At 32.9% G+C, this 72,089-nt stretch overlaps 3 protein-coding genes and 1 long non-coding RNA gene across 5 annotated transcripts; all 4 read left to right on the plus strand.

Annotated features, from left to right (window-relative positions):
* The first annotated feature begins 6,694 nt into the window (after positions 1 to 6,694).
* Positions 6,695 to 10,449, plus strand: LOC18100457 (pentatricopeptide repeat-containing protein At1g77170, mitochondrial). Its single transcript, XM_024603236.2, has 2 exons — positions 6,695 to 8,306; positions 8,754 to 10,449. The coding sequence occupies exon 1, from the start codon at positions 6,880 to 6,882 to the stop codon at positions 8,299 to 8,301; it is 1,422 nt and encodes a 473-aa protein (XP_024459004.2). The 5' UTR covers positions 6,695 to 6,879; the 3' UTR covers positions 8,302 to 8,306; positions 8,754 to 10,449.
* An 18,942-nt stretch (positions 10,450 to 29,391) lies between these two features.
* On the plus strand, positions 29,392 to 30,099 carry LOC127903926 (uncharacterized). The gene is made up of 3 exons (XR_008059393.1): positions 29,392 to 29,469; positions 29,845 to 29,907; positions 30,006 to 30,099. It is a non-coding gene; the product is annotated as an uncharacterized LOC127903926 (long non-coding RNA).
* A 756-nt stretch (positions 30,100 to 30,855) lies between these two features.
* LOC18100461 (golgin candidate 1-like) lies at positions 30,856 to 33,825 on the plus strand. The gene is made up of 7 exons (XM_052454217.1): positions 30,856 to 30,960; positions 31,138 to 31,206; positions 31,446 to 31,493; positions 31,588 to 31,683; positions 31,794 to 31,870; positions 33,488 to 33,533; positions 33,615 to 33,825. The coding sequence occupies exons 1-7, from the start codon at positions 30,859 to 30,861 to the stop codon at positions 33,753 to 33,755; spliced, it is 579 nt and encodes a 192-aa protein (XP_052310177.1). The 5' UTR covers positions 30,856 to 30,858; the 3' UTR covers positions 33,756 to 33,825.
* A 13,818-nt stretch (positions 33,826 to 47,643) lies between these two features.
* Positions 47,644 to 57,959, plus strand: LOC18100462 (probable RNA-dependent RNA polymerase 5). Of its 2 annotated transcripts, none has more exons than XM_024603285.2 (19): positions 47,644 to 48,112; positions 48,253 to 48,415; positions 48,501 to 48,636; positions 48,832 to 48,906; positions 49,355 to 49,547; positions 50,252 to 50,447; positions 50,547 to 50,634; positions 50,773 to 50,916; positions 51,708 to 51,767; positions 51,866 to 51,937; positions 53,081 to 53,187; positions 53,529 to 53,677; positions 54,062 to 54,284; positions 54,507 to 54,732; positions 55,440 to 55,585; positions 56,122 to 56,287; positions 57,018 to 57,162; positions 57,321 to 57,481; positions 57,594 to 57,959. In XM_024603285.2, exons 1-19 carry the CDS (start codon positions 47,776 to 47,778, stop codon positions 57,828 to 57,830), a joined length of 3,024 nt encoding a protein of 1,007 aa, XP_024459053.2. In that variant the 5' UTR covers positions 47,644 to 47,775; the 3' UTR covers positions 57,831 to 57,959. The 2 variants fall into 2 exon arrangements, with proteins under 2 accessions (XP_024459053.2, XP_024459052.2); XM_024603284.2 differs by having other exon boundaries at positions 48,035 to 48,146.
* Positions 57,960 to 72,089: the final 14,130 nt, after the last annotated feature.

Raw genomic sequence — 72,089 nt, forward strand, 5'->3', positions numbered from 1 at the left:
TGAAGGAGAAGCTAATCAATGGAGGCAATGGTTACGTCGCGCTTACCAAGAGGAAGACCGCCTGATGACTTGGGAATTATTTGAGGAGGATGATGCAACCATATTATTCGATAGTTTCACTCATATTTAACTAGTGTTTTGCCTATGTTTTATATATAAAATTCCTTGATATTCTTTGTTTTATGTTTTGAAGGCACTTTTGGATGAAAGATGCAAAAATGAGTAAATTGGAGGTAATTGACAAATTTGACCGTCAGTCAATGCTTTGTACAGAGCGTGAGTTCTAGAGGTTGAAATGAAGTGATTCAAGTGGTATTAAAAAGCTAACATCCATACTTTTTTGGAAATCTAAGGCAAGAAAATAAAATAAGGAAGAGCATGAAAATCTCAACTTTCAAAGTCAAATCTCGTATTCTGCTAGTGTTGACCTTTCGGCCATTCCGACTTGAATATCTTAAGCTTAAAAAGTCCATTTGATGCAAACTTAATTTTTTTGGATTCCTGACTCAAAGACCTATCAACGTACCATATTTCAGCTAAAACCGATCTCATATGAGGGAGATATGATTTTTATAAGATGACAAATAAATTCTGTCACCAAACAGGTTTTGTGAAGAAACGAGCCCAAATTACATCCCGAAGCATCCAAACCAACATCGAAGTTTTTATTTCAGAAGTTTAGCTCCTCTAAGTCAAAGCTTGAAGATTTTATGTAAGACTATTTCTTTTTTTTTTAGGAAAATAGTTATTGAAGTATTTAAATGTAAACTGTCTACTCAAGGGAAGACTATTTGTAAAATAGAGACTAGGGTTTTCTAGGATATAAAAAGAAAGAGGGAGAAGGGAGGAGGACGAGTAGCCAAGAGAGAAAAAAGCCCCCTTCCTCTAAGAAACCCAAAATCAGGCATTCCTCTTTTTCTTGGTTACAAGGACACGAAAATCTTCGGATTTTAAGAATTGTGAGATTTATTTTACCTCTTCTTTTTAGTTTATATGATGAATAAATATGTTTGTTCTCCTATGCTTATTTCTTAGGATTGTTTATTTTAATTGCTAGAGCGGACTGTAAGTTGTTATTGTGAACAATCTATTACTATGTTTGCTATCAAAACCGGAGTTATGATATATAAACTTGTGAAGCAACTAAGTTTAATAATTGTAGCGGATCTACGTTATTAATCTTAGGGAGAACATTCGATCAAATTAAACATGGACTGCGGACAATTATGTTTTCTTGATTAATCAACGTATCTAGTTCTTAAGGCTACCATTGAATTAAATTACTAGTGCGGACACTGTCGTTATTTGATGGTTAAAATTAGTTATACAGTGGATCTGTTAACTAATCAACATAAGAAAAGATAAATATTCAGAGTATAAATTGACGTCTCGTTTCCATGATCAATTTTGATTTCCGTAAGTGGATGTTTACTTGAAACCAAGGTTTGCTTTCTTGATAATTTTCTGATTTTATTTACTTTCACTTGATAGTTTTTTGTTTTCTTTTGCTTTAGCCTAGATAACTTCCAAACCCCCCCTCCAAATTGCATATCATCTAGCATATAAATTTGACTTGAACCTTCCTTGTGGGATCGACCCCTTGCTTGCTCTATACTATCTTGTGTGTTGTGTTTTAAGATAGGGTAATTAATTTATGTGACCACGACATCGCAATAGAGGAACTATGAGCTTGTTTTGGACCGATAAAGTGTGAAGACTTTTATGAAGCTCTATCCAAAGTTTGATAGGTCGGATCCCTTTGTGATTACCAAAAGGAGTTTGAGAGGTTGGGTAATAGGGTTCACGGTTGGTCACAAAAGGCACTCGTAAGATCATTCATGGGTGGGTTACGGTCAGAAATTTCTGAAGCGATTCGTATGCTCAAGCCTAAAACCTTCAAGGAAACAACAAGCTTGGCACGTATGAAAAACGAACAAATACAACGATAAAGGAGGATATCACGCCCACCACTTCATACTTGCACCCCATTGGCTTTACCAATAACAACAAAAGCCTTACCTGTCAAGAGGCTATCTTAGGATGAGATGCAAAGGAGATGTGCATATGGACTTTGTTTCAATTATGATGACAAATTCACTTCAGGTTATAGATGCAGAGGGTCGCAACTTTTTCTATTGAAAGGTAACATCAATGATGAATATGAAGAAGACAATAACGAGGCCAACACCAACCTTCCTTCTGATCCTGAAATTTCACTGCACGCTTTAATTGGATGGACAACTACAAAATACATATGTGTTACTGCTAAGATTAGGACTTGTCAAGTTGTGGTACTCATCGACAATGGCTCTACATATAATTTCATCAGTGACAAGATGTCATCTTTGCTGCATCTACCCGTGGTGCCCACTGAACCCTTCAATGTATGAGTTGCAAATGGACAACCATTAAAATGCCAAGGGAGATTTGACAACATCCACATTCTTCTATAGGGTATCCCTTTTTCCATTATTTTTTACTCTTTACTCTTTACCACTAACTGGTTTGGATGTGATATTGGGAGTTCAATGGCTGGAGCAACAAGATCGGTTGTTTGTGATTGGAAGAATATTATAATGGAGTTTTAATGGGCCAACAAACCTCAATTGTTATGGGGAACCAACACTCGAATCATACAACAAGCATCGCTAGAAGCAATGGAGAAGGATATAAGGTCCAACAACTCCATTTTTTACAATCTGCTTACAACTACCACAGACACCATAACAGAACATCCAGCCAGACATGCAAGCATTACTTGAGGCCTTTGCTGCTATTTTTGAAGAATCACAACAATTACCACCAACATGCAACATTGACCATTATATTCCACTCCAAGAAGGAACGGGGCCAATCAACGTACCCCGTAACAGGTATGCCTATTTTCAAAAAGCTAAAATTGAAAAACAAGTTCTTGACATGTTAAAATTAAGGTTAAATCGACCAAGTACAAGCCTTTTTCATCTTTTGTTTTGCTTGTTAAAAAAAGACGATACATGGTGTTTTTATACCAACTATAAAGCCCTTAATTCTGTTACCATCAAAGATCGATTTCCCATTCCATTTGTCGATGAGATGCTTGATGAACTTCCCGGGACATCATATTTTACCAAGCTAGATCTAAGAGCTGGTTATCATCAGGTACGAGTAAATCCCTCTAATATTCATAAAACTGTCTTTCGTACTCACAATGGTCATTACTAATATCTTGTTATGCCATTTGGTCTTTGTAATGCCCCATTCATTTTTCAAGCCATTATGAATTCCATATTTCGTCCTCACCTCTGTAAATTTATTCTAGTATTCTTTGATAATATTTTAATTTATAGCCCCAATTGGAACATGCATCTTGAACATGTTAAGAAAGCTTTTGAAATTTTGAGGCATTACACTTTTTTTTAAACCAAAAAAATATGCATTTGGGCAACAAGAATTAGAATACTTAGGGCATATTGTCACTATTCATGGGGTCAAAGTGGACCAACACAAAATAAAGGCCATGCCTGATTAGCCTCGGCCTCCTAATGTTTCTGAATTACGTGGATTTCTATGTCTTATGGGTTATTATCGGAAGTTTGTTCATAACTATGAGATCTTCGCCCGCCCGCTCACTAATCTCTTGAAAAAAGGCCAATTTGGGTGGACTGCAAAAGCTGAAAACTCCTTCAAGCTATTCAAGCAAAGCTATGACTACCACTCCCACCCTTGCCAGGCCAAATTTTCAGCAACCATTCACTATCGAATCTAATGCTTTCGGGGAAGGGATTGGAGCTGTGCTTACGCAGCAACGAAAGCCCATTGCCTTTATGAGTCGAGCCTTAGGAGTATCCAAATTATCAAGGTCCATATACGCCAAAGAGATGCTTGCAATCATTCATACCACACAAACTTGGTGACCTTATCTTATCGGGTAGAAATTCTACATCCAAACTGACAAACGGAGTCTCAAATATTTACTCGAGCAGCGTATGGTCACACTAGAGCAGCAAAAATGGGTTGTGAAACTGCTTGGATATGATTATGAGATACTTTATAAGCCTGGTAGAGAAAATTCAGCAGCTGATGCCCTTTCACGTGTGACAGGCTCCCTAATTCTTAATGCTTTATTTGTTTCGCAGGCTCAAATCTGGGAGGAAATAAAGACAGCAACTAAGGGCAATACTTACATGGATCGCATTGGCAAGTTGGCTGCTACCAAACCTGGCCTCCCATACACAAAGTGTAAGGGGCTGATATTATACAAGAATCGGGTAGTGGTGCCTCCCAAGTAGCACATTCCCAACCAATTACTGCGTGAGTTCCATGACTCTCCTCTTGGTGGCCACTTCGGAGTGCTGCGCACATATAAACGTATCGCCCAATAATTTTATTGGCCATCCATGTATCGCATGGTGCATGAATATGTCTCCTCTTGTGATGTTTGTCAACGAGTTAAAGCTTCCACATTATCCCTTGTTGGTCTCTTACAGTCACTGTCCATTCCTTGTCAAGTATGGGACGACATCACCATGGATTTCATTGAAGGACTGCCTCCATCCCAAAGTAAGAACACAATCCTTGTAGTTGTCGATCGCCTTAGAAAGTCCACTCACTTCTTGTCTTTGACTCACCTTTTTATTGCTAAGATAGTAGCTGAGAAATTTGTCGAAGGCGTCATCAAATTACACGGCAGGCCCAACTCTATCATTAGTGACCATGATCCTATTTTTATAAGCAATTTTTGGTGTGAATACTTTAGACTGCCAGGCACACAATTGAAGATGAGCTTTGCATACCATCCACAAATGGATGGTCAAACCGAAGTCATCAATCGCTGTGTAGAGCAATATTTGCGTTGCTTGGTTCACCAGCAACCAAGGAGATGGTACTCTCTTCTTCTCTGGGCAGAATTTTGGTATAATACAGCCTACCATGCTTCAACCGGCATGTCACCTTTTCAAGCTCTGTATGTTCGACCTCCACTTATGATTCCACACTATTAGTTGGGCTTTTCTCCTGTTAATGAGGTCGACCAGAACTTGGCATCATGCAATGACATTCTCAAACAGCTCAAGCTCAAGTTACATTAAGCTTCCAACCGGATGAAACAACTGGCCGATTCATACCGACGTGACATCGAATTCAATGATGGCAACCTTGTTTTCCTTAAACTACACCCTTATCATCAGCACACATTGTTCAAACGAGCATCTCAGAAACTAGCTCATAGGTTTTATGGGCCCTTTCCAATTGAAAAACGCATCGGCAAGGTACTATATTAACTCCAGCTTCTTGCAGGTTTTCGTATCCATTCGGTATTCCATGTTTCTTTGTTAAAAAAGAAGATTGGTGATTCCAGTACAAGTTGTCCTACTTTGCCACCTCTCGACGATGATGGTGCCATCATCATAGAACCTAAAGCAATCATAGATACTCTCTGGATCAAAACAGGGAGGAAATGTTTTGCCGAAAGCTTGGTCAAATGGAAACACCTTCCTAATGAAGAGGCCACTTGGGAGAATGCAGCTGAATTGCAGGAAAAGTTTCTTGAATTGAACCTTAAGGACAAGGTTCCCGTACAAGTGAGGGGTAATGATAAACCACGAAGATCTCAGCATGTTTCTTGGCCATCTCAAAAATACTTGGACTAAGTCCTAGGCTGTAACATTCAGAGAAGAAGTCCAGTTGGCATTTGTTAGTGGAGTCTTCTGCAAAGTTGGTTATTTCTGCTTCCATGATCTTATTATTAGTGGAGTCCTATTTGTCTGCAAAGGTGGTTATTTCTGCTTCCATGATTTAATTTCAGTTATGCACGTTAGTCATAAGTTTAGGAATAATGGTTGGAAATTACATGTATTTAAACTCTTTCAATGAATAAGAAAAGGAAAAAAAATATATTTCAAAATTGTGGTCTATCTCACCCAAAGGCTTTGACTGGACCTATCATTATCCCAGTCTTTTGAACCGGGTTTGATTGGTTAACCCTGATTGACTTGAGTTAATTTTTTATTTTTTTCAATTTAATCCTTTAATATTGGGTTGATTGAGAATTGAACTTTATTTTTTTTATTTGTTTTCTATGTAGTTATCACAGTCTTATGACCCGAGTTGCGAGTTAGGCCGGTTGACTTGGGGTATTTTTTATTCTTTTTTAGTAGATATTTTTTTCAATCTTATACTTAAATATTGAGTTGATTTGGAATTAAACTTTATAATTTGTTTAGGTTTGTATTTTTGAGGTTATCCTAGTCTAATAACTCGGGTCACAGGTTTGGTCGGTTGACTCGAGTGATTTTTTATGTACCTTTTTAATTTCATCCTTCAACATCAGGTTGATTGAGAATTGAGCTACATAATTTGTTTTGATTTGCTTTCTATGAGGTTATTTTGGTCCTATAACCCAGGTTTCATAGGTTAACCCGAGTTGACTCGATTTTTTTTAGTTGAATTTTATTTTCAATTTCATCATTCAACATTGAGTTGACTAAGAATTGCTTTTAATTATAAAAAAAAATTTGCTTACTATATGTTATCGGAGTTTCATAACCTGGATAATGGATTTGACAGGTACCTAAGCTGATCAGAGCCAATTTAATATGTTATTGTTTTAATATCAAACTATATTTTTATCGGTTGTTCATGTTATTTTTAGATTTGTCAAATCAATTAGGTCACATCAAGTTAATCATTATATAATTTAAATTTTTATATTAAAAAACAGATTAATAATACCCAAATATTTTTTTGCTTCTAAAAAAATTTAATTCGATCATAATAATAATTTAGTTTATTTTTAAAAAATAAAATATAAAAAAAATGTTCATTTTGTTTATAAAGAATGAAGGAAATGCAAACCTTATTTTATTTATTCTTCCCACTTCCCTGGTCCTTCCTTGACAAATGTGCATGAACTTCTTTCACCGTCGCCTACTCGGCCTTAGTAAACCCCATGCATTCAAACATCTCCATTACAGTCTTGCTCCAAAACCCACGCATTTTGACTCTCAGTTTCCAACAAAGCAACCACCATCTTCACATCATTCAAACCAAGACCCATCTAAAACTATAGCAACCCAATTATCTAACTGCACCAGTTTACAAGAATTGAACCAAACTTATGCCCATGTTATCCGCACCCACGTTCTAGACGTGTACACTGCCCCATTTCATTGGAACAACTTAATAAGATGTTATACTAGACTTGGTGCTCCTAACAAAGCGCTACAAATCTATGTATCCATGTCCCATGCTGGCATCTCCCCTGATAATTATACGCTTCCTATTGTCTTGAAAGCCGCATGCCAGTGTTTTTCTATGGAGCTTGGTAGGCAGCTTCATTCCATTGCGATAAGGCTTGGCCTTGAGTTGAACGAATATTGTGAGAGTGGTTTCATTAGTCTGTACTCAAAATCTGGAGATTTTGGGGATGCATATAAAGTGTTTGAGGAAAATCTTGAGAGAAAGTTGGGTTCTTGGAATGCTATTATTGGAGGTCTTTGTCAAGGTGGGCGTGCAAAGGAAGTAATCGAGATGTTTATCGAGATGAGAAGTTGCGGGTTCAAGCCCGATGATGTGACCATGGTTAGTGTGACTTCAGCTTGTGGGATATTAGGGGATTTGCACTTGGCCCTTCAATTGCACAAGTATGTTTTTCAGGCCAAAAGTTTTGTAAAACCTGATATGTTGATGTTGAATTCACTCATTGACATGTATGGGAAGTGTGGTAGAATGGACTTGGCTTATATGGTATTTTCAAGGATGGACCAAAGAAACGTATCATCTTGGACTTCGATGATAGTCGGTTATGCGATGCATGGGCGAGCCAATGAAGCTATTGAATGTTTTAGTTGCATGAGAGATGCCGGTGTGAGGCCTAACCATGTGACTTTTATTGGGGTACTAAGTGCATGTGGGCATGGTGGTCAGGTGCAAGAGGGAAGACATTATTTTGATATGATGAGAAATGATTATGGAATAATGCCCCGATTGCAGCATTATGGTTGCCTGGTGGATCTGCTTGGCCGAGCAGGGTTGCTGAAAGAAGGTAGGGAGATTGTTGAGGGGATGCCAATGAAGGCAAATGTGGTAATATGGGGGTGTTTGTTGAGCGCCTGTGAGAAATATTCAAATGTGCAGATGGGAGAGTGGGTGGCAAAGCATTTACTAGACTTGGAACCTTGGAATGATGGGGTGTATGTGGTTTTATCCAATATATATGCTAGCAGAGGCTTGTGGCTAGAGGTTGAGAGAGTTAGATTGATCATGAAGCAGCGAACGCTAGCTAAAATCCCTGCTTATAGTTTGGCAACAACTTCGAATTGAAGGATGTAAGTCTCATTTTCGTAAAACAAAATCCAAAAGAAACAGTTTGGTCCTTTTTTGTGTGTTCGTGTGGCTGGGGGAAGGGAGGGTCGCAGTTTTGTTGTTAGCTGACTCAGTTGTGTTCTTAATGTGGTGGTTCTTTTGAAAAACTCGTTCCTACTTTCTTTATCATACAAACATGACCAATGATTGAAAATCTGACTAGATCATCGAGTTGGAAGAGAGTCAAGGATTAAACATTAACTGGGCTAACCCAGACAATGATCTTGTAACGTGTTCAATATGATCTAATAAACAAATTTGTGTACTTACTTCATATATATATAAAAGTTTTACAATGATACATGTCTATTATATCCTGCAGAATTTTTGGCAGGTCGTCTATGAAAGTGTTATAGTCATGTACAAGTTTTTGAGGTTGATGCATTTGAAAATCTACTTGTTGTTTCTAGAATTCAAAACAGATAAATAAGCATATCTCTGGAGATGATGGAGGGGGCAATTAATAAGAAGGACCATCTTCCCTTGAATCAAGAAGCTAATATACCTCTCTGAAAACTAGAGATAGACTCCGAATTATTCCACCAGATGTTCTGTGTGTGTTTTGTAGGCAGGGGGAGGAGACTCACAACCACATTCTTTGCTTGTCATTAGACCTCTCTGTTATGGGGGGAAATAAAGACTTGGCTAAGAATAACAAGGAGTATGTCCACTCTGAACAGTGCCCTTAGGGGATTAATCTCAAGAAAAAAGGCCCTTGAAGCTAGAATGAGAAGAGTATCTCTGGGTATTGTCGTCTATTTGATTTGGGAGGAGAGGAACAAGAGGATCTTTGACAATACTTGACATCCGGTGGATGTTATTTTCCACAAATTCCAAGTAATATTCTACATGATTCTTCACTTTCATGAACAAAATCACTTCTCTCTCAATGTAGGATGAATTGTGTCTGTTCTCTGTGATGTCTGGAGTCTTAAGTCTTCTCATCCTGTTGTTGCCTTGGATGGTCCAGAGCTGTGTGCTTGGTCACTGCTGTAACAAGGTTTCCTCTGTTGCTCAAGTTTCTATGAAAGCTTCTGGCGAATTTTTTCCTAGAAAGAGCTCTCAGTCAGCTGATTTGCTTCTCTGATTTACTGGTTATCTGGCGGGATATGTGGCAATGGTACTGGCATGTCCTCTATCTCCAGTGTTTTGCTATCATAACTGGTGGTTCTGCCTCCCTGGTTTTAATTGGCTATCTGCTAATGGAAGATTATTGCACTGGTGATCTGCTCTGCTGCATCTTGATCTTTCCTTGTTCACGGGGGCTGCTGCTAAATTCTCTGGTGCACAGCTTTGCTAAGTCACGGCTAGAGAGAGAATCTGCTGTCTTTCTTTCCCTTTGGCCATGGTGTCTGTTGCTGTCTTTCTTTCTTGCTGTTTGGTTTGAAAATATGCTACTTTCATATTGTCCTGCCTCCTCTCGGTATTGCCAGCTATCTTGGGATCCTTGACTCTTGCCGGTTTGGATGCCCTCTAGATGCCCCTTGTAGCTGTTTTGCTGTTGTCTTTATTAGTGGCACATCCTCTCTGCTGTGTCTTCTGTCCTGATCATGCGGATATGCTGCTCCTCATGCATGGTGTGGTGTAGTTACTGGGCTTTGTCAGCCTTGCCGTTAGCTGCTTTGGAGTCAGGATCTTCCCCCACACCCTTCCTGCCATCTGGCCTAGCTGATTTGGTTGTTTCCAAGCTGCTCCTTGTGTAAAGTCAGTGGCTGCTGAAGGCCTGTTGGTGCTGTGCTCCATCTGCCGTTGTTCTTTGTGCTACTGCTGCTCTTTGTTTTAGCCTTGCTTTTGTCTACTTTGCTGGCGGTTGGGTTAATTTTGACACCGGCAATACTTGTTCGGTTTCTTCATTAACCTTTGCTCACTATGGAATGTTTGGCCTTGCATGGCTAATCTTTTGCTGGGAGATGTTCCCTCTTTGCGTTTATTGAATATCATATATATGCTTCTCATTCTCTGCTTCCCGGATAGTTGGCCTATGTATGTATAACCTGGCTCTATTCAGTTTGGTTTTAATTGGGAGTCTGTTCCCTTTTATTTTCATTACTTCTTGTATATGTATCGAACTTGCTGATTAACCAGCATGGTTATTTTTTATCTTAATACATATTTATATTGTAATTAAAAAAAATAAAAATAAAGAAGCTAATATACCTGTGAGCTTGCGGAGTTTCAATGAAGCTCCAGAAGTTATAGAGAGCTGAAAGGGTATGTTCCTCGTGAAAGTGTTGTGTATGCTCTAAAAGGTAAGATTTCCAAGAGGCATAACATTCATGAGAAGGCAATGCTTCATTTCGGTCTGGTCTGGTTTTGCTACAATTAAGGTGATTGGATTATCTCACTTGTATCTTTTGCTTTTTGAAAGTGGGTGTTGAACCTGAAAAATTATAGATATAGTAGCAAAACGGTGCGCTACGAAAATTATCATATCATATTTTATTTAGAAATTCATAGCATTAGTCAAAGACTCTCCATGTGGGAACCTCAGCATCATGCATTTTTTCACAAGTTGATTTCAACTGGATCGAATGCCTCAAATTCATTCGTTATGGCGGTTTCTACGTGATCTAATCTTGTTTTTAGTGGTTTTAGTCAGGCCATAACTTGGATTCTTAATTGTGCATATGAAAAGAAACTATCATGTTTCTTCACCGCTAGCATGGAGTTTCTGCTGCTCTTTTTTATTTCTTCATATTTAACATGCTTGAAGTGGGTTGGTAATGTAGTAACTATTATTTTTTAAAGAATTTTTTATTTAAAAATATATTAAAATATTTTAAAACTAACTAAAATACTAAAAAAGCTCTGTTTAAAAGAGAGTTTAGAAAACAGAGAACACAACGCAAGCTATCCAGCTCAAAGCTGATATGGTTTTATCATTCACATGTGCTCATTTATAGACGACTCCTTCTTTCATTCATTTCCTTCATCGGGGTCCACCCACTGAAGCGTGTGCCCTAAAAAATTAGGGCTATTTTTTTTTTTGTTTTAGCACATTTTAAAAAAAACTAGCAAAATAATATAGCAAAAAAAAAAAAGAAAAATATTATAATCTATACATGTTGCAATTAGAAAACTTAATTTTTATAGTTTGTCATCATTCAAAATAACAATATCGTTTAAAAATTAGTAAATAAATATGAAAGAGGAGAGAGAAAAATAAAAATAAAAAGACTCAAGAAACATACCGAAGTTTTGATTACGAGATCACTTATATCATCAAAAAGATCTTGACTAGACGAATCGAATAACACCAAGAAAGATTACCAACAGTGACCCGAGTGAGCCATACTTGTCGTCCAAAGATGGAAGGTGATCTTTAGAGGCAAGTGTGACCCATTTCATTTATTATTGGTGACCTTTCTTGGTATCGTTAGATTCATCTCGTTGAGATATTTATGATGGTACATGTGATGTCGTAATCGAACCTTTAAGGTGTTTTCTGGGTCTCTTTATTTCTTGTCTTTTTTTTCTCTCATCCCTTCTCTCTCCTACCCATTTAATATTTAAAAAAAATATCGCTATTCTGAATAGCAACAAGTTATATAATTCGTGTTTCTTAATCGTGATATGTATAAATTGTGTTATTTTGCAAAAAAAAGTTTCAATTGTGTTATTCAACCAATACTTTTAATTAATTATGCTAATTAAAAAAAAAACTAGACTAGTGATCACAAGCATTTATAAAACAAGGTAAAGAACATAAACTTGTAATAGAATTTGAAACAAAAATCTAGTATTAGTTTTAATCATAAAACTGAATAATTAGAATTATATTTAAATCATCAAAGATCTGGCATGTTGTCGTATATAAAGAAAATTATTACAATTAGACTAAAAATAATGTATATGTAACATACTTATCTATTGAAAAACTTAGAACTGCATTCAGATGACAATTTGTTGTTATTAAGAGTCAATTATTTATCCTTAAAATTTTATTGATAATTTCTTGATACAAACATGATGTATAATCAACATCTCAAGATTCCAACATCATCTTGTCCAGTTATATTATTATATAAGGTTCATAAATTCAAAGAAATATTACACAAGTATCTCTCTACAATAACAAAATCTAAACTCTAGAGTAGAAGGAAGACAAAGAAAAAAACAAAGCTAAAAACTAAAGAAGTTAAGTTGAAAATTAAGGTGAAGAAAAGTCTCCAAATCTATGTAAAACACTTTTTCTTCAACCCTATTTTGTAGTGAATTTTAGAACCAAAATTGTAATTTATTAGCTTTAACTACCTACCATAAAAAAAGTTAATTTGGCATTTTTTTTACTTTAAAATCCAACATCTTTTGCATTAAATAAAAATATGTTTAGGTTAAAAAAGAATACTATTCAGACTTTTTATTTATGTGTTGGACAAACTAATGGACCAGTAAAAAAATAATTTTTTATGGGCTGAAGAATTGTTTTATAATTAACTCAAACTCAAGTACAAAATAGGCCATAAAAAGCAAAAATAAACCTAAACCCAAGTCTAGAACTTTGGACATGGAGCCCAAAGCCTAAGTCGAGTCGAGCTGGTGCGCGTATATGGCTTAAGTCTAAAGCCACTTTGCTTAAACTCAACTTTTCACTATATAAACCACAAGAAAAATTTTTATTTTCTCAATGTGAAATAGAGAGTTTTGAGTTTCACAAAAACATGTCAACTAAGAGTTCTTTGAGATCAATTTGTCATTCACCTATAATTTCTTTTAATTATGTTAATGTTCCGTGTTAAAAAACTTTTATTCAAGAATAAGTTCCAATAAGGTTTTAATTTTAAATGTGAGTGAACTTTATTTTTAATTTGGCCTCAAATGTTCCCATTAATCATGTCTTAAAAATAAATTTTTTAATAATTTTTTACATGAATGAAAACTTTCTGACTAGTATATAAAGACTTGAATATTCGTAGAAAGATAATGATTTGATGGATCATTACATCATATAGGAAGCTCATGACTTTGAATATCTCTTAGTGAAATACATATGATATACTCGATTAAATAGTAAATGTGATCTCTTGAAATATTTAATATTTTATATAAATCAAAAACAACACTACTCGCATAGTTCTCTACATAAAGATTTCCTTTGATTCTTATGATTGTATTTATTTTTGCTCTGAACAACTCCTAGTTTCATGAGTTCTTTAAAAAATCTAGTATTTTTTTGTAAATTTTAAAAGAAATGACCACATTTTTAAATTGATATATTTTTTTATTTCATCATTCAACAGTAATTGGTTGGAGATTGAGCTTCTTAACTAACCCCAAGTTTAGGATTTCACAAGTTGCGAGTTTGAAAGATTAACTTAAGTTTAGAAGATTTCCCTGAGTTTGCTTGGTTTTTTTTCTCTCTTTTTTTAAACTCATGTTTTCTCAAATTTATCCTTCAACATTTTATTTAATTGGAGATTGAGCTTCGTTATTTTTTTATTTTCTTTTTATAGGATTTTTCATTAATTTTAAAAATAAATCGGGTTATCTCAAATCTTTTTATTTATCGTTCTTTTTTAAATTTAACTTTTTTAAAATAAATTTTGTTTTTTAATTAAGTTAAATTAGTTGATTAAATATAAGTATGAGATGTTCATTTTATATATTTTATTTGGTTTGTGACACGACTAAAAGATTGATATCTTCTCCCAAGTGCAAGAGTGTCGAAGTAATAAATAACCCAGCAAGACCGGGGTCGAACCACAGGGAGGTTAACTATATAAATTATAAACAACAACAACAACAACAACAATAATAAGTTGAAGAGAGATTTGAGATGTGATATTGATGTAAGGATTAAACAAGGATAAAATAATTGTCAAGGTTAGAGGATCCACTAATGGTATTTGAAACAAGTATAGTATAAACTCTTTTTATTACTCAACTGGAAACCACACACAAAGGAGGTTCCAATCGGATTATAAATTGTTAACATGATTACATTAGTTATCTTATTCGAATAATGCTAATACTTGTAAATGTTGTCAGACATTCATGATTATAACTTATGTTAACAACAAATCAAGTTCCTTTCATAGCACAGGTGTCGGTTATACCATAAGGTTGGGCTATGAAAGTGTCAAGTATCTGTTGTACCAAGGGTTATATAACATAAATCTAGATTAACCATTTAACAAGCAAAGTATTAAAAGTGAACAAGATAACAAATATAAAACATGTTAGTATCAAACATTAAGGTCCATGTTGAGTTTATATTATACTTATTCTTACACCATTAGTGTAACTTTTTCACCTTGACATGATAAACTTAGCTAAACATAATGAAAGAGAGAAACATAAATAAACAAGGAAAGGAAATGAAAAGCATAAGCAAGAGATTAATATAAGCAAAACATAAGCATTACAAAATATAAAGAGAGAGCAAGAGCATGATCTTGATCTGAACACCAAGATGTCTAAATACATGGCAAATGCCTCCTTTTATAGGCCAAAATTTGAAATTATTGATTTGTTGACTAATTGTTGAGTGGGTGGCCACATCTTGACTTGGTGACAATCCTTATTTTATTGTCTGCCAAAAACATCATTGGTAACGTCATAATTTGAACAGACTTAAATCATGAAAGTTCTAGGAAATTATCTCAGCTTTCCAGGAAAAACATTTGAGGTCATTTAGACTTCTAGAACTCGAGATATGGGCTGAACATTGAACAATGTCCGGGCTGCAGGACAGATTCAGACTTCTCCGTTGTTGCTACAATTTGGACTTGAAAACGACCTTTTTAAATCTTGGACTCCACATGAAAGTTTTAGGCCTATGTCTTAGCTTTCCATTCCATATAAGGCAGACCTAAATCCAAGATCTACAGCTCCAGATATGACCCGATGACCGAACAGTGTTCCAGTTTGGACTGAACCAACATCTCTTTTCTAAGTTTGGCCCTCTCTTTGTCCTTTCAATTTCCGTACTTAAACTCATCAATCAATCCTTTCATTTATGTGATAGGCCTGCATTTAATATGAATATTTACCATAAATTAAAGGCATTTTATGGTATCAGACTTGTTATTGTAAAACATGCTTTAGTTAAGGAGTTATTGATACTTCAAGTGCAAAATGATGATATAAAACCTTGATAAAAATGCACTTTTAAGTACTAATCAATTTGCTTTCTGGGTTGTAGCTTTCACGGCGCATGCGACCTTTTTAGGTGCCATCGTGCAACCTTTTATGGTGGTGTTAAAACCGTCACAATGAGCTTTTTCTTGTGGTAGGAGATGTCCACAATGGATCAATGATGAGTCTCTAACGGGCTTTTCTTTATTCTTCTCCCGAATATAATATTGACAACTCATTTTTTATAGTTAATTATTACTAAAGAATTTTTGTTCGCTTTATTTACTATCAATGACTTTTGTTAATCATATTATTAAATTAACCAGGTTTATTGAACTCAATCAAGTCAATGAATTTTTGTTAATCATATTATTAAATTAACCAAGTTTATTAAACTCAATCAAGTCAATAACTTGAGTCTTAAATTTTTCTTGCGTATTTAAAAACACTGGTGTCGCTTGAACACCCTTGTTTTTACATGAGGAAATATTTCACCCTACTCTCGGTGTAATATAAGCCACCTGTCTAGTTATATACTAAAAGATCTTGGTGTTTTACTTTAACTTTGTTATTTTACATCAAGACAAACAAATATGGATTGCACTATTCTTTACAGTGTTATCCACATTGTTTCTTAGAACTTCAATGTGCTCAAAATTTTATATTTTTAAATGTTTGGTTTTTGTAGTTTTTATGTTTCGGATCTCAAACTTTGTTTTCTCATGTTCCAATCCTTAAATTTTGAGAAGAGAGAGAAATGTTTTGGCCAACCACATTTTAGTCACGAATAGCTAAACTTGGTATCAATAGATTAATTTTGGAGAGCGGATAGTTTAATAGAGGTGAGTTTTCCCTTTTAACCATGTTGAGAAAAAAATATATTGGAACTTGTAATTTTTGTTTTATTTGATATTTTTGGATTAATTAGATGCTGTTTTGGTGATTGAAAATAGATTTATTGAGATTTCTAAGATATTTTTAGGTGAAAACAAGTTAAAATTTAGATTTTGAAAAATTATAAACTCATATTCTCATTTTTCAATTATAGAAGAGGACTACAAAATATTCCCTAGAACAATGTGTTGTCTTCCTAAACTGATGATGTGTTAGCTATTTTATTTGAAAAAAAATTAAGCAAATGGTGTGTCATCAACTCATTTTTCTAAATAAAACAAAGTGCGTGACCTTTGGAGTCTTATGAAGTCCAAATGCGCATGAGCTTGATTCTATTTATTTATCAATTTTTTTAAAAAAGTTAATTATTTTTTAAATTTCAGAATAAAATTCTCTTTAAATAAAACTATTAAAAATTTATTTAATTATGCCATAATTTTAAATTATATACATACATGAACTTAATATGCATAATTTTCTTATAATATATTCTTATGAATATTTAATGAGAACTTATAATAACAAATATATATATATATATATATATATTTGTTATTATAAGTTTTTATATAACTTTGTCAAAATAATTATTCTTTTATTTTTCATGAAAGTTATTGAGACATGAGTTTTTGTTTTTTAATTGAAATTTTCTTTTTGTATTATGATAATTTTTTATTTAAAAACCTTTATTTCTAATAAAAAAATATGAATAAAAAAATATTTTTGACTTCAAAAATATTTTAAAAAAAAACTTAAATAATTGGAAGTATTTCAAATGTATATTTTAACTATCAGAAAATTAAGTAAAAAGATAGTTAGAAGGTGGCCTCGTGATATCATACAAGAAGAAGCCAATAATAAGTAAATGTACTTAACTATTTGTAGTCGTTTATATATTCATGAAAGGAAAAAAAATATATAATGCTCTCAGGTTTCAAGTTTCTATTATCAAAGGGGGGAAAAATAACAGTCCTAACTTCAAAAAAACATAATCTATTTGGGATTGTGATAGCAGTGACAGTTTAAAATATTTTTTGTTTAGAATTGCATTAAAATAAAGTTTTTTTTATTTCTTAAAAATTATTTTTAATATCAGCACATCAAAACAATGAAAACATAAAAAAAAATTCATTTTAAATAAAAAAAAATCAAAATTTTTAAAATGCAATTTTTACCGCGTTCTCAAACACACCTGTATACATCAAACAGTCACTACAACATTATCCAGTTTTACCGACGGACTAATTCCGTCGGTAAAAGCAATGAAATCTGTTGGTGAAATAATTACCGACGGCTTCACCGACGGAACATGTCCGTCGGTATAACAGTCGTCGGTAACTCCCATTTTCGTCGCTAAGTCTATCGCAAATAAAAAAAAACACCCACCGATGGAACACTGACGGTCTTACAGACGGATACGCGCGCGCCAAAAAAAAGTTTCCCGCGGGAACATTACCGACGAAATAAATCCGTCTGAAATTTCAACGGTAAGTACCGACGGCATTACCGACGGAATGTCCATCAGTAATTATGGCATGGCTGGTAATTGTTTTGCAACTCTCTGTGAAATACCGACGGATATTATCCATCGGTAAATCCGTCTGCATTTAATCACCGACGGATACTATCTGTCGGTGATTCCGTCGGTAATGATGGCATGGCTGGTAATTGTTTGGCAACTCTCTGTGAAATACCGACGGATAGTATCCGTCGGTACATCCGTCGGTAGGTATTTAAAAAATATATAAAAAAATAATTTATTAATTGTAAAAAACCTTAATAAACAAATAAAAATGGATTAAACATTAAAAATATAAAAGTAATGTTAAATAATATTTATTACAAATTTAATGTGTTTAAAAAACAAAATTAAACTAGAATAGCGGCGGAGCTGGAGGAGGAGGAGGAGGAGGAGGAGGCTGGTTGTTCCCAGGACCATACGGCCAAAAAGAAGCTGCACAAGTATCGCCACCCATCTTTGATTTCATCTCCATGACTATTTGACGGAGCTCATCATAATTCATCGAGAGTTGTTGATATTGTTGTTTCAACGCAATGAACTCCTCAGACTGGGTGTTCGATACTGATGGAGAGCTTCCAATAGTTGAGACACTACGAGTCGAACGCAAGTTTTCAGCCGTAGTGTTGGAGAGCCCGTAAACCCTATTTTTATCGGGTCCACCAGACGATCCCGCCTCCATCCACAAATCTGGATCGAAATCTGGATGGGTCGACGGATTGTCCCCATATCTCTCCCTCAACCGGCTATTATAGGTCTCCTAAAAATTCCATCGATAAAAAAATCATCAAATGCAATTCAAGATGCAATTCAAGAAAATAATAACTTACAAAACAAAATGAATGAACGAACATACCACGAAGTGCTGAGCACGGTTGTCCACGAACTGCTGCACCCCCTTTTGGCGGTCTTGACTCCGCACATGCGTCTCTACAAACAACTCCATTGGACTCCGTTCACGTCCAAGAGACGCAGCCTGTAAGGAAAAAATATGTTGAAAGTTAAATATATTATAAGGAACGACAAATTAATTAACGATATATTTCATTAAAATTAATCTTACCATCCGCTTTGCATGTGCGTTGAATGGGACGGATCCGCCAGTGTGCGTGGTCACCGAACCATGAATTTGCCGGTTCTGGTTGTCGGCGTCGGACTGTGAGCGCCGTGAGAACCGCTCTGAGGTCACGTGCTCAATATATGCCATCCATATTTCCCCCGCGATGAATGGCGGTTTGAATTCCTGCCAAACCGCCACCTCATTCTATCATTCAAGACCGTTATTCCTCGCATGTCTTTTTGATTTTTTTTGGGTGTCATACCAAAAATCACGCAACCTACTTCCATAGTAACAAATTAGAATTTAAAACATAAAATTATAAAACAAAAATAAATATTATTTTCGATGTTACCTAGTTGCCGCGTGATTCTCCCATACCCTCCTCACAACATTGTTGTCCGCCCTATCCCACTCAAATTTGTTCTGTGTATATAAATAATTCATATAAAATAAAAATAGTACAAGATATAAAGTTATAAAAATCATTTATTAAAAATAAGCTGGAAATTAAAAATTAACACCGACCTGAAATCGCTTAAACCATGCATCGATATTAGGTTTCCACTCAGGATGTTTGGAAACCTGGCTCCATTGAAACAATGGAATCTCCATCGACGATTTAAACGCCAATGTTATAGTCCTTGCAGCCTCAATGTTTGTGAACCTGAAATTAAATAAAAGTAGTAATATTAATTAGTTGTTCATAAATTATGTTATAAGTATATATAAAAAAAAACTAAAACCTAAACAAACTTACATTGAGAGGTCATCCTTCCATTGTGCCTGGTACTTGCGGGTGAATTGACCCCGCTGTGAAGGCACACCGCTTCTGCGCTGTGAAACCGCGCTAGAAGAGGCAGCATCACAAGTTGGCGTAGATTCCTCGCCATGATCAGCACCTAGGGATACGTCCTCCTCGCTGCTAGAAGAACTAGCTGCAACCGTCTTCTGACGACGTGCTGTAGATTTCATTCTACGCATCTACACAAATTTATACGAATAATTACATAATTAACTTCGATTATTTAAAAAAAAATTCGACAGAGTCTCCCCTGTACTGGGGGGTCCCAAGTTGTCGACAAAATCATATTACACTTCCAATTTTATTTCACATCCCGATCCAATCATCCTGGATCTCAACCCAACTCATCATCATCAACACAACATTTTATTCAATAACATTATATAGAATTACAACTATGAACATTCATTGTTAAATTGGTACTTAGAGTTACAAACATTAGATTAAAGTCATACATTCAAATTTACGGATTAATATTACATTTCAAGTTTTAGGAGACAAGACTCTTAATTTATAAATAATTACATGGTCAAAAGCAAAAGATAACTAAATCAATATCATTCCTAACACGATCGACCCTAATGGACCTCAAAATAGAAATTAACGTGTACACATAAATATAAAAATGTAATAACAAGCAATAACAATGACATGGAAACAATAATATCCTAAATTAAGATAAACTAATTAAATGTAATTCTATATATATAAATTAACATTTTTAACATAAATTCAACAATAACAATTATAGCAATACAAACAATAATATCCTAAATTAAGATAAACTAATTAAATCTAATTCTATATATATAAATTAACATTTTTAAAATAAATCAACAATAACAATTATAGCAATACAAACAATAATATCCTAAATTAAGATAAACTAATTAAATGTAATTCTATATATATAAATTAACATTTTTAACATAAATTCAACAATAACAATTATAGCAATACAAACAATAATATCATAAAATTAATAAATAAAATTAAAAAACTAAAAAACACTACACAACACACAACATAAACACAAAACAAACAATACACAAAACTAAAAAACACTATATCAATTCAAAATAAATTTGAGAATAAAAAATGCTTACCTTAATAGTATGTTGAATTTAAGATTTTATCTACAAACAATACACAAAACAAAGAACACCAAAAAAAATAATCATAATTAAAATAAAAAAATACAAAGATAAAGAAAAAAGAATACATACCTTTTAAAACTACCACCAAAACAATAAAATCCTTCTAAAAGCTAAATATAAACGAGAGAAGAAGAGAAAGGGAGAAGAGGAGAAGAGGAGAAGAGAAAGGAAAAAGAGGAGAAAATGAACAAAGTGGGGGGATGGGGCGGTATATATAGCAATTTTTCCGACGGAATTACCGACGGAAATTAATTGTTGTCGGTGGAATTAAATTCCATCGGTAATTCCGTCGGCAATTAATTGAAATGCGCACAAAAAAAGTTCGAAAATCCCGCCAAACTTTTTGATCTGTCGGCAAATCCGTCGGAAAATCCATCGGTATTCATGCAGACGGACACGTGTCAGACATGCGTACGCCGTCGGTGATTCCGTCGGTATTTGACGTCGGCAAAGTCGTCGGTATTCGTGCAGACGGACACGTGTCAGACATGCATGCGCTTCGGGATGTGCGACAATCCGTCGGTGATTCCGTCGGTATTGGCCGTCGGAAAAGCCGTCGGTGAATGTGGCACAATCCCGTAAATTTTTTTGCAACTCTCTGTGAAATACCGACGGGTTATAGTCCGTCGGTGAAACCGTAAATTTTTCTTATTTTGTTTATGTGACCCTTTCAAAAAATCTTGAATTGCAATCTTACAGCACACACAACACAATAACAAGGGCTGACCATTAAAGAAGAATAAATATTTCATGTTTCAAATTATTACATTATAAAATAAGGCTTTATAACATGTTTAGTTAGTCGGAATTTTCATCTTCGTCCTCTATTGAATTGTTATCATCAACTTCATCGCATTCTTCAATTTCGTTATCATCTTCTTCAACAACATTCTTTTTTCCACTAGTAGAGCTCAAAACAACATTCAACTCCTCTGCGTCAACATCAACAAGACTATCGTTGAAAACACGAAAATTCGAATTTTCTTCAAAGTCAATCGACGGAGCAACTCGGTATGGTTCAACCAACTCACTAGCTTGAAAGACTTCATCTATCACACTTGTGTCTTCGTTCTCATCCTGAACAACCTCGACACGACCCCTGGGTTTTGTTTTTAAAACGGATAACCAATCAACTCTTGATCGGTCCTTTCTAAAGAAAGGGGTGTATGTGTAATAAACTTGTTGGCATTGCTTTGCGAAAACAAAGACGTTGTTTACGTTGCGGTGTCTAGCTTTTGAGTTGATTTCAACAAGACCATAGTGAGGATCTACTCTGATTCCTCTGTCAGTTGTGTCATACCAATAGCATTTGAATAAAAACACTCTATTTTGCTCGCTATGATATTGCAGTTCGATGACCTCTTCCAATCTACCGTAGTAGTCAACTTCAAACTCACTAGAAGTCGATCCCTTAATACAAACACCGCTGTTGTATGTCTTTCTTCCATGCCTGTATTCTTCAGTATGAAAGACATATCCATTGACAAAATATCCATTATAGCACTTGACTTTTCTTTCAGGGCCCAGACATAATAAAGACAGTGAAATAACAACACTACCTCCCATTTGATAAACCTAGCTTGTAAATTAAATACAACAATAATCAATAAACGGATATTATGTAACATTGACTACAATTAATTACATTGCAAGAGATAATGAGTTTGTGATAGGACTTACATGTGTTCTAAACCATGTGGCAAATTGTTCATCTTGTAATTGAAAGATCTGAGATTCGGTCAGCTGTGAGTTATTGGACAGTAAGTATCGTCGATGTTGCCTGCAAGGTTGTTCCAAATTATATGAGTGTATGGTATCACAAAACATAAATAGTACACTCTTGACAAAGTTTAAGTCGAACATCTACTTACTTAATAAAAGGTCTCAGCTCATCACAGTTAAATATGACATAATTGTGTGCTTGTCTGAACTCTATTTCAGACAAATATCTTCCCCTCACGGCATTTTTAGGTGTGGGTCGTCCAGGATTGGAGAATATTGACAAGTTCCCACTTGAATGCACTTCACCACCATCATCATGTCGTGGAACACGGTTTATCCTCGTTCTCAAATGAGGTTCGAAATAGTATGAGATAAATGTTGAGATCTCCTCAACAATATACGCCTCACATATTGACGCCTCAATATGCGCCTTGTTCTTAACCTTTTTTTTAAGATTAAACAAGTACCTGCATATATATATATATATATATATATATATATATATTAATAAAAAATTATCAATTAAAAACATTTAATTATAAATGTCATAGCAACTGTAATATCTAACCTCTCGAATGGATACATCCATCTGTACTGGACCGGTCCTCCAACTTTTACCTCAAACGGTAAATGTATGGGTAGATGCTCCATTGAGTCAAAAAATGATGGAGGGAATATCATCTCAAGTTTGCATATTGGTTCGACGATATTCTTTTCAAGCCTTTCAATGTGATCAACATTCAACTTGCTGGAGCATATGTCTCTGAAGAAATGACTAATCTCCGTTAGTGCATCCCATATCCCCTTTGGCAATAAATCACGAAAAGCTAATGGGATGAGTGTTTGCATAAAAACATGGCAGTCATGACTCTTCATTCCATATAATCTGCATTCCTCCGTATTAACCAGCCTTGATATGTTCGAGGCATGTCCATCGAGAAAACGCAGACTCTTAAGCCATTTGTAGACTAGTAGTTGTGCGTTTTTCTCTAGCACGAAGCTTGCTCTTGGTTTTGCGACCCGTGACCCATCACAAACCAACTCCATATTTTTACGGTTACAGAACAGCGCTACATCCAATCTAGCCTTGATGTTGTCCTTTGTCTTCCCCTTCATATCCATGACGGTGTTGAAAATGTTCTCAAACACGTTCTTTTCAATGTGCATGACGTCAAGGTTATGGCGAAGAAGATTGGTCTTCCAATAAGGAAGCTCCCAAAACATACTTCGCTTCACCCAATTATGGGTCAAACCAAAACCAGGAAACTTCTGCTTACCTGATTGGAGACCAAACACAATTTCACCGTACTCTGACACAACATCAAACAATTCTTCACTGGAAAGACGCGGGGGTGCAACATCATTTTCAACTCTGCCAACAAAGAAATCCTTTCTGTTCTTTCTGTACCTGTGGTTATGTGGCAAGAAACGACGGTGACAGTAAAAAAAAGAAGCTTTACCCCCGTTTGTTAGCGTGAATGCCTTGTTGTTCTCCATACAGTATGGACATGCTAGCTTTCCATGCGTGCTCCAACCAGAAACCATTCCATAAGCTGGGAAATCATTGATAGTCCACATCAAAGCCGCTCTCATAAAAAAATTTTGTTTCCTTGAGATGTCATAAGTCAAAGCTCCAGAGGACCACAACTGCGTCAACTCATCAATCAACGGACGAAGACAAACATCTATATTCCGCCCCGGACTGCTCGGACCTGGTATGACCATAGATAAAAACATGAACTCCGGCCTCATACACATCCCCGGTGGCAAGTTATAAACCATCAGTATGACCGGCCAACAAGAATAAGGAGCAGCAAATGACCCGAATGAGTTGAATCCGTCTGTACACAGCCCAAGACGCACATTCCTTGATTCAGCTGAAAAGTGAGGATGCATACTGTTAAAGTGTTTACGGGCTTCACCATCAAAAGGATGAACCATCACTCAATCAACCGCATGGTGTGATTGGTGCCATGTCATGTGCTCAGCAGTCCTTGGTGACATGAATAACCTCTGCAGTCTAGGTGTGATTGGGAAGTATCTAAGTTTTTTATATGCCACGATAGTCTTCCCTCTACCAGTTCTGGGTTTGTAACGGGAATGCCCGCATGTCATGCACTCGGTCATCTCAGCATTTTCAAGGTAGTATAACATGCAGAAGTTATGGCATATATCAATTTTCTGGTATCCTAAACCGAGGGGTTTCATCATGGACTTGGCAGCATAGAAGTTCTCTTTCAGCCTGTTCCCTTCAGGTAAAATGCTTCTCGCCCATTCAATAATCTTGTCATAACCGGCCTCACTCAACCCGTGATCTGACTTGATGGTGAACACCTGTGCTACGGCTGATAATTTATTGTGGTTCATGCAGCCATCCCATAATAGTTCGTCAGAATCTCTCAACAGATCAAAAAACCTTGCTGCATCTGCATTAGGTTCTTCTTCTACGATTGGACATTCCCTGACATTACTTTCACTCATTCTCATTGCATCCATAACCATATTCCTGTAAGGATTACTGTTCTTATTTCCAACTTCATGCATGTTGCTAGCACTAGAAGTTGACCCAACCACCTGTTCTTCCATGCTCTCATCAGGAACAAATAGTTCTCCATGAGCATACCAACACAGGTAATCTTCCATGAACCCTTTGGTTAGAAGATGCATCGTTACAACATCTTGATGCAGAAACTTTAAATTTTTACACTTCCTGCATGGACACCTAATACCGCCATCAGTAAAATTCCTCGGAATAGATGTTGTAAAATTAATAAAACCCTGGACACCGTTACAATAATCCATCCTCCGCAATCCTTGGGGTGAGTCCCGATACATCCATGAACGATTATCCATGACTTCTATTGAACCTCTATAAAACATAACAAAAATATTGGTTTTCCCCGACATTATCCAACAAACTAAAACAACACTTATGTTAAATATTCATTATCAATTATCAACTATCAACGTTCATACATACAAATTTATACATATATAAATTTACAGAAATCACAACTTCGAAATAGAATTGATAACAATTAAACAAGACTCGTTAAACAAGCTATTAATTATTTATTTCATCACAACGACACATTTAATTCGGTGTAATTCAAACAAAATTTCAACAATTTACAAACAAATATAATTTGACAAAATCTAAAACAAACTATAACAACTACAAAATTATACATTCATACTACAAGTTTTTTTGACAAATAACAATTAAACAAGTACAAACGTTAACAAAATACATATACTAAAACAATAAAATTCACAATTAAATATTAAAACTAAAAAGGATAGATTTACTTACAAAAAAATGATAAAATCTACAAGAAACGGATATTGTGACCACATACAAGATATAAGAAACTTGAGTGCTCGTGTTGAGAATAGTGGAGAGTTGGGATGGGTGTTTGGCTGCAGTTTGGAAGGGGAGAGGTGAGATGAGAAAGAAGAAGAAGGAGAAACAGAGGAAGAGAGTGTCGGTAGATTGGTGGGCATATAATAGTTTTTTCCGATGGAATCACCGATGGATTACTTCCGTCGGTGAAAGTGCCACGTCACTATACGGCTATATCAGTTTGAATCCCTCGGTAATTCCGTCGGTAAAATCGTCTGACATCACCACGCCGTTGCATATTTCCAGACAAACTGTATACCTCGTCGGCGAAACCGTCGGTATATACCGACAGATTTGGAGACGAAATTATTTCCGTCGGTAATTCCGTTGGTTTTCTCCGGTTTTCTGGTAGTGAGTTGGGCTGCACTATGACAAGCTTCAACTGTATGCCAATCTTCAACAGATTCATTAATTTTTTTTGGCTTTAATCTCAATTTGTTGCTGGTATATAGTTGGTATCTTGTGGGTGGGTGTTATTTAGACTGGCAAATTCAGAATTTCCAGTTTGGTCTACTTTCAAAAGGATTAGGATTTCTGTCTTCGAAATGCATAATTTAAATTTGTCTGTTTTGATCTTCTGTTCTCGTTTTTTTTTTTGGGGTGCTATCAAATTTTCTTAATAATAATACAAGGGTAATTTACTGAATTGAAGAATGGATTCAACGTGAGCTAAACCCAAAAAAAAATTTATGTAGAATAGAATTGCGTTGCCTAAATCTGTACGAAGTCTTACCATGAAACCAATGTTTGGAAGTAGCTTAGGTCAGCATTGCTTGTTCATTAGCTGTCTTTTGTTGTGATTGGTAGTAGCAACTTGATGTTCTTATATAAAAATTAGAGCAAAAATGAATGATTTGCCAAAAAAATGTAACTTTCGGACTGTTGAATTGATACTGCATTGCACTTGCAAAGAAGTCAAATATCACAACTGTGATAGGTTGTGGTTTTCTGGATGCTATTGAATTTTTCATATCTGTGACTTGGAACATCCTCCCAAATGTAAGCAAGTAGCATGATTCTAATCTGTGAGTATTTTCTTATTAAATTTGTTTTTATTATGACATTCATTTGAGCTCCATAAACAAGCAAGTATAATTCTTAATGTTGTAGGTTTGCCATTCTTTTTCAGTGTCAGCTGGTCTAATGCTGTTTCCTTCTGCAGAGAACTGAAACATCATTGAACAAGAGTTGCAAGCAGCTCGACGGATGCTGAGAAAAAGTATAGAGTTTGGAAACTGGAGACATTAGATAAAAGCTAAGGTTTCGTAGAGCTATTGCAACAATTAAGTGTTTGTGATCCTGTCTCGGACAAGGAGTTTGAAGAACTTTTTCAATAGATTAGCTCATGTGGTGATGACCAACTTATTTGTGTAATCGAAGATGATCGTTCTGGGAAGATTATTGCGTCTGGGAGTGTCTTTATTGAAAAAAAGTTCTCAAGGAATTGTGGTAAAGTTGGACACATTGAAGATGTTGTGGTTGATTCTGCTGCTTGAGGGATGCAATTAGGAAAGAAAGTTATTGAGTTTCTTGCAGATCATGCTTATTCAATGGGTTGTTACAAGGTGATTCTTGATTGCAGTCTCGATAACAAAGCACTTTACGAGAAATGTGGTTTCAAGCAGAAAGAAGTTCAAATATATGTTGACCTCCTTTTTCACAAGGAAAAAAAAACCTACCCTCTTCCTTGCCATGTAGCCAGCAGACTGGAAATAAAATAGCATACAGAAACATTGAAGGAATTCATTTCACAGAGATACAAGGTATATATACACGCACCTGATGTAGAGACAACAGGCCACCTACTGCAATTTGTAACACAATGATGCAAGCATTGGTCCGGATAAATTTAGGAACCGAAGTGGTTGCTGCATCCACTTACAAATATCATTACTTCATGAGCACCAACAACACCAGCTGTAGGAATAACATCTACGGAAGCTGCAAACGCAGCCATAATTGGCAAATGACAACTGCTTCAACATTGACAACAACAATAAGAACAGTGTGAATACCAGATAAAGAATGAAGACAGCAACTTAAGCTTGGAGAGCTTCAGTGATTCTCTTTCCAATCCCCTGTAAACTTGAGCTGGTAAAGAAATCCAAATCCTCTACCTTCCGGCCTTTAGTTGGCACTAAGTTATAATTCCATTCGGTTTTGCAACCATGTTCCTTCGGTAACACTTTTATTGTTGACCCATATGAGTTGAACCCAACTTTTCCATCTATGATGGTATGGCTAAATGCCATTTTGCTTGAATTAATGGATAGTAGTTTCTCTTTAACCCAGTTTACATTGCCATCATCATCAACTGGAGTTTTAAAGTTACAATTACACACTTGTGTCATGCTACGTCATCAAGCGATCTCCTTCTAATTTTTTTAAAAAAACACAATTAAAAATAAAAATAAAAATTGATTTTTTTTTTAACTGGATCGGACCCGGCAAAAACAAAATTGGAATTGCGATCAAATTCTGCAAATACTACATCATCAAGCGATCTCATTCTAATTTTTGGAATAAAACACAATTAAAAATAAAAATAAAAATTAATTTTTTTAACTAGGTTTGACCCAGTTTAATGCGTTTAGCTTTGGACCGGACCCGATCCAACTAAAACAGTTTGAACAATGGAGTCACACACTCCACTGAACGTATGCAGATTTGCAAAAAGCACTTGAGAGCTGTCTTCCACAAACTGAGTTTTACATAAAATCTGCATGGGTCCCATATACATAATAAATTATGTTGTGGGATTACAAAACAGGTTGCGTCTGTGTTTTGCTTCAAACACAGACGCAACCTCCTAAACAAACTATCTATTAATACCTCACCCTTCCCCTTCGATGGAAACAAAAATCTCCCTCATTCACGATTTCTCATTGTAATGCTAATTTCAAGATTCAATTCAATTTTTTTTTAAAAAAAAACAAGAAAATAATTTTGTTTTGAGATTCGTAATTCCTGATTACCAAACAAGACCAACTAAGATGACAATAAGGCTTTCCATGACATTGCGTAACTTGCTACTAATATCATAGCACTGTGCATGGTTGTTTCATAGATCGTACACATTTTGATGCCTTGTTACAGGCAAACATTGAACCGATCATGAGAAACAGGGAATTGACAGAGACAAGGATGGTGCAGGTAAACTGGTTAGCTCTTCCTTGTTTCCATCTTTTCTTATTTATTGTTCTTATTATATTATGCAAATGTTATTTTATCATGAGATTCTGGATCATTGACATGCTTCTTTATTAGGCCCTAAGAGAGGAGCTGGCCTCTGCAGAACAACAGAGCGGAAGAAGAACGTACAGCTCATTGTACGACCAAAATGGTTTGTGTCCAATTCTACCATTTAAACAGTCATGTGTTCCTTGCTTGCACTATGATAACTTCTGTTTAGTAAAATAGGCAGCTATGGAAAGGGTAGTAGAACTGGAACATAGAGCAGTTGAGGCATCCACTGTCCTCGCTAGGATGCAGGTAATGTATGGGCATGCCCTGTATGTTATTTCCTGCAAAAGTAATCTGTTATTTTTGTTTAAAATTATTACATCATGAAGAACAACACATCACGTTCAAGACATGCTGGATGCTGGTGGTATCTTGCAGTGTTCATGAATTTGAGCCTCTTCATTTTCTGTCGTTGGTTCAACATGTCTCTAATAATATAACAATGGATTCTGCGATTCAGTAAAAAAAAATAAAACCACAAACACTATAAGGATGGGTATTTCATAGGCTAGGAATTCAATGTCTTAATGTTTTTAATTTTGTTATGGTGAAATTGGTGTGCACCTGTTTTTTCACGTTAATATCAATATTTTTTATTGAATGTCATTGCTTCTTCCCTTTCAGAGAATTGCAGATGAGAGGACAAAAAAGGCAGCAGAACTTTAGCAGAAGGTGGCACTGCTCGAGGTACTGAGAAGCAATGTTAACTTTCTTTTGGTGATTTTTTTTGTTTTTTCATTTATTCTCAAAATGCAATCGAAAGTCACTAATACTTAGCACTTCAGTGCATCTCTAAATCAAGAGCTGCAAGATATGGAAGCACTTGCTCTGCGTGGACAAAACAAATCCCCAGAAGAGGCAAATCAAATGATTCAGGTACCATTGCAAGGCTGTATGGTTCATTTTGTATCTCATTTATTTTAGGTATGCTTTATGCATTGTGTGATAGGCATACTTGTAATGAAAATTTATTTTGGATCAGTAAAATTTTAGTAGAAAGGAAGAATGAAATACCTAAAATATTAATCTGTCGAATATTTATACAATCATTCACAATAATGTGCTAAGGTATGTAAGAGAAAATGTAGTTTCTTTAATCTTATAGTTGTTCGTTGGTATCATAGGGTTAAACTATTAAACTACCATGAACTTTTATAAAATTTTCTATTTTCATTCATGAACACCCCTCTTATGTCAAATTCTATCCTTTTCTTCTTCATTTGCTTTTTTATGTCGTCTGCAGTGCTACTCTGCCTGAAATGCTACTAGCTAATAACATCATGGTTTCTTTTTGGTTTTTCTTTTATCTGACAATAACATCATTATCTATGAGGGTATTTACTCTGGAATAGTGAAAGGGTGGGAGGAGAGATGTTAAACGATGTGTCATATAAAAAAATGGTATAATTAATTAATTAATTATTCCATTTAACCAGAATCTACCAATATCAACTGATCCTTGACTTGCATAATTTTTATGCACTATATACACTTCTATGGTTGGCGGCTGTTACCTATAAGAGTTGTATGTCCTACAAATAAAGCATTTCTTATCCTTCTGCTTGCTTGAAGGGAAAATTTTTAACACAGCAGTGGCAATTTGTGTAACACTTTGTCTTCCAGCTCATTGTCCATTTAATGACGGCCTGTTTAACTGTTAAGATCCAGGCCTGGCAAGAAGAAGTGGAACGTTCTCGCCAAGGTCAGAGAGATGCAGAGAGCAAGCTCTCCTATTTTGAGGCAAGTTTTATTTGATTACTGCTGCCTTTATTTAATAAGAAATTACTGTCGAGATTATATGCTGATCTCTGGAGATTTTGATGAATGAGTTATTATTATTATACCATAAACTATGTTGAAAACTTGCAGGGTAATTTAAGCAGTTTTGCAATGAGTTATCTATTTGTTTGACTGCAGACTGAAGTGCAGAAAATGAGAGTTGAAATGGCCGCCATGAAGAGGGATGCTGAGCATTATTCACGTCAGGTATCGTATGCAACACGATCTCAAGTTTTATGAAGTGGGAATGTTTCTGTGTCTGAAGAAAATTTTACTGCTCATATGGTGTCAAGTTTTTCACTTCATCCTTACATGACAAATGATTAGTTTATTATGACATAAGTGTATCCCGCGACCTTGGATTGGTTTGCATCATCAATCCAGGGATGATAACTTTTCAGTGTGGCATTTACTCAGGCATCACCTTATATAGCTGCCTTTCACAGGAACATATGGAGCTAGAGAAGCGCTACCGTGAACTAACTGACCTATTGGTAATGCAGATGCCATATAATCCTTTTACCCAATTTTACTACTATTTAATATTTATGCTGTGGTTTCCTGTGTCTGTATCTATTTATGATTCAGTACTACAAGCAAACTCAGTTAGAAGCCATGGCTAGTGAAAAAGCAGCTGCAGAGTTTCAGTTGGAGAAGAAAGTAAAACGTCTTCAAGAAGCACAGGTATGTCTTTTGTACTTACTGCTGGCCGATTAATAGTAATTATTTACACTCTTAGGTCACTTTTCTTATAGCTTACAGCTCCAGCAATCTTTGTTTTGCACATTGAACAGGTTGAGACAGAAAGAAGTAGAGTTTCCCGCCACACATCTTCATCTTGGGAAGAAGACACTGAAATGAAGGAACTAGAGTATGCTACTTGGTTTCTGATTATATAGACATTATTGCATGCTTCTTCTAATCCTTTTGGCATTTAATCGAGCACATTTAGATATATCATGTTACTTAGTTTTTATGAGCTTAGACTTCAATTGAGCTTTTCTTTTGTAGAAAAAGCTCCATTTTACAGTCATAGGATGTCAGTTACATTTGATAAATGATCATCTCAATACTGCACTGAAGCTTTTTGATGCTGCAGCGATGGAATTACTGCAGCTCTGTTAATTTTTTAGAAGAATTCTTTAAAAGTCTAAATGGGCCAAGCATAGTTGATGACACATTAGGTTGATTTAATAAGGAATGCGCTCAGGGAAAAAAAAAACTATGTGCATGTTAAATAACAATATTTGGTCATTTGGTGGATGCTACTCAAAGGTTTGCTCAACGATGCCAGTGCTATATTTTGTCGAGTGCAGTAGAGTAGCTTCAAAAATGAGCAAGCTAAAGGTCTTTATCAGATAAAATGAATTGATGTACAAAGTAGCCTGTACGAACTTTCAATTGCCCTCTTGTTTCAGATCCTATTGAACTCACCTTTCTATTAGTTTCAAAACTATCTCACCATATAATTCACTAGCCAACCAAAATTGACTCTTGTTTGAAGGTCTCGCATTTAATTATGGTCTGTTTGGCCCTACTGTGTGTAAAAGCTAAGTAGCTTCTGGCCCAGTTTTTGAGAAAATAGGTGTTTTTTTTATAGCAGTTTGCTTTTCTAAAACAGGAAAAGAGGAGGCATTTTTGGCTCTCTCCCCCAATGTTTATTTCACAACCAGTTCAAATCTATCTTTTGCTTTTGCTTTTAAGCATACGAAATACACCCCAAGGGGTAATTATTACAAAGAATGATTCTTCAAATCGTTAAAGATTAGATTTCAAGTGTACACTAGATACATCAGGTTGGAAGATAGATTTCATAGCAGTCTAATGAGAAAATGAGACCTTTTATCTATCGCTTTCTAGGAATGAGCTTCCAGACTGTTTTAATGTATCAGGGTGGAAGATATGATAAAAAAAAAAAATTAATCGAGTTGATGGACATCCTGAATTCATTTTAGGAGTCAGCTTGAAAGCAATAAAGTGCCTGTGATGGAACTAGTGATTCGTTGACATAATGGAAAGTTCTTTTAAAAAATTCCTGTCCCCATTTTTTGTAATTAGGAAGTTGGAATATTGATAGAAGATTCGATCTAGAAACAATTTAGAGGTGCTGTTGGGCTTGTTGATTCATGCATTTCCAACTCTACAATGGCTTGGGATGAGTTTAGTAAATTCTTCAAATATCAATGCTCAGTTGTATTAGCAGATTTACCCCTGTTTTCTATTCCTGCATCAGCCTTCAGTTTCTGGTTTCTATATTGCTCCTTCTGATGCTTTATAAAGTTCATGTCTGGTGGTTCTGAATTGGAATGCCAAGAAGAAATTGATCAATTGAGCATTGAAGACAAATTAATATGAATATCACCACTCATTTGTCTCGCGTATTCGGTTCCAATAGATATATGTGCTATTTTCTTTTACTTTAACGTTGCATCTTCATTCAAATTGAAGTCAATGGCTATTTTTTTCTCATTCAAAGTTACAATTGCAGGCCTCTTCCCTTGCATCACCGTCACATGGTTGGGGCAAGTGTACAGGTAAACTCTGCACTTGTAGTTTAGTAACCTGCTTTCAGTACCTCTGTTGGTTTGATGGCATGCCTCAACCCGATCATGCAGTTGCAAAAGGCAGCAAAACTAATTGATTCAGGAGCGGCTGCTCGAGCCACTAGATTTTTATGGCGGTATCGAACTGCTAGACTTAGTTTGCTTTTCTATCCGGTAAGAAGAGTTTATCTTGTGTATAAAATCTTTAATTAAAGATTCGAATTATGTGGGAGAATCTAAGATTTTTTGTTCACTATGAAAATCATTTTCAGGTATTTGTGCATCTTTTCTTGATGTATTTGTTGCATATTTGATTGTGTGAATAGTTTTATATTATTAAGACACTCTGCCTTGTGTGCACGTGTCATTCATTTGCCTACTAAACTCTCATATTGCCTTCATGAGGGTAAATACTAAAACAACAATAGACTTTTTTTAGATACCAAGTAGTAAACAAACCTTTTGTCTCACATAAAAGAACTAGAACCTACCTTTAAGATGTATGTTCTATAATATCTGTTTTGTATCAAGCTTGAGCTTAACTGTAAAACATCTTAAATTATAGGATTTGTGAATGATAAAATTGACATCACTGCTAAATTTACCACTATAGATATGGGCAACATTTTGAATTGTTACAACTGTTAGAAGAATAATGCCCTAGAAGTGATGCAACGAAATTGTCACCGATCAAGAACCTGAATTGCATTGTGAATTACGTGAAGAAATTGATGGATCATGTTCAGAATATTGATGAGGTTGTATTTTTTTTTTTTTTACCTTGAGCTAAAAATATGGTTAAATAGAGACTAATGTTTTTTTTTCTTCTTGTATTTCCTTTCCAAAATAATGTATTGAACTTTTCAATATTAATGAAAAGGGCTTTGACCTACCTCTAGTAAAATTTGTCTATTGGTGAATGTGATTTAAGTTTTATTGAAGCAGTGACTTAAGTATAATTACTTCCGAAAGAAATGTGACAAAAGAATTCATGCCTGTTACGCAAGCAAAATGACCACCTATACTTTGGAAAAAGTCTCCGCCAAGAGTTAGCTAAGGGAAAGAAGTTTCAAAATTAGGTGACCTAGGAAGCTCCAATGGTGTTTAAAATGTAAACCAACATTGCTTGTCTCAAAGTGCTTTTTATTTCTATATTTGTTTGCCTTTTGTTGTTTCCTGATTAACAATCAAGGTTCAGGATGTCAATTAGGCTTTATCCTTATTATTAAACCATCCTTTTCTGAATAATAAGATCATGTATTTTTCAAAAATTGTCCCTTTATTTTTATTATGCATTTACACCGAACACTTTCTACTTTCAGAAGTCATGAAAGTAAATCTTCCACAATGCTACCTACACCTTGTATCAAGAATGAATGACCAAACTTTAACAAATATTTAGCAGTTGTGGAAGAAAAATAATGGGATGAAAACAATAGCAGGGAATTTATAAAATTAATAGAGTAGTATGAGCATGCCTGAAAACCCAATATATAAGAGCTTGAGACTATAAACATGGGTGATGAGCAGGTTTAGAGAGAACTGAAAATAGGGACCCTGATCACTCCTAAAGAAAGAGAAGAAATGATCACCCTATTATAAGAGTATACGGGTATTTTTTCTGATCCTAGACGAATATGCCTAGTTTGGGTACAAATATTGTAACACACAAGATACCACTTATAGAAGGATGTAGATCGGTCAAACAAAAGTTGAGGGAAACCCACATAAATGTCCTGATCAAAGTCAAGGTGTACATTGAGAAGTAGTGGAATATTGACTTTTTAGAAGTAGTTAAATATCCACAATGGATATCTAACATTTGCCGTACCAAAATAAAAGGAGAAGATCAGATTTTACGTGGACTTTAGGGATTTAAACAAGGCTAGCCCTAAAGATGACTTTCTTTTGCCACATATAGATGTTTTAGTCGACAACATTGCACACAGTTCCATGTATTCTTTTATAGATGGCTTCTCAGGGCACAACCAGGTAAAAATGGCTCCGAAAGATAAAGAGAAAATGATATTTGTCACACCCTGGGGAACCTTATATTACAAGTTTATGTCATTTGGGTTGAAGAATGGAAGAACCACTTACCAAAGGGCCATGGTGACTCTATTCTATGATATGATGCACAAAGAAATTGAGGTGTATTTGGATTATATGATTACGAAGTCCAAGAAAGGAGAAAGTCATGTTCATGTTTTTTAAAAAAGTTGTTTGAGAAATTAAGGAAGTACAAACCGAGGCTCAACCCTGCAAAATGTTCATTTGGAGTAAAATCTAGAAAGTTACTAGGATTCGTGGAAAGTGACAAAGGGATAGAGGTAGGTCCTGATAAAGTAAAGATTATTTAATCCATGTCAGCTCCTAAGACGGAGAAGGAGGTGAGGGGATTCTTAGGGAGATTTAACTATATTGCCTAGTTTATATCTTAGCTAACAACAATACATGAACCAATATTTTGGTTACTGAGGAAAAACAAATCTTGGAACTTGGAATGAGGAGTGTCAATAAACCTTCAATAAAATCAAGCAATACTTACATAACCCACCTTTGTTTGTTTCTCATATACTAGGAAAACCTCTGATATTATACTTGATAGTGATTGAAGAAATTATAGGATGTGTACTAGGTCAACATGATGAAACTAGAAATAAAGAAAAAGCCATTTATTATCTGAGAAAAAAATTTAAAAAACATGAGTCTAGATACAATGTGATAGAAAAGCTATATTGTGCACCAGTGTGAATGGAAAAAAGACTACGAAATTATATGTTGTATCATACTACATTGTTAATTTCAAGGTGGATCCCTTGAGATATATATGTGAGAAGCCTTATATATCAAGTTAAATTGCAATATGACAAGTTCTGTTAGCGGAATATAACATAGTGTATATGACGAGGAAAGCTATGAAAAGGAGTGCAATTGTCGACCATCTGGTGGACAATGCCAATAAAGATTATAAGCCATTAGACTTTAATTTTCCTGATGAAAATGTGCTTGTGGTTGAAGAAAAAGAAAGGAGGTTAGATTGGTGGACCATGTATTTTGATGGTGCAATAAATATATACAGTAATGGAGATGGCACAATAATAATATCTCCTGATTAGAATAGTACCCAGTTTCGGTTAAGTTGCAGTTTGAATGCACCAACAATTCAGATGAGTATGAGACTTGCATCCTCGATCTGGAAGCTGCATTACAACTAAATATTAGAAAGATAGATGTGGATGGGGACTCAATGTTGACAATTTGTCAAGTGAAAGGAGAATGAAAAACCAATGAAGAAATGTTAAAGAAGTAAAGGGGCGACCCTTATCTTAAACACCTAGTGCAGATCTCCTGTCATAATATTTCTCTTCGGGTTGTGTTTCCTACACATCCCAATGGTATAAATTCAATATCTTGTTTGATCATAGTATACACATAGTTAATCCATTTATAAATATTAACACCACAAATCACAAATTCAACCATAGAGATTTTTATTCATTTCAACATTCCAATTAATATCCAGCAATATTTCAACCATCAATTAATTTTATAATCAATATTTCAACCATCAATTAATTTTATAATACCTATGGTTAATATTCATGCCATCAATTCAAGTTCTCACATAAAACTTTTATATTTTCAAATTATAATTTCATGTTTGATACATCACAATCTAATAATTAATATTTACCTTATCAATTTAACGTTTTAACATAGAATTCTCCATTCTTTTTTCACAATTGAATCCAATACTCGTACACATATATTCCTTTACATCATTCCATTATTACTATAACTTATCGTTCGAGCATTTTATTATTTATTTGTGTAATTCATCTCTGAAGTCCACACATAATGCCAATGATGAGTGAATAAAAGCGCATTCTAAATGCTCTATCATTGGAATAAAATGCTAAAATATGAACAAAAATAAAAGAAATTAATGGGTATTTTTTTTCTTGAGTTTCTATTTACTTTGGTATACACTTGAACAGATTTTTATGTTTAGTTTCAGAGTTTATAAAAGAGCTAGTCAAAGCCCAGTCAAATTCAAAGGAGTTCAAGTCCGAAATTCACTTGGAAACAGCCTGGACACATTTCAGTATTTTAATTATAACTTTCCACTCACATATTGGATTGTTGCGATTCTTGATGCGCTGGAAAGGTGTCTTAAAGGGATACAAATTAGTCTCTAACAAGGACTTCGAAAGAAGAACTCTCTCTAGTAGCATGTACTAAGATTTAGGCAATTTGTTTTTGACAAACAGGAAACATGGACATGTGATGAAAAAGGAGGCCGAAAGTGGGGGCTGCCCTCTTTTGAAAAAAAAAAAAGAAAAAAAAAGGGGGCTATAACAATATTTTAGAAGGCTACTCTTAAATTTAATCTTAGTTTAACGATTATATTGGGAGATATATTCAATATTATAAAACTAGATAATCAATAATTTTGCATGAAAACATAAATTTTATAAACTATTTTATTTACTTAAATTATCATAATTTTTTTTAACTAATTCATTGGAGACCCCCTTCATAATTATCATAAAAGTTTACTCATAATTTTCACCAATTTTGATCAAAATATAGTGATTGTATGCAGAGTTTATACTGACTATCAATGCTTGTCATGCATAAGGTCATACTTGATTTTATTTAGAATCTCACTCTAGTATTATTGTTTTCGTTGTTGCATAACTATTTTCACCTTAAACTTATAATATTTTTCATTAAATAATTATTTTACCTGATTGAGAAATTTACATAATTTATCACTAAATTGATATTTCACATACCGAGTTATTACTTTATCTCATCCGAAATCCAAGTTAATTTATTAGGGATGTCCATCCCAAATAACAATAATTTTCCTCTTAATTTATTATTTTTAAATTAAAACATTATTCTATTTAACAATGATTTATCGATTTTTGAGTTGGGATTTACAAATAAAATCTATCTATTATTTGACAACTTTAGCATTTTTCTCTACAAGAACTAAACAAAGTTCAAGGTGAGCACATAAATTAATATTTTGTGTTGTCACCATTTAAAGTTCGATCCATTAAACATTTTAGGTTTATCACTATGCACCAGAAAAAATGATAGTAGAATCCTTATAATTGAAGTAGTACTTGGGGAAGCAATAATGGTTGGAAAAAACAATTCTCAAGTTAAAATATGATATAAATTATAAAAATGATAGCCAATAATATTTATAAAAAAATATTTTGGCTCCACAACAAGCAAGTAAAATAAAATAAAACTTGAAATAAAGCAACTTGATAAACAAAAATAGTTAAATTATGTAAGATGAAAAAAATATTTTAGTTTATTTTAGTTCAAATTAATCATGCATTATGTATAAACAATATGTTTAAACAAAAAAAAAAGATAAAATGCATGATTATACCAACAAATTTTATAGTAAACATACATAAACTAAACAAAGATATAAACATGGTTTATCAAAGTCTAGTTTATAAAAATATATATCATGCAACAACTCAAAGAAATTCAAATAAATTGTATGAATAAATTTAGAAGATAAACTATAACTTTAAAATAAAGATATATAACAACCTTATAAAACTAAACAAAGAAAAAAAACACAAAGCTATAAACAAATCAAAAGATTATAGATTAAAACATATAGAATTAAAAATAAGTCTATATATGAGAATAACAATTTAAAAAGAAGTTAAAATATAACTCAAAATTTAAAGATGATAAAAACCTCTAAAACAATTGATTATTATTATTATTATTATTATTATTATTATTATTATCCACATGATAAACTAAACAAAGTCTAATAAAGATTAAAGCTTTGAGATTGTAATTCAAAGTTGTAAATATATTAATATATCCAAGAAAAGCCTAGAAGTTTATACTTGTTTAAAACTATAAACTTGCAAAAGCATAACTAATGGGAAACATGTTTTCAACATAAATATAATAAAAGAATACTAGTATGTATATACTAGTATGTATATTAAACATCTATTCAAACTTACAATTGATACAAGATCAAAGTTCTAGCATGCATATTAATAATAAAAATACTTATGCTTAAATTAAAATAAAAAATGATACTTACTCTTTTGTTATTGTCAAAGATGAATTATTTGTCCTTAAGATTTTATTGCTTCTCACTTGTGTAACTAGAATATTTACAATATGTCTTTCAAGATTTCAACACCACCACCTTAGTTTAGATATATTTCTAAATAAGGTCGTTGAATCAAAGATTATGTAACTCAAATATCTCTCAACAAGATAAATCTAATGATACGAACCTCGTGATCACGTGGTCACGCAATCCATAATCAAGATTGAAATCCTCGAAAAGCTGAAAGAGGTCTGATAGGAGTGTGATACAATGAAAACGTGTCCAAAGAAACCAACACTATTGGAATGAAGTCGAATGACAACACGAAGTCAGTTAATTTTTGATAAATCAGATTTAATTTGTTCAAGAAACAAAGAATGCAAGAATCTCTCTCACGTATTAAACTGAAAAGGTTTTAAAATATTATTCATCAAAAAGTGCTAAAATTTAGGTTTTACATATGTTTAAATAGTTCTAAGAAATTAGCCCTAATGAATATACCCTTGTGAGCTAAACTGACCTATTTACAAAAACTAACCCAAACTTTTACTAGTTAGCTCAAACCCTGATCCAAATAAGCCTTGGATCTTAACTTAAATTCAAAATATTAATTAAACTCAAACATATAAATAATAATGAAAACAATAAGTCTAGACAGTAGCTTGTTGATATCGCATATAATAGAAAGAAAAATAAGATAGAATATCTTAATTTCCTAACTTAAATAACCCTTGGTTGAGAGCCATTTTCCTAGCTTAACCAATTTTTAAAGTCTTTTAGATGCTAGAAAATCTAATTTGAATAGGAATTTAATTGTTCAAATCTTTTTTCTTTGTAGGATTTGGATATCCCTTCAGAATATAGAAAACAATCATAAAAATTAATTTCCGTTATAGTCACCCATCACTTTTCTTCATTGACTGAGAGAATCAAATTTTTAACATTAAATAATCCTTCCAAGTCTAGGATTCAGATCTGACAACCCCTTTAGTTTCTTTGCATGACTAGAAAACTTCCTCATTTGTTGCTAAATATTCTCCTAAATAATAGGAAAAATAATAAATGAATTTTCCTTTCAATTTTAGGAGAATATCTTGTTGATATTTGTAAGAAAAGGATCCCAACATCTTAATTAACTTAAGTCAAATTTGGACCACATGTGGACAAACTCATACTCATTAATATAACCTAAATCAGACTTGATACAAGCTTTTAACAAGCCTACTTTGTTGCCCAAATCAGACCCATACATGAGCTGACCTGATATGGTCGAATGAACCATTAAAAATTGGATCGAATCCATCATCATGCACCGACCAATGCTGGCTAAAACTATCCCATGCCAAAAATTCATTTATGGCTGAATGGAACACAAGCTAAATTGCAAAGAAAAACATAATTTTGGCTGAATGACCTCCCCATCAAACCCAAACACAAAATCAAATGCATATCATGAGAAATTCATGGCTGAACCGTATCACCTAAACTCTAGATTTGTTTGGAAAACCAAACCATAAAAAACACACTAAAATATAGAGTGAGGAAAAATGCATAAAAAACTAAAAACATTATTTTAACTCTTCTTTCACCCTCTATTTTTATAATGAATTTTAAAAGCTAAAATGTTAAATAATTTATTTTCATCATTCAACCTTTGACTAGCCATCATAAATCAAGAATTTTAAACATATTAGCTATAAATATGATTTTGCTTGGCTGAAAAAATTATTCAGATTTGCATAAAATGCTTTTGGAAGATATCGTTTACATTCACGGGTTGAATTGGACAAATAATGAGCTAGAAGAAATATTTCTTTATGGACCAGGTCTAAGCTCAAGTCAAAGTCTTAGTTTGCAAAAAATAATCTTTTACGACCCAAAATATTATTTTACAATAAATTTAAATCCAGGCCCAAGCCTGATCCAAAGTCGAGCATGTGGAAGAAGTTTAAATTTTAATTGGTAAAAAATAAATTTTTGGATACAAAATATTATTCGTTTCAATCATGTTAATGTTTCATTATAAAAAACATATGTTGAAGATTATATTTTAATAAGGTTTTAATTTTAAAAGTGAGAGAACCCCACTTTCAATTTGAAAATAAAAAATGTGTGTTCATTAACAATTTTCTTTAAACAAATTTCAAACTTTGAACACATTATCAATGTTCATCATATAGAAATCATTGTATTTAATTAACAAATTCTATGAGCAATATGATAAATTTATGTAATAATTTATTTATTTTTATCATGAGGTGTACATGCGTGCAACCACGATGTTTTACAGAACGTGTTCTAAGCTTTTAATTAATCTTAGAGTTCCGAGAATGTTTCTCTAATTATATTTATTTAAAATTGATTGTTGGAGAAATTATTAGATATCTTTCATTCAAATCTAATGATTCAAGCACGTGAGATTTGCACAAGCCTTCTCAGTGAAGTAAGATAGTCGAGTATCGGCAAAGGGGTTGTCTTTAATTTATTCGGGGTCAGTTGAACACAAATAATGAAGTGTAAACGCACATGGAAAGCTGACAAAACGTCTACTTTCAATATAAAAATAGTAATACAGTGTGAGGTTCAGAACCTGAGTGGAAAACTTGGTTCAAATCTTTTTTTTTTATCTTTAAAATAATATTATTTTAAATATATTTTAAAAAAATTTAAAATTTAAATTGAATTCGCTCAACCCCAATATATAACTTGATCCTTTAAACATATTAATCTCAAGTAATAACTATAGTTAAGATGATACCATTTGTTTTGCGTTTGAAATTGTATTATTTTGATGTGTTTGATGTGAAAATACATTAAATTAATATTTTTTTAGTGTGTTTTTTATGGTTTGAATATATATTGATATTAAAAATAATATATATATATATATATATATAATTATTTTAATATATTTTTAAATGAAAATCACTTTCAAAAAGTATTATGCACTACATTACAATTGTTCAATAAAAAAGCAAATAATCTGGAAAAAAAGTCATTGGAAAAGAAAATTGAAGAAAAAGATAAAAAGAGTTTCTTTTATCAACTTCTTAAAATATACTTCTTATAGCTTAAAAATAATAATAATAATAATAATAAAAAGAAACCTTTGTTAAAAGAAAGCTTAATCATCAAAGAACATAAGAAGTCGACTAACTTAAGCAAGAAGTAATAGGATGTAGTGTAACACCCTTATTTTTTTTGAGTTTACGAGATTAAGGTTGTTACATGTAGGTTGTAGGAAAAGATAGGAAAGTTTGATGAACAGGAAAGTAAGTTGTTGCAAGTGTCAGTTGAAACTTGAAAGAGAATCAGAAAAAAAAAAATATAGCATACTAGTGTAGAGTAACAATCCATTCATCTAGAAGTAATCACCTACTAGTCAGTAAATGAATGTTTAATTTTGGTTACAACTTATTTTTTAAATTTTTTTAAAAAATTAAATTATTTTTTTAAAAAAAATTGGATTATTTTAATATGTTAAAAATAAAAAAATATTTTTTTATTTGAAAAAAAACATATTTTTTTAATTCAAAATCTAAATTGAATTGGTTCAACCCCAATCTATAACTGATCCTTCAAACATATTAATCTCAAGTAATAATTATAGTTAAGATGACACCGTTTGTTTTTGCGTTTGAAATTGCATTTAGGTGCGTTTGGCTTGAAAAACACATTAAATTAATGTTTTTTTAGTGCCTTTTTATGGTTTGAATATATGCTGATATTAAAAATAAAAAAATATAAACATTATTTTAATATATTTTAAAATAAAAATCACTTTTAAAAAGTATTATACAGTACACTACCGAACATATTATAAGTTTTTAATTGTTTAATAAAAAAAGAAAATAATCTAGAAAATAAAATCACTGGAAAAGAAAATTGAAGAAAAAGATAAAAAAAAAGTTTATTTTGTCAACTTCTTAAAAGATACTTCTTATAGCTTAAAAAAATAATAATAAAAAGAAACCTTTGTTAAAAGAAAGCCCAATCATCAAAGAACATAAGAAGTGTACTAACTTAAGCAAGAAGTAGAAGGGTGTAGGTTCTAGAAAAAGATAGGAAAGTTTGATGGACGGGATAGTAAACTGTTGCAAGTGTCAGTTGAAAGTTGAAAGAGAATTAGAAAAAAAAAAAAAAAGAAGTAACATACTGGTATAGAGTCGCAATCCATTTTTCCAAAAGTAATCACCTACTAGTTAGTAAATAAGTGTTTGATTTTGGTTACAACTTACTTTTTTAATTGTTTTTAAAAGCATTAAATTATTGTTTAAGAAAAAAATTGGATTATTTTAATATTTTATATTAAAAATAAAAAAATGTCTTTTCATTTGAAAATAAAATGTTTTTTTAATCAAAATCTAAATTGAATTGGCTCAACCCTAACCTATAACTCAATCTTTCAAACATATCAATCTCAAGTAATAATTATAGTTAAGATGACACCATTTATTTCTGCATTTGAAATTGTATTTAGCTGGGTTTGGCTTGAAAAAAACATTAAATTAATGTTTCTTTAGTGCTTTTTTTATGGTTTGAATATATGCTGATATTAAAAATAAAAAAATATAAAAAAATTATTTTAATATATTTTTAAATGAAAATCACTTTTAAAAAGAATTATGCACTACACTGCCAAACATTTTATAAGTTTTTAATTGTTTAATAATAAAAGAAAATAATCTTAAAAAAAAGTTATTGGAAAAGAAAATTGAAGAAAAAGATAAAAAGAGTTTCTTTTGTCAACTTCTTAAAAAATACTTCTTATAGCTTAAAAAAAAAATATTTGTTAAAAGAAAGTCGAGTCATCAAAGAACATAAGAAGTCTACTAACTTAAGCAAGAAGTAGTAGGATGTAGGTTCTAGGAAAAGATGAGAAAGTTTGATGGACGAGACAATAAGCTGTTGCAAGTGTCAATTGAAAGTTGAAAGAGAATCAGAAAAAAGAAAAGTAGCATACTCGTGTAGAGTCTCAATCCATTCATCTAAAAGTAATCACCTACTAATCAGTACATAAGTGTTTGATTTTGGTTATATCTTACTTTTTTAATTGTTTTAAAAAACTTTACATTATGTTTTAAGAACAAATTGGATTATTTTAATATGTTATATTAAAAATAAAAAAATGCCTTTTCATTTGAAAAAAAATAGTTTTTTTTAAAATCTAAATCTAAATTGAATTGGCTTAAAAAATGCTGATATTAAAAAAAATATAAAAAAATTATTTTAATATATTTTTAAATAAAAATCACTTTTAAAAAGTACTATGCACTACACTTCCGAACATATTATAAGTTTTAAATTGTTTAATAATAAAAGCAAATAATTTGAAAAAAAATGTTTGGAAAAGAACATGGAAGAAAAAAATGAAAAGAAAGATGAAAAGAGTTTCTTTTGTAAACTTCTTATAACTTCTAGGAAAAAAAAAAAAGAAACCTTTCTTAAAAGAAAACACAATTGCCAAATAACATAAGAAGTGTACTAACTTAAGCAGGAAGTAGTAGGCTATAGGCAAAGACATGAAAATTTGATGGATATGTCATAAGTTATTGCAAGTGTCAGTTGAAATTTGAAAGAGAATTAGAAAAAGAAAAATAACATACTAGTGTAGAGTCTTAATCTATTCATTCAAAAGTACACACCTACTAGTTAAGAAAATGTGTGTTTGATTTTGGTTACAACTTACTTTTTTAATTTTTTTTAAAAAACATTAAATTATTTTTTTTTAAAATGGATTATTTTAATATGTTAAAAATAAAAAAATGTTTTTTCATTTGGAAAAATTTTGTTTTTTTAATTCAAAATTTAAATTGAATTGGCTCAACCCCAACCTATAACCTGATCCTTCAAATATATCAATCTCAAGTAATAATTATAGTTAAGATGACACTGTTTGTTTTTGCGTTTGAAATTGCATTTAGGTGCGTTTGGCTTGAAAAAAATATTAAATTAATGTTTCTTTAGTGTCTTTTTATGGTTTTAATATATGCTGATATTAAAAATAAAAAATATAAAAAATTATTTTAATATATTTTTAAATGAAAATCACTTTTAAAAAGTATTGTACACTACACTACGAAACATATTATATGTTTTTAATTGTTGAATAAAAAAGCAAATAATTTGAAAAAAAAATTCATTGGAAAAGAAAATTGAAGAAAAAGATAAAAAGAGTTTCTTTTGTTAACTTCTTAAACGATACTTTTCATAACTTCAAGAAAAAAACATAAAAAAAAGCCTTTCTTAAAAAAAAAAGAGCACAATTATCAAAGAACATAAGAAGTCTACTAACTTAAGCAAGAAGAAGTATGGTGTAGGTTCTAGAAAAAGACATGAAAGTTTGATGGATAAGACAGTAAGCTGTTGCAACTTGCAAGTGTTAGTAAATGAGTGTTTGATGTTGGTTATAACTTACTTTTTTAATTTTTTTAAAAAAATTAAATTATTTTTTGTAAAAATTTTTGGATTATTTTAATATTTTAAAAATAAAAAAATGCTTTTTTATTTGAAAAGAAAATGTTTTTTTTTTAAATTCAAAATCAAAATTGAATTGGCTCAACCCTAACCTATAACTCGATCCTTCAAACATATTAATCTAAAGTAATAACTATAGTTATGATGACATTGTTTATTTTTGCGTTTGAAATTGCATTTGGCTAAAAAACATTAAATTAATGTTTCTTTAGTGCCCTTTTATGGTTTTAATATATGCTAATGTTAACAATAAAAAATATAAAAAACATTATTTTAATATATTTTCAAATGAAAATCACTTTAAAAAAATATATGTACTGCACTACCGAATATATTATAAGTTTTTAACTGTTTAATAAAAAAAGAGCAAATAATCTGAAAAAAAAAGTATTTGAAAAAGAAAATGGAAGAAAAAGATGAAAAGAGTTTCTTTTATCAATTTCTTAAAAGATACTTCTTATAGCTTCAAGAAAAAGAATAATAAAAAGAAACCTTTTTTGAAAGAAAGTACAATTATCAAAAAACAAAAAAAGTCTACTAACTTAAACAATAAATACTAGGGTGTAGGTTCTAGAAAAAGATAGGAAAGTTTGATGGATGAGATAGTAAACTGTTACTAGTATCAGTTGGAAGTTGTAAGAGAATCAGAAAAAAAAAATAGCATACTAGTATAGAGTTCCAATCCATTCATCCAAAAGTAAATACCTACTAATCAGTAAATGAATGTTTGATTTTAGTTACCACTTACTTTTTAATTTTTTTTGTTTAAAATGAATTATTTTAATATGTTATATTAAAAATTAAAACACTTACTTTTATAAATTTTAATTTAAAAAACACTTTAGAAATAGCTCTGCATCATAATAGCAAACACACATTAAATTAGTTTCTAATAGCATAGTTATCTGTGGAGTTTAATGAAAAAACCAATAGTGAATTCGGCTAATCAAACGATTTGTTTTATTGTTGGACAAAAACATAAAATATTACTCTCTCTTTTTTTTTTTTTTTTTTTTCAATGTATGCATGTTTATACAATGGTACGTAGAAGAAAGAAAGCTTCATTTTTCAGAATAAGAAACTTGATTGGTTAGGCCTTAAACGTATCCTCTTGTGTTCCAACTTCTATCTTCATAAGAAATTTCTTGTTTTAATATTTCTGTTTTGAGTTTTAATCCTAAAAGACCAACACCACATTTTTATCAGCTTGAATTTCCAACAATGTAAAATAGTCTCGTCTGTTACACAAGAAATTTGTTGATATCCTATGATCGAACCTTGGTATGCTGTAACCCTCAACTACTCTAGATGAACTTTCACGTCACTTACTTTGTTAATATATACAGTAGTTCTGATCCATAGAATATGCAGGCAGGCATCGTAGATGATTTTCAATCTGTCACTCTCCTGGTCGAACTTCACCATGAAGAATCCATGTCCCACAACTGGAATTCCAAATACAACCTTCTATTTCTATCTCAGAATATATAAATACGCAGTCCCGCTTCCTACCATAAAAGACAAAAATCTAAGATGCTCACTTACCAAGTATAAAATCCAGCAACTCTCACTCAAAATTTCAAATAGCATTTTGCACTGCCACTGCCCTTCTTCAGTAGATCAGTAGAGAACAATCCAATGGCAGAGATAAATAATGATAAAATAGTGCCATTGCCTTGTGCAGTGGAGGAACTGATAACCAAAATCTGTAGGGAGAAGGATCGAAGGCCGCTAGAAACCAATACGAGGTCGACACTGGCTTCGTTAGGGGAAGAAGTTGCTTTAAATATTCTCAGGAGAATTTCTGGTCTAGAGATTAGAAAAAGTTTTGACGGTTTCGTTCTGCACTTGGCCAAACAGTGCTCTCCTAATATCAATGCTTCTTCTTCTTCCCCCCACATGCACTCCTCCCTCTCCCCATCTCCTCAACAACCCCAGAATCGTACAAACACCCGTTTACTGATGAATTCTCAAAGTAATGTACTTTTTTTTTTTTTCATTTCGAAATGGTAATCATCACTGTTTAGAAAACTTTGCTGTCTGTGAAGGTCAAAGATGCAATTCAGGTTCTGGGTTGATGTTTTTGTTTTTCCTTCTGTGGGGGCAATAATATAGGTGATTCTGGTGCTCAATCTCCAACTCCATTGAAGCTTGAAGGTTCATCAACCATGGATTCACAGAGACAGAGAGGAAGTGAGTCTACAACCAGTCAACATTTGGTGGCTTTGGGAGAGCTTGAGTTTAGAAAAGCCTTTCTTATCTTAAATTACCTTGGAGGGTAAGCTTTTCTTTGCTTTGTGGTTTCTTGTGTTTTGCTAGCTGCTTGGTTGATAAGGCTTAATTTATTCTCAAAATATCTACAGAAAGAATTTGGAAGAGGTGGTATCCGCTGATCAAATTAGGGGGTATAAGGATTTGCCAATGGAAACATTTGAGTCAAAAATTTGGGACGCTTTTGGATGTAGGAGAGATTATATAAAGGAAGAAGATCGTGTCAAGGTAAATATGTCATAAAACTATCTGGGTTTTATGCTCTTTAATTTGTTTAATTTTGAAATTTGAATGATTTGCGTGCTGGAGTCGCGGGTATATAGTGAATGTGTACGTGTAAATTGCTTATCTAGAATTGTAACTGATTATAATCCACTGTTTTTATTATTATTATTATTATTATTATTTGTTGCTATACTGCAGTATCTTGATTGGGATTCTGGGAAAGCACACATCTATCATTGTCATGTTGATCCGGATGGAAGTTATAGGTTCAAGGTTTGAATTTCTCCTTAATCACATGCACATGCTTATGCATACATGATAAAGAGAACCATCAATTGTTTTACTCTCCTGAAAAAAAAGAAAAAAGAAAAAAGAAAAAAAGAAAAAAAACATGCTGGTGATTCATGATCAAATATTTTCTATTCTGGAAATTTTGAATTTGGATGCTTTTTTCCCATTCAACTTTATGCTTGTATTATCATGGTTAATTTGTGTTATCAATTGTATGAAATTCGCTCGTAGTTAGACCTGTATCAGTTCTTTTATTCCAGATGTTGATAACATGAAATGCTCCTTTCCAAGGGTTCGGAAACAATTATGTTATTTATTGTGATATCCTACTGTTGCTTATTGATTACTGAGAGAAACTATTGATGTGTTTTTACTGTAAGAAGACACAATTTTTGGGTTAGCATTGTCATATTCATTAAAATTATTTCAGGGACCTTACCTCTCCAAGCAGAGAAATGTCCTGCAAAGGACCTTGGGAGATGACAATATCTTAATGGTAAAGTTTGAGGAGGTGAAAGATGAGAGATATTCAGTGAGCAGTTCTCTGGATAATTATTTTGCCAAGTACAACAAGGTTCTTAGAGAAGGGATTCATGTTGGTTTGCGTTGTTACCGCTTTTTTGGTTAGTCTATAGATTGCTCTTCTTGTTTGATGAATATTGACTTTTGGATGACCCTTTTTGAGACACTGTGCATTCTATATTAATAACATACATTATACACTTATAAGCATAAGTTTAAGATGACTGTCGTAGGATGTTTGTTCCTTTGTGCAGGAGAGTTAACTTTGTACAATGCATTTAAATAGATAATTGTCAAAATCTCTATAAACGAACTTTTACTTTCCTATGTTGTTATGTTCCAAGTCCTTTCGGTGTAACGAGATACCAGTGCAAGTCAAATATTTTTCCTTTCTTGTTTCTGTCCTTCAATGATAAGGCATTAGCTCATCATCTCAGTATGATCTGTACCATGCATTTCAAGAACTGTTTGTCATTGGGCCTTTGTAATAGATAGCTAATGGAGTCTTATACAAACTCATCTTTAAGAAAAAAAGATTGTTTTCGATCCATGCTCTCAGATCCATTGCAAAATTGGTTAGTTTCACTTGTTTTGTAATGAAATTAAGTATTCCGACCATTTGTATCATAGTTTCACTTCTAAAAGTAGATATTTGGGCAAAAACTGTCACTTATATGTGTCACGGCACAGTGGCAGGTGATATTGTGGCGTACATGGTCTTCTGAACATCTTTTGTTAGTTTTTGAATCCTTCTAGGATAATCATTTCGTTTAACTGACATTGGTTGTTGACCGTTGTTGACCAGTGTTTAAAGATGGAGGCAAAGAAGAAAAAAAGAAAGACCCGACCACTTCTCCTGTCAAGTGTTTTTTCGTCTGCATGGAGTCTGTTGCATCGGTTGATAATCAAGATAATATTTTGTGCGGGAAAACAATCCGTCAAGCTAGATCTGTTTTTATGCATGTGGACAATTTGTCCAGTTTGTCCAACTACATGGCTAGGTTGGTGACACTATGATCTCCCCTCCCCCATATTTGAGAACCATGTTTAAAACATGCTCTGTTAGCAATTTGAGATTAACATTGTTTGAAGAGACTCAGGTTTTCGCTGATTTTGTCAAAGACCATGAATCTGGAAGTTGATTTATCCTTTGTAGATATCAAGCCAATAGCTGATGAACCATGCCGGGTGCGATTTATATGTTGATTTGTTTTCTTTTTTTTCAAAACATGGCTTGTTATTCGCTAGGTATGTGTGGACATACACAGATTATTGCCTGTTTGTCTATTCAATTTGCTGTTCTTTTTTATGTTTTTGTTGTTGCAGGATAAAGATGGTAATGCTGTTTACGGTACAGATGGGAAACCTCTTATACATACAGATGGAACTGGGTTTATATCGCATGATTTGGCTTTGAAATGCCCAAAGAATCAAGTCAAAGGAACTTGCCTCCAAGCTTCCAATATTGAGGTTTGTGGTTAATAGTTTGATTTCATTGTGCAATATGTTAAGTAAATTCTATTTAAAGAAGGACAAGTATCATTTTCTCTAAATTAATATGAACATAGAAGTTTGATGATCATACTTTAGCTTTTATAATTTAATGTTTTGTTTTGTGTGTGGTAACCACCCACTTTAAGTTTGACAATGATCCATTGATAATCAAAATTCTAACTCTAGGAAAAGAAATAGAAAGAAAATGGGTGAGTCAAAATAAATGAGTATCTTCTCTTTATGTTTTACACAAACTATTTTTCATTGAAGCTTGTTTCCAGTCATTGAAAATTTCCTTTTCCTGACCCTTTTGTTGCATGCACGCACTGGTATCCATGGCATTGTCAAAGAATAGTTCTTCCAACACAAGGCTAACCAGTGGAACTTTCACATTATTATTAGTAATCGCTGAATAACTGAGAATAAAAACTATCTCATTGCTTCTACCATGTAGGAGCTCACTAGAGGGGGGTTGGTTAAATAATTTAGATGATAACATGTTTGTTCACTATTTTCCTTTTATGATGTGTATGCTCGATCTCATTCCTCAGATTTATAGCATTATGTTTACTTGTGATTTATCCCATCTGTTTTTTTTTTTCCTTTCCCTAGAACTGATACTGATTCTTTTGTGAGTATATAATTTATGGAGGCAATGTTTTACCTCTTTGCTGCTTTCTTCCATCCATATGTTGATGTTTTTTGTTTTTGGATAAACAGAACTTTTCATGTTTTGGCTCATTTGTTTTTTTTCCCTTCACTGCTAGAGATTACGTGTTCATAATGAAGTCATGGAGCAAAATCCAGAATGTCTCCATGGGGATCCAGTATGTGCATCTCAGTCATTGCTAGTTTCTCTGGTTTTAAAATTCTATTGTTTATTTGAGGACTTGGAATCAATTATCTTTTCATTTCTTTTTTCAAGCCTTTGCTGATCCAGTTTCGTCTCTTCAATAATGGTACAGCTGTCAAGGGAACTTTCCTTGTGAATAAGAAGGTATAGTTTTGGAATTTTTTTGTATTCCATTGAAATAATAATGAGTTGATTTTTTGGATTGATATCCTCTCGTGTTCTTTTGCATCATGTTTTGTCATGTTCGTGAGATCTAAACTATTAAATTCAAAATGAATGGGCATTATTTTAATGCATGTTAAAATGATTATTGTTTTTTTTGCTTCACCAAATCTAGATCATTAAATTCAAAATTAATGGTGACATTTGGAACATGATTGGTTGTATTCCCTTGGGAACACGAGAGGATCCAAACATTACTTTTTTGTCCATATTTAAGGTTCATTGAAGCCAGTCTGGTACAATGATGATTTTAAAATTTTAGAGAATTTTCACATGTCGATACAGTTGATGTACTTACTATCTCTGAATCATACGAGGTTTCTAAAACTTTGAAGATTATTGGATCTTTAGTTTGATGCATAGGAGTGATTGTAATTTCTCTTGTTTCAGAGAAGTAAGGGCTTTTGATGTAAGATTATTAGGGGTGGAGAGGGAATTGAACCAAACAATCTATATGCAGGTGAACTGAAGCTGTCCAAATGACCAGAAGTCTCTAAAAGAAAGTACATCATATGAAATCACATACTATCTATTTATCTACTTTGGGACAATAAATGTTTGGTTGAATAACTAGCAATTATGGTTCCATCGCTGTCAGAATGGAACAATTTCCTTTGAGGCTGGAGGGGTACGAAGCTAAACTGATGACCTTGTGAACATGATGATTGCAAAGTTGAATATTATGCAATTTATATTCACACTCCCCTTTTGAATGCTTTGATCTACTTCAATTTTCTGCCACAAAACTTTCCTTTCTCACCACTATTGCCTCCATTTCTGATCTAAATTGCATACAACTCTATCTGCATCAGCAATGTAGTTTGGGTTGATATGACCTTTGAATTGAAATCGGTGGACCTTTATGCCAGATTTTTCTGTTATGACATGACATATTAATAAATCATTCACATTACTTCAAGAAGAAAGTTTTGAAATCCAATAACTGGTGGGTTATTGATGGTCCCAGCCAGAGTTTGTGGATAACCTGGTTCCTATCTAGCTAATTTCTTTCTTGATTTGTTTGTGTTTCTGATATCTGATTATTATTTCCATGTTTTTTTGTAGCTTAATCATCGAACTCTGCACGTAAGGCCTTCTATGATTAAGGTTGAGACGGATCCAAAACTATCAAATACTTTTTCAAAAAATTCATTGGAGATAGTTGGAACCAGGTAGTTATGATTTTTGTTCTTTATTATTTCCTGCTTGTATGCTCTCTCAGTTGATGTTATGTTTTGGTTTCTAACTCAACAACAGAAGTACCATAATAATACAAATTGTTTTATTGTAAGCTACAAAACTAGATATTCTGTTCAGTAGTTGGACATGAGTTTTTGCAGTTATGTTTGAAAGAAGCTGCCAGCAAGTTGGACTGGCTTGGAAGCATTGTGATGTATCTTGATGAATAAACTTACTGATATAGAGAACCCAGTGCTCTGCTTTTTCTGCCAGTAACTATGATTTATCCAATGAAAGAAAAATGTGGTGACGTTTCTTACTTTCCATCTCGCAGCTGTCGACCAAAGAAAACGTTCCTTTCAAAGAATTTAATTGCACTTCTTAGCTATGGTGGTGTTCCAGAAGAGTTTTTTATGGGAATATTGAATAATGCTCTGGAAGATGCCCATGGCATTCTCTCAAACAAAAAAGCAGCTCTACGAGGTAGTTTCCTTGATAAGAAGTGTTTGTTTTAGGTTTTCCTTCTGATTCTGGTTTCTTCTTTGAAGATTAAACTGGTCAGCAATGCCATTGATTATACATCAACTTCTTCTGTTTTGCTATTCCTTTGTGGATCCTTGCCTGACCATTTCAGAAAGGATTTTTATGCTTTATTATCTTTATTTTATTTTCATGGATTTTACTCTTTTATGACTTATTTTAATCTTCCCAGGAGGTGGTTTATAATGATTATTCTGGTGTTCCTCTGTTGAGTTGGTTATTCATTGATTTATTTATCTATATTTGTGTGTTAATTTATTTTTTATTCTCAATGTTTCCAACTCCTATTAAGTAACTGTAACAAAAGTTTTTCTTTGCACTGATCAGTTGCACTTAATTATGGGGATATGGACGATAACATTGTTGCAACAATGATTGGCTGTGGGATTCCGCTAGAAGAACCGTATTTGCAACATCATTTGTCAATACTGAAGAAGGAAGAAAAGAAGAGTCTGAAAGGAGGAAAAATACCTGTGCCTGAATCATATTATTTGATGGGTACAGCTGATCCAACTGGACTCTTGGAGAGTGATGAAGTTTGCATAATACTGTACGTTTGTTATTGGCATGTTTCTTTACTATTAATGTGACAAATATATACATACACATTAGCATTTAACTAGCCGGATTTGAAAGTCACAAGATTTGTTCTATGCCTGGCTATTATGTATGTGCATAGTTTACCCCTACACACACCCCCATAGTTGCAATTTTGGATTGAAGTTATCAATGTAATTATGAGATGCTTTCTTTCTTGATGGAAAACATGCAGAGATTGTGGACAGGTTTCAGGGGAGGTATTAGTCTATCGGAATCCAGGTTTACATTTTGGAGATATACATATTTTAAAGGCTACATATGTAAGGGAGTTGGAAGATTTTGTTGGAAATGCCAAGTATGCTATATTTTTCCCATGCAAAGGACCACGGTCTTTGGCAGATGAGATGTCAGGTGGTGATTTTGATGGCGACATGTTTTTTGTGTCAAGAAATCCTCGGGTCAGTGTTATTTTCTCGGTCTCTAGATGAAACTAAGCGTATTGGAAGAATATCCCTTTTACTTATTTATTTCATTCCATTTAGGAAGGAAAAATAAAAATAAAAATTGCTTTGTGTTAGGAGTCAGGTTCTTCAGCCATTCTCTTATTTCCATTTATTTTTGAGAATATTATTTTAAGTAAAAAGTTAAAATGATATGCAAATAGAAAAAAGATTTAGAGCATTGTTTCTTGACTGTTCTCTCAATTTTCTATTGAAACAACTATGACATAGACGGCTTTTTTAAATGAAAATTTTGTTTCCACTTCATTTCAACTTTTTACTAGTGTCTCTGAGGAATAATTATAGCTAGTGTCTGTTAAAGTGACAAACCATCACTGCTTTTATATTGATAACCTACCGGCATCTGGCAAATAAAACCTCTAGAAACTGTTGCTTTTAATTTGCTAATTCTACCGTGTTTACTGATGATGGAACCTTTTTACGTATATTTTCCTTCACCCTTATGGTGCATCTCTTTGAGACTCCTTCATGTGTATGTCATTTCATGTGCTTGAATTTTATTTCATACCAGTGATCAACTGAGAACTGTTTGTATGTCTTTGAAAGTTCAGTCTTGTGTAAATAAATTTTTAAGTTCTGTTCCTAATTGAGTGGAATATGTATAGTTTCCAAAATTAATCATTTGCACTCTGTTATCTCTTCAGCTTCTGGAAAACTTTAAACAAACGGAACCTTGGACACCTTCTACTTCAACCCCTAATGAGCCTAACAGAAAACCAAGTGAATTCTCTGATGAGGAGTTGGAGGTTGAGCTTTTCAAACTATTTTTGAGGAACAGGTTTCAGCCAAGGTAAACACTTGATTGCATAACATGATAATCTTTTGCAACCAGCCAGCCACAATGCTTCATTTTTGTCCATTACATGTCTCTCTCGTTTTTAGTGTTGATTAGAAAAAACAATTTTTTTTGAATTAGGATGCTACACTTGTGCCCGCTAATCTCAATATATGAATTTATTTATTGATAGAATATCACATTAGTGATGTAATGTTGAAATTGTACCTTATTTCTCGAGTTATATGGGTTGTTTACCCCTTTGAAAAGGTCCAAGTCTCAAACATTTCTTGCTCTGGGGTTTGAAAATTTGTTTTCATACTTGTATGAAAGATGAAAATCTACTATGCTAGCTTAGGTTAGAGTACCCGTTCCTAAGCCTGGATAAAAGAGTAGGGTTGGGGTAGGTTTACAGCCAGCATAAAACTGTCATTTCTATGGTATGGATCCTTTTGATCTAAACTTGTATGAAATATAAAGGCATGTAATCTATTTTAGTTATGTAGCTTCATCACTAAGTTCAGTGCTTCAAAGCTTTTGGCTACTTTCAGTTTCACTGTGGGGGTGGCAGCGGATAGCTGGCTGGCAATGATGGATCGGCTTCTCACATTGGGAAATGATTGCACAGAAGAGATAGCTTGTGTGAAAAAAAATATCAATCTGTTGATTGATATATACTATGATGCTCTAGATGCTCCAAAGAAAGGTGGAAGAAAGGTTAGTTTTCCAACCTTACTGGCTGTCAAATGTACACTAACTAAAGTTTTCTTATTTCTTCTAAACTGGATGAAATGAATTATGGGTTAAATTTACTTTAAGATGATAACTTGTCCCAATATTTTTGTGAACATGGCAAAGAAGATCGAATTCCCTGATGCCTTATCTGCAAGCATTTTGAACTTCTAAGTTTCTGCTTCTTGATATAGTATGACGATCAGCTTTACCAATTTCATGTGCTTTAAAATATTATTTAGTTCCAATTGCATATTCATTCTCTGGAATCTGCACATGGCATTGAGGATTGTGGCATTAAAGATGGCTGATGAGTTTTTGAAGACTCATATTCATACTCAAAGGAGATGGACAAATCTTAACTCTGCACATTTTAGCACATTTGATTATTTCTTTTCCTTCGATGTAAATCAGAAAAATTACTATAAATTTTTTTCGGTGGTTGAGGAATAAAAAGCACTGAATATATGCAGAATGGCTATTCTTCTAATGAGCAAATAAAATGAAGATTACCAAATACTCAGCCATTTGAAGGGATTTGATGTGTAGAAGTCACAAAGTTCATGTTCTTGGTGATTATGTGTATGGATAAAGATATTCTAATTTGCATTATTCTTGAGGAATCCAGTTTGGGGTGGTTTCTTTGATGATATTTAATTTGAAGTAATTTATTAATATTTTGAAATCAACGAGACTTTTTCCTACTCTTAAACAGATTGAAGTTCCAGAAGCTTTGAAGGCAGAGCTGTTCCCTCATTTTATGGAAAAACACGAAAAGAAAACTTATCGATCAACTTCCATATTGGGAAAAATTTATGATAAAGTGAAAGCATACGAAGATATGGATCTGTCATCAAATGGTGAGGGTTTTATGAATCTAAAGATTGAAGCTACGAACCTCATGTGGTGGTTAAGTTTCTCAGGACATGAAAATTATTTGAAGATTTTTTTTATTTTTTTAGCATTTACAAATATTATCATTAAATTGAGTTTTATTGATGCTTTTTCAACCTGTTAGATGTTTGGAAACACCCTTGCTTTGACGGTGAAGTTCACGAGTCGTGCCTTGTGAAGTGGAAGGGACTCTACGGTCAATACAGGACGGAGATGCGCAATGCTCTCCAGGCTGGTAAAGAGAAGAACAACGAGGCTAATGAAGTCATAAAAAAATACAAGGAGGTCAGTATATTATTTCTTATATGCTTTATTAATCCTTTCCTATTGAAATAGTGTGGGTGCTGCTACCTCTTGCTTCCAACTCCGCTGACTTATCATCGTCCGTCTCATATAGATCTTATATGAAGCTGCGGAATTTAATTTGAGCAGACGAAGAGACGAGGAAATCTTTGAGGAGGCCAGGGCTCTATATCAGGTTACTTACAATCATGCCAAGAGGCAAGGAGCTGTTGGAAAATGCGGTTTTGCGTGGAGAGTCGCTGGTTTAGCTCTTTGCACGCTCTACGTTTTGAAGAATCAAGAAGAAAGACCTCTGATATGTTCACCATCTGCTCTCAAAGGGATTTTGTAGTTCAGACTAGAAATGTTGTCATAAAGATTTATGGCAATAGAATGGATAAGTGTATTGGACGTCAGGAATGCGATATGTTACAGCCTAACACGTGCTTAATCATTTATCTTATCTCTAAATTATGTGAAATTTTGTCTCGGGTTTCATCACCCCCATTTTCACGAGTTAATCAAGATCATCATCCTTTTTTTTTTTCCCCTCAAAACTAATCACAAGTATGCAAATGCTGTTAATGTTGGGTTTTATTTTTTTTTTAAAAAAAATATATATATATATATACACAATAAAAACAATAAATTTAATTTTTTTTTTGGAAATACCAAGATACTTCTCAAGGTTGTTTAGGATTTATATAAATATTACCTAAAGATTATATGTATTTTTCCAGCTTTGCATAATTGATTCTATAATTATAATAACTTCATAATTTTCTTTGCAAAATATTTTTTTATCCCAATAACTTTATCTTTACTCTAAATTCATTAATCAAATATTAGATTCATCAATCAAATATTTGATGAATATTAAAGATAAATAAACCTTTATTAAAAATTAAATATTTCTACATGAACAAAGTCAAATGCTATATATAATCAATCAATTGGCTGCATGGCATATATAGTAATAATCTATCACTTGCATTAAAATCAATCACTCATATATCAAATATTATATCGCTCTACTTGACGATAATTATTTTACTAGGATAATAATTTAGTAAGGTGATCTATAAAATTCTTTTCACTGGGTACTCGTTCCATCTTTACATCTTTTATTTCTATGATTCTCTAATCAAATGAAATTGTCAAAATATATTTTTGAATAATTGAAGAGATCTTGGTTCCTTTGCTTCATTATTATCATAGTATAGAGCTATTGTATTAACAATACTAGGAACCACACCTAGTTTAATGGTAAATGATCCAAACAACCTTTTTTGTCTCTTCAAACCATTGTTTTAAAACCCGGCTCGGTCCGGCGGGTCGACCCGGGACCCGGTCGACCCAGATCTGGAACCGGGCCGGGTTTAAGAAAAAATAGCCAAGTATTTGGCCCGGCTAAACCCGGTCGACCCGGGACCCGGCTGACCCGGGTAAACCCAGACAAGACCCGTCTGATTTTTTTATATATATAGAAATAAAACGTTAGCGTTTTAGCTTTTAACTGTCGATTTATCAAACCATTTGCAACATAAAAAGAATCAAAGAAAACCTAATCTTTCAATCTTCAAAGCCTGCCTATTTGCCTTTGCTTCCTCATCTTCTCAGCATGCAATGAGGAGAGAGATGCTGACAAGATGCTGCCAGAGTTAAAGGGTGCAGAGCCGACAGATCCTAGGTTATGGGTAATACACAAATGACAAAATCATTTGTTGTTACATGTTTCTCTTCAGTTTTCTGTTCTTCATCTTGATTCTTCCGGGTAAAACAATATGATGGTTATTAAATCACCAATGGATCTTTGTTGTGGCTTTTTGGCTTTTTTGGTAATTAATTTGTTGTTATTTAATTACATGGGTAATTCATGTTTCATGAATTAGTTCTTTACCTGCATCTCCCTAGTTTTGGGCAAACAAGTCTCTGATTCGCCATACCTGTTTCAAGAAGCCATCAAATTGCTCACTTTAATTGCTGGTTTTTGTTTATGTTGCACAAAGGTATGAAAGTAGGAACTCTTCAATGGAATAATCTAAACACGAAACAAGGGGATCTGAACCATTTTATTACAAGGAACTCATAATTTCAATTTCCATCTTCAGCAATAAAAGCCTGCATTTTGCAGAATATATAAGATGTAGTTTAATAATTTGTTATTGTTCAACATGTACATATTGATGAAAGCGTAAAATGACTAAACACTATGACCAGGAATGCTTGAAGCTGCTGGTAAGGCGTTGCATTAGAATTCTTTTTTTTTTTTCTAGGTTAACCCGGGTCAACCCATCTGACCCATGACCCGATTATTATACCGGGTTGATCACCGGGTCGGGTTTAAAAACTATGCTTCAAACGCATAGTTGCACTCAACTTTAGTCGTAGAATCTACTTTGATTTTTTAGAGTAAAATATAACTAAACTAGATTTTTTATTTTCAATATCTGATTGAAAACTAACATCCAAATAACTATGAACTACTAGTTCATCTCCTCCATAAATCACTAAAACATTCTTAGTTTTTCTTAAGTACTGAAGAATATTTTTAACTATCTTTTAGTAACCTTCACCTAGATTAGATCAGTATCTATTTGTTATGCTTAAAGTATAAGATACATCTGATCTTATACATAGCATTGCATACATTATGGATCTTATATTCGAAATATATAAAATCATTTCCATCTTATCTCTCTCAATTTATGTTTTAGGATACATATCTTTAAAGAGATGTATCTTATACGAAAAAGGTAAGTATTCTCTTTTGGATTCTTCCATGCTAAATTGTTTTAGTATCTTGTCTATGTACATGGATTTGAAAAATCTAAGCAACATTTTTTATTTATCGCTATATATTTTTATTCTCACTATATATGTTGCTTCTCTCATATCTTTCATGGAGAAATTCTTGGACACCCAAATATTTACTAACTTGAGTAAAGTAATGTTGTTTCCTATTAATAATATGTCATCTACATATAACCACAAGGCTCATCCATATTTTTTATGATACTAAACTATTTGATTATCTCATAAAAATAAATATTTCAACTCCTTGAAGCTTGTTTAAGTTTATAAATAGATTTTTATAGCTTGCATACTTTGTTGGCAAATTCCTTACATTCAAAACATTATATATATATATATATATATATATATATATATATATATATATATTGAAGATTTCCATTTAGGAATACAATTTTGATATCTATTTTTCAAATTTTATAATCATGATATGCAATTATAGCAAGCAAAATTCTTATGGATTTCAACATAGTTATTGGGAAGAAGATTTCATCAAAGTCAACCAATTATCTTTGTCTATAACCTTTGACAACTAGTATAGCTTTGTACGTTTATACATTTTCATTCATATCAATCATTTTTTTAATTTTGGGCTTCTTTAATTTAATTTCTGACGTATATAATACGTGTATTTTTCTTAGTCTCATTAGCAGGAATTGCTTCTTCGCCTTTTCTTGTAGTTACTCGCTTAGAATGATCAAATTTGCAAACTTTCCTTATTCAGGTCACGTCCATCATCCCATCCATGGATTGCTTTGGTACACTACAGACACTGTTAGTTAAGATAGGTCCATGAACTTAAATTGGTGATAAGATTGCACATTAGAGTGTAGTATATTTTTATGTAGTATGCTTTAGGAATATAATGAAGCACCTTGTAGCCTTATGTCCTTCGGCCTTTTGTGCACGTGCATTTGATTTATTTTATTTTATTTAACTAGTAGTAACAAAAAAAAATTATTAATTACTTTGTTAACTTATTCTAAAAAACCCTCGGCATTTCACTCTGGCAAAATAGTGAAATGTCAAGTTATTTTTCACTTTGATCTTTAAATTCTTTTAGGATATTTTATAATTTCAAATTTATTTTTTAAAAAAATTTATCATTTAACATTAAGTTTACTGGGTATTAAACTTCATAATCTATTTTGATTTTTTTTTCTATAATGTTATCACAGTCTCATGACATAGGTCACGAGTTTTGCGGGTTAGCCGTATTCACTCGGGTAATTTTTTATCCTTTTTTTAATATTTTTTTTCTCAAATTCATCTTTCAACATTGAGTTGATTGAGAATTGAGTTTCATAATTATTATTTTATTTGCTTTTCATGGGATTATCACAGTCTCATGATTCGAGTCACAAGTTTTACGGGTTAGCCAAGTTGACTCGGTTTTTTTTGTCATTTTTTAATTGAATATGTTTTCTTCAATTTCATCCTTCAACATTAGGTTGATTGAAAATTAAAATTTATAATTCTTTTGATTTTCTTTCTATGGAGTTATCTCGGTCTCCTGACCCGGGTTTCGCAAGGTCTCCTGACCCGGGTTTTGCAAGTTAACTCGGGTTAACTCGAGTCATTATTTTATCCTTTTTATTTTATTATCAATTTAATCCTTTAACCTTATGTTGATTGAGAATTGAGCTTCATATTGTTTATGGGATTATCATGATCTTATGACCTGGGTTGAAAGTTAGGTTGGTTGACTCAAATTTTTTATCCTTTTTTTAGTTATTTTTTTTTCAATTTCATCCTTTAATATTGGGTTGATTGAGAATTAGGTTTCATAATTTGTTTTAGTTTTCATTATATGAGGTTATCCAAATCTCAGAACCCGGGTCTCGAGTTTGGTCGATTGACTTTGGTGTTTTTTTAATTATATCCTTCAACATTGGTTTAATAGAAATTGAGCTTCATAATTTGTTTTGATTTGCTTTTTATGAGGTTATCCTAGTCTCATGACTGAGGTTTGGTAAGTTAACCTAGGTTGACTCGACTTGTTTTTTTAGTTGAATTTTGTTTTTAATTTTATCATTCAATATTAGGTTGATTGAGAATTGAGTTTTATATTATTTTTTTAATTTACTTTCTATCGGGTTATCAGAGTCTCATGACCTGGGTTGCAGTTTTGGAATGTTTACCTGAGTTGATCTGAATTGATCTAATATATTTCGTTTCAATATTTTTTGAAAAATATTATCTTGATTTTTTTTAGTCAAACTACATTTTTATTGGTCATCCAATATGTTTTTGGATCTTCCAAGTCGACCAGACTACATCGGATCAATCCCCATCTAGTTTAATTTTTTTTTCTGTGCTAAAAAATACATTAACAACACTTGGATATATTTTGCATCTAAAAGAAAATTTTAATCTGACCTATAACATAACACTAACAATAATATAGTAATGTACTAATAGAATTTAGGACTGGAATTACAAATAACCGTTATAAAATTGAGACATGTCTTCAACTTGACAAAAGTTGTTGATCCTTAGTCGATAATTACTAATTAAGTAATGGAACACTTCTCTCTCTCTCTCTAAGTGCTTTGAGCAGAGGGATTTGCTTGTATACATTTGTTCCAACTTTTATTTCTTTTAAAGGGTAATACTTGTTAGCAAGACCCTTCACTATGTAAGGATTGGTTCACTTGGGAACCCCAATTCCATATAGAAAAATATCATGTTAGATGTTGTCTATTTAGGTTGTCGGTCGTGGTTGTTTTACGAGGTTTATGGTCTTGTTGCACATGCATAATTTCTATGAGCCAATGCATATGATTATTTTGTATCTCAATGTCCTCAATGATTACCTAATTTACGAAGACACATAAAGGTCACATCTATCAGGTCAGGCTTCTAGGCAATGCAAGAAATGGTTTGGATAGTTTAAAGTATGGTCGAAGGTTTGTTTTCAACATAGATTGTGGGTTTGCAAGGAAGGAATGTAGTGTTTTTATTAAGGCATATTGTTTTGTGGTTACCTTGAATGATATTGTGGATGGAGAGAGGGTGTGTCTACAACTTAAAAAGGATGTTTATCTTCTAAGGAAATTGTTATCACAAACATTCAAAACTTTATTACCACACACACACACACACACACACACACACACACACACACACACACACACACACACACACACATATATATATATATATATATATATATATATATATATATATATCTTCAGGCTTGTGGCTATTTTGGTAAGACTTTAATTTATTTGTTGGTCTTTTTCATTGTAGGATGCCTATTCTCCTTGTTATAGTATCTTTATTCTAATTATTTATCTTCTTTATCTATGAAGAAAATCCCACTTCCATCGGATTGAAGTAACAAAACTAAAATACAATTATATGTGCTGATCTTGAAGGAGAATTTTAGATCAATTACCCTACTTATTATTTCTTTCTCCCCTCTAATAAATAAAAACAAATTGCAATTAGAAACTGAATATTAAATAGAAATAAGAAGCAACCTTGTTAAATTAAACAAGGTATGAAAATAATTAGATGTCAAACCCTAAAATATTTATTTGTTTTACTCCCATGTGTGAAAGTAAATAAAGTTGTAATGTAAAGCAATATAAAATAAAAAGAAAGATAAAACACTATTTAATAAGCTACAATTGAAGTTATGATAATATGCCATTTTTTCCCTTAATTTCTTAGTTCTATTTTGGAATTTTCTTATTAAATTATTTAATAAGACACTATTTGAAAAGACATAACCTACTTCTTTTCATTGCTGGTTTTCAGAAACCACGATTTCATTAGCAGAATATCATTAATATTTTGTTGAAAAAGGAATTCTTCCACAAGACTCAGAGGTATTAAGTATCAATCCCTATCATACATTCCTACATGAGCTTTTTTCTATTATCATACTCTTTTTTTTTTTCCTGAACATAACCTTACTATCTTTTAGTAATGGAGTTTTGTTCAATTTCAAACTAGTATATTTATTTGCATGAATGTCTCTACAAGTTAAATTTTAGTAAAGCAATAAGCTAATTTGTCAATTTCCTTAATAAAATATATAGAAATGAGAACTAATGATCAAATACCATGAACAATGTGTTGAGTATGAATATTGGCCAAAAGTTTTGATATCACTTATTGGATTTAGAACAATAGTAGTGGTGGGTAACAAACACTGAAATTTTATTAAGTTGTTACAAACATACAATACATCACAATTAATGATGTTTCACACTCACATATAAGACACTCTATTTAATAATTAAAGTTAACACCACTTAAGCCACTTACCCACTAACACTCGTGGCATGCATAAATACTTAAACTATGCAAGTGTTTTTTTCCTCACAATCATAACATTTATCTTTCTTTCTTGCACCAACTTCATAAAGCTACACTTATAGACTACTCATGTCATATTTTTTCACTTATACACACTTTTCTTTTTCTTCACTCTCACACACCACATTACTAGTCTTTTTATGTCCCTCATTTGCTTATTTCTTCTTTTTTTTCTTCACACTCACATGCTCACACTCACAAATGGATAGGTAGCTAGGCATTTATTTAGGGGTGCTATATCAGTGATATGATGGTCTAGGTTCTTCTTAGATGGTCTTTTATTTTGGACAAGGATGAACTTATTTTTTAGAGAAGAGTTCTAAAGACAATTAAGAAAATATTTATTTGAAGCTTTCAAATCTAGCTTTAATGTGAACCCTATGGATATAAAGATCTAAAAACTCAAAATCAAATTGACTCTTCCCAAGAAAGCTAAGATTAGGTTTGGAATTGAGCTTGACACAATAATAACTTGTACCAAGACATCAAAACTATAAGTAATCAAACTCTCACCCAATGATTATAGAAAATCACGTATGAGAAGTATGAAAGACTCCATGAAGATTTATTAATTCTTCTATAAGTCAAGAGAACTTATTTGAAGAGCCAAAGCAAGAGAAATCTCTCACAACACACACACACACACACACTATATGCGGAAAGAATATATTTGATAACTTAAAAAATAATATCTCTACAATTGTATTTATACTTAAAACAATAAACCTTAGTTGACTTAATGGACTACCATTAACCCAAAATAAAAATAAAGCCTAAAGTTCCTCAAATCAAGCCCAAAAAATTGCAATTAGATAATAATAATTTTAAATTAAAACCCTAATTTGCACCTATGATAAATTAGAAAAATTAGATGTAGAATAAGATCCTTGCTTGAAAAGAATTCTTGGCCAATTAGACATGTCGCCACTTGATATTCCAATCAAACAAAAAAACTTCTTTAATTAAATTTCTTCAATAATGCCACAAGCCCCCCCCTAAAGAAAAGCCCATGATACCAAATTTAAATAAACCCGAGAAACGATGGATCATGCTCTTTTTATGCATGAATTAAATTGACTATGGTTTAATTTTTATTTGTTGATGTTGCCTCATTGAAATCCACATTGTCTCAAATATTATGAATAAGCCTATTGAATGCATCTGTAAGTTTCTTTTCTCTTGACCTTGTAATTGGTCCAATTGGAACTTGCAATGGATCTTTTAGTATAGTTTCGATCGTATCATCCCCTCTCCTCAAAAGGATTAGTTCACGAATCATCACCTACATCAAACAAAGAGAGATAAAAAACATTGAAATAACACTAACACCATACTCACTTGGTAGATCTACTTTATAAGAATTATCATTAATTTTCTCAAGGATTTGGAATGATTCATTTTCTCTTGGCATCAATTTAGATTTCTATGTTGAGAAAATCTCACTTTTGCATATGCACCCAAACACAATCTTCTGGTTTAAAAATAACTCTCTTTCATCCTTTACTAGCTTTGAATGTATATTGCTCCTTTTTTTTGTATTTACCACCTCACATTCTCATAAAGAGCCTTTACTACCTATATTTTTCTATTTTCATCAAGACCAACCCTTTCATCAATAAGAAAAGGAAACAAATCCAAAAAAGTCAATGATTAAACTCATAGATAATCTCAAAAGGAGAATCATCAATAGTAGAATGCGCACTCTTATTATAGGCAAATTTAATAAATGACAGATAATCTTTCTAATTATTTAAATTCTTTTGTGGTACTAAGCTCGGTTATCTATGAGTTGTTGCACCCCTTTTTAGTGGTCATCAATTCGTACATGCATTTCCACAAAAAGCTCCATCGGGCTCGGTTCGCGTCCAAGAGTCGTATCCTGCAAGAGAAAATTGTTTTTAGTTAAATATATTTATAAAAAAACAAAAAACAAAAAATGGATGTAATTAAAAAAGAATATTAACATCCACTACACATGCGAAATGAATGGAATGGAGTCGTTGGTGTCTGTGGTATTGGAATTGTGAACACGCCGATTCCAATTCTCTGCACCAGAGTGTGATCATCGCATGATGCAATCGGACATCACGTGATGAATATATTCTACCCACACGGCCTCTGAGACTTACGGAGGTCTACAATCCTTCCAAACTACCACCTCATTCCAGCCCTGGAAGCTCTCTTTCTTCCACATTTTTTTTGGCTTTCTTTTGTGCCTCGAATAAAAAATCATACAACTTATATGGTACAAATGAATTATTTGTTAGTAAATGAATAATAAAATTGAATAAAGGATTAAATTTTTTTATCTTGATTTCAATCTTACCTAGTTGTAGCGTGATTATCTCAAAACCTCCTTATAATAGCATTGTCAGCTCTATCACATTCAATTGTTTTCTTGCGATTAAAATTTGTACAAGAAAATTTTCATTAATAAGTTAATAAACTAACCTAATTAACATAAGAAAAAAATATTTAAGTTAATATTAAACATAAACCTTTCGAACCATGCATCAATTATATGTTCCCATTTAAAATGTTCAAAAACCTAACTCCATTGAAACAATGAAATTTTCATCAATGATTTCATCACCGATGTTATGATTTTGGCAGCATCAATGTTTATAAACTTGAAATTGCATTCACTAATTGAAATTAATTTTGAGGATGAAATTGAAAAAAGAGAGAATGAAATCAATATAAAAAAAATCTCTCCATCTGACTTCTTGTCTAACTATTATAAGAGGTTTCTTGATGTGATCCAATCAATTTGGTCAGTGTAAAAGTGACGAAAAAAATTATTAAAAATATATGAGGATAAAATAAAAAAAAAATTAAATTGAAAGGAAATTAAAGGGCAAAAAAAAAAGGCAAAAAAAAAAAAAGAAGAAGAGAGGAGCTTTATTGTTCATATAAATTGGTATTCTCAAAATATCTTCTTTAAATTTTTATGGTCCAAATCAATTGCGATCTTTCTAATTTTACTTAAATCTCTACTTTTATGTAAGATGATCCTTATTTATTTTTAATCTTTGACCTTTTCTAATTAATTTGATCTCCTATTATGTTATCTGATCCCCTGTTATCTCGGTTTCTATTTTCTTAATTGCCTATCATTTAACTCCCCAACCTTTTTTTTTATTAAGAAAATTATGAAATGAAAGTAAATTAATTGAATTGCAATGAAAACATATTTTCTTTAGAAATTTTTATATTCTCAAAACACATTGAAAATAGATATCAATAAAATTAAAATAAATTTATGACAAGCATTTTGGGTTAAAATAGGAATTTTTGCTTGGAATGAATCACTATGTTTACTTTAATGTTGCAATGAGGGGTTAAGTTGGTGAGATAAGAAGGGCTACCAAGATTATAAGCAAATTATTAATGTTGGAAAATGTAACCAATTATAAGTTTACAATATTGTGACCTTTTTTTATTATTATTTATTATTCAATGTGATTTTTTACTTTTAGATCTCTCAAATCTCTTTTGTTTTCAATGTGATTACAATTGATGACATCTAGTGGAAGGATAGAGTAAGTGAGGGATATATAATTTTAATATTTCTTTAATTATTATTTTTTTTTATCTCGCATGCTTTGTATCTTTCATTGATAGCGGGTTCCAAGACCATCTATTGATATCATGTTTTATTATTTTCTTGTCTTAGAAGGTAATCTTTAGTTTCATGACAGAAAACAGGATGGTTACGCTCATCATCTCCGGTGGAACTTTTTTCATCCGTAAATATTTTTCTGAGAGACGGAGTTTTCAGCACAAAATAAAAAAGAGCACGAATTTTACATTATCGACGCATATATTCCGTACTTACCATCAAAGTAAGTATGGCTATAGATTAGGCTAGTAGAACATAAATCATCTCAAAACTGCGAGTCTTATAAGCCAAGACAAGACCAAATTAAAATTTTCTTATTGCCCAGTAGCTAGCCGGAGATGTCACAGCGGCAGAGAGGACAAGAGTGGCGGTGGGAGAGCAAGGCGGAGATGCAAGCTTCATGGTAGACATGCCCACATGGGACTTTTTTACCGCCTATACCTGACTGGAAACCCTCCATGCAAACTGCGCAAACAGCATCACCTGTAGTAAGTGCCGTGGGCATATCAGCTACAATGGTAGAGTTTGAATATGTGATTTGTTGGCTTAAATTCTGAGGCAGGGTTAGGGCCTCATCGAGATCAAAGCTCGTATCGATTAGACAGCTCGAAAAAGGGTTTGATGCCATGATATGAGAGAAATATTGCAAGAGTTTTTGCTCTACAGATAGGGTTTTGTAGCTAGTGAGATTTATTTATATATAGCTTTGAAGTGATCACCCTCTCTAGCTAGGGGAAGGAAAACTTGTAACAGAAACAGTAATGGAGGAACAGATAATTATATTTATGGGTCTCGATCTTTTATGACGGCAGATAAACTTTTTGAATTCAGAAAGTCAATATGTGATCATGGCAACTTGTTGCCTAGGACTCATTTAAGAGGAGAGTATTTAATTATATATTAGCCCGCATACGTGTTCTCTAGTGAACGATAGAAATGTAGCCTAGCCAGCACATGAAAATATTTAATTTTGATGATGATGATATATATATATATATATATATATATATATATATATATATATATATATATATATATATATATATATATATATATATATTGTAATGGTAAAGATAAGGACAACGGCACACTCTAAATTAATATTAGCTTAAATTCTCTTATTATTTATTCAGTAAAACGTTTTCGAGCTAGTTTATATATATATATATATATATTATCAATCAATATTAATTAAAGCTAAGTTTTTATTTTAAAAATGTATTTCTCATTTTAGTTTGATGGGTTTAATTAGAGAAACATTACGTTTAGAATTTCTTTAAATAATTATAAAACGAAAGAACATTTTTTTTGTTTTTTTCTAAGAAATATTTGGAGTTAAATGTTGAATCTAGATCGCACGTGTTTGGCGGATGCAATTACTGGTACGTACGTACGTAGAGCATTCAAAAGGTGCATTACACAAATGTTTTGGAAGAGAGAGCCACGGTAACGCGAACCGGCCCACACAGTACCATCAAATTACTTTTTTATCCCTAGTTTTTGTGATTGTTCAATTAGGTCCTAAACCAACAAAAACACGGTTTTTTTTTCTTCTTTTACCTCTTTGATATATATTTCATAAGTCTTAAAATATTCATAAATTATACAATTAAGTCCTTAATTTTACAAACTAGAAAAGAAGTAGATACAATTGGTGTTTGTGTTAATTTGGACAGTTCTAATCATAATCAGGTACGTAAGGACAAAATGAGGAAGATTATTAATTCTAATCCAATGGCTCAAATTTAATTTGTTCTCAGTTTATTTGACAAAATCGTGTCGCTGTATCATGCAGGTACAATAATTTGGAGTTAAATTCTGTGTGCATAAAAGTTTGGAGAGATTATGGGGGGGGGGGGGGGGGAATAACAACCTTGGAAGTTTACCAAGTTTTGAGACACTGAATAAGCACAGGTTTGGGACTGCATGTGGTGGATGATGGCGTAACATGGATAATTTGCATTGTGATTCTAAATGAAATTTTACGACAAGTTTTTATGGTGCTTATTAAATAATTAATTTCATATTATTAGTTTTTTTTTAGATTTATTTTAAATAAAAAAAATAGATATAACTAGGATATGTATATCCTAAATGAAGATATTTTTATCGTTTTTTTGTGTGTCATGATTTTTTTTTTTTTTTGTGTCTGTCTCTTTATTCACTACACCATTAAACAGTTTTACCGACGGACTAATTCCGTCGGTGACAGGAATGAACTCCGTCGGTGAAATAATTACCGACGGAACACGTCCGTCGGTATAATAGTCGTCGGTAATTTCCCTTTCCGTCACTAATTCTGTCGCAAATAAAAAAAACAACCCACCGACGGTCTTACAGACAGATACGCGCGCCAAAAAAATTTCCCGCGGGAACATTACCGACGAACTAAATCCGTCTGAATTTTCAATGGTAATTACCGACGGATTATCCGTCGGTAATTATGGCATCGGTAGTAATTGTGTGGCAACCCTCTGTGAAATACCGACAGATATTATCCGTCGGTAAAGCTGTCTGTATGTGATCACCGACGGATAATATCCGTCGGTAATGATGGCATGGCTGGTAATTGTTTGGCAACTCTCTGTGAATCACCGACGGATATTATCCGTCGGTAATGCCGTCGGTATCTATTTAAAATATATATTAAAAAATAATTTATTAATAGTAAAACTCTAATAAACAAATAAAATTGGATTAAACATTAAAAATATAAAAATAATGTTAAATAATATTCATCCAAATATTCATTACAAATTTAATGTGTTTAAAAAACAAAATTAAACTAGGATAGCGGCGGAGCTGGAGGAGGAGGAGGAGGAGGCTGGTTGTTCCCGGGACCGTATGGCTAAAAAGACCCTGCACAAGTATCATTACCCATCTTTGATCTCATCTCCATGACTATGTGACGGAGCTCATTATAATTCGTCGAGAGTTGTTGATATTGTTGTTTCAAGGCAATGAGCACCTCAAACTGGGTGCTCGATACTGATGGAGAGCTCTCAACGGTTGAGACACTACGAGTCGAACGCAAGTTTTCAGCCGTAGTGTTAGAGAGCCCGTAGACCCGATTTTTATCGGGTCCACCAGACGATCCCACCTCCATCCATAAATCTAGATCGAAATCTGGATGGGTCGAAGGATTGTCCCTATATCTCTCCCTCAACCGGCTATTATAGGTCTTCTGAAAATTTTTTAAAAAATCATCATATGCAATTCAAGATGCAATTCAAGAAAATAATAACTTACAAAATAAAATGAATGAACGAACATACCACAAAGTGCTGAGCACGGTTGTCCACAAACTGCTGCACCCCCTTTTGGCGGTTTTGACTCCGCACATGCATCTCTACAAACAGCTCCATTAGACTCGGCTCACGTCCAAGAGACGCAGCCTGTAAGGAAAAAAATTTGTTCTATGTATATAAATAATTCATATAAAATAAAAATATTACAAGATATAAAATTATAAAAATTATTTATTAAAAATAAGCTGAAAATTAAAAACTAACACCAACCTGAAATCGCTTAAACCATGCATCGATATTAGGTTTCCACTCAGGATGTTTGGAAACCTGGCTCCATTGAAACAATGGAATCTCCATCGACGATTTAAACGTCAATGTTATAGCCCTTGCAGCCTCAATGTTTGTGAACCTGAAATTAAATAAAAAATAATAATATTAATTAGTTGTTCATAAATTATGTTATAAGTATATATAAAAAAAGTAAAACCTAAACAAACTTACATTGAGAAGTCATCCTTCCATTCTGCCTGGTACTTGCGGGTGAATTGACCCCGCTGTGAAGGCACACCGCTTCTGCGCTGTAAAACTGCGCTAGAAA

The sequence above is a fragment of the Populus trichocarpa genome, chromosome 6, assembly GCF_000002775.5.
Source record: "Populus trichocarpa isolate Nisqually-1 chromosome 6, P.trichocarpa_v4.1, whole genome shotgun sequence".
NCBI classification, from domain to species: Eukaryota; Viridiplantae; Streptophyta; class Magnoliopsida; order Malpighiales; family Salicaceae; genus Populus; species Populus trichocarpa.

Bases quoted from the DNA above. Each gene is read 5' to 3' on its own strand.
- LOC18100457 (XM_024603236.2), top strand. From the start codon at position 6,880: ATGTGCATGAACTTCTTTCACCGTCGCCTACTCGGCCTTAGTAAACCC.
- LOC18100461 (XM_052454217.1), top strand. From the start codon at position 30,859: ATGACGGCCTGTTTAACTGTTAAGATCCAGGCCTGGCAAGAAGAAGTG. The intron at 30,961-31,137 runs GCAAGTTTTATT...GTTTGACTGCAG, and splicing joins GCAAGCTCTCCTATTTTGAG to ACTGAAGTGCAGAAAATGAG. The intron at 33,534-33,614 runs GTAAACTCTGCA...CCGATCATGCAG, and splicing joins TGGTTGGGGCAAGTGTACAG to TTGCAAAAGGCAGCAAAACT.
- LOC18100462 (XM_024603285.2), top strand. From the start codon at position 47,776: ATGGCAGAGATAAATAATGATAAAATAGTGCCATTGCCTTGTGCAGTG. The intron at 50,448-50,546 runs GTTGGTGACACT...GAAGAGACTCAG, and splicing joins TTGTCCAACTACATGGCTAG to GTTTTCGCTGATTTTGTCAA. The intron at 56,288-57,017 runs GTTAGTTTTCCA...ACTCTTAAACAG, and splicing joins CAAAGAAAGGTGGAAGAAAG to ATTGAAGTTCCAGAAGCTTT.